The sequence below is a fragment of the Gossypium hirsutum genome, chromosome D10, assembly GCF_007990345.1.
Source record: "Gossypium hirsutum isolate 1008001.06 chromosome D10, Gossypium_hirsutum_v2.1, whole genome shotgun sequence".
Taxonomy (NCBI): Eukaryota; Viridiplantae; Streptophyta; class Magnoliopsida; order Malvales; family Malvaceae; genus Gossypium; species Gossypium hirsutum.
In genome coordinates this window covers 31,418,249-31,490,337 of record NC_053446.1, presented here as the reverse complement: position 1 = coordinate 31,490,337, position 72,089 = coordinate 31,418,249, and the positions used below count along the sequence as shown (strand labels likewise).

Genomic DNA, 72,089 nt, shown 5'->3' with positions numbered 1-72,089 from the left:
TGCGAAACGAATATGATGCACTAAGTGTGCGAATTGACCATGCGGCACTAAGTGTGCGAGTTTGACTATGTAGCACTAAGTGTGCGATTTGATTACGTAGCACTAAGTGTGCGAGTTGATTATATAGCACTGAGTGTGCAGACTCAATATAAATTCGTGAATCATTATGGACACTATGTGTGCGACACCATTGAGTCGATCGCGGACAGCGGATCGGGTAAGTGTCCTGAGTACATGGCTAATAGGTGCTATGCTTATACTTGGTGTTGAGCCCGGTAAGTTTGAACCTATGTGACAAATATACTTGAAGTCACGTACATAAAATTTATCGTAGGATGGGTGAAAGGCCGTTTAGTCGTTTGATTGTAACGAAAATAAATTGATTTATGAAAATGCTTCAACGTCCTATTGATGAGTATATGGAATGTGAATGCATGAATTGATATGAAATTGAATCGATAGGTGGGAGGAACTACGGTATGGATGGAGTAAATTGTCTCGTTCCATTTTGTTTCCTCTTGTGATAATGTTATTGATGGATGGTAGTACATTGCTTATGACTTACTGAGTTATAAACTCACTCGGTGTTTCCTTGTCACCCATTATAGGTTGCTTGGACTCATCTATTTTTGCGGGGTCAGGTCGTCATCGAGGTCATCACACCGGATAGCAAGTTTTGGTACTTTCTTCTTAGTTGGCTTAGAAGAACATTTTGGCATGTATAAGCTATTACGTTGTGTTTGAACTTTGGCATGTAAACTTTAAGCCATGCGAAAATGGCACGAATGTTCGATTGAGTTGGATCAAGGGTAGGCATGAAATGGACCTAGTTACTTTCGTAACAGATGCTGGCAGCAGCAGTGTCATGAGATTGAAAAATCACTAAAAATAGTAGGAGTGGAATTAATTGATAAATAAATTATGTAATCGAAGCTCGATGAGTCTGTTTTCATGAGGAAGTAACGAAAAGATCTTATGGGCTGTATATTAAGAGATAATCAGATTTTTGTGGGACAGGGCCAGAACGGTTTCTGGATTCCCTGCTCCGACTTTGGAAATTCATTATAAATTAACCAGAGATAATTAGGGGTCGTACCATATATGTACAGATTCCTCTCTGAGTCTAGTTTTCATAGAAACAAACGGCATCAGTATTGAAGCCCCGTGCAGGGAGATATCCAGGTCATAATGGGCAAAGGTCAGTGTAGTCGACCCCTGCAACATGGGAGACTTTTACTAATAAACTGTACAAATTGGCCCGACCAAAAATTCTAGAAAAAAATACATAGATGGGAACATGAGTCTAGTTTCTGGGAAAAATCACGAAACTGATTTTCGAGTTACGAAACTCAAGATATGATTTTTAAAACGACTAGTACACAGATTGGGCAGTGTCTGGAAAATAAATTTTATAAGGGGTTAAAGTCAGTTAACACCTCGTGTTCGACTCCGGTGTCGGTTTCGGGTTCGGGGTGTTACATTTTATTGGTATCAGAGCTATGGTTTAGTCGGTTCTAGGACTACCATAGCGCGTATGAGTCTAGCTATACATGCCGAATGTTAATGTTTAAATGTGTGATGACTTCCGACGGTTGAAATGTTTTTGTTTTGATTAGTAAATGGACCCCGGTGAAGAAAGAACCCTAGCGGATGACGTTGAGAGCGTAGCGGCTGCTCCTGCACAAGGGACGCCGCCTGTTGAACCTCAGTCAACTGCGAATAATCAAGGTGAGGGGGCTAAACAAGCCTTCTTTACCATGATGAATGAGTGGGTCGCGCAATATGCCCGAACCAACCCGGCTGTCCAACAATTCCCAAATTTGAATAATCCACCCCAAGAGCCTGTAATGCCATCAGTCGCTGATCCTGTGAGGCTGAGTAAGCCACCTGTAGACTTGATTAGGAAGCGTGGGGCCGAGGAGTTCAAGGCCATAGTAACTGATGATGCCGAAAGGGCCGAGTTCTGGCTTGATAACACCATTCGGGTGTTCGATGAATTGTCATGCACACCTGACGAATGTCTAAAATGTGCTGTATCTTTGTTGCGAGACTCAGCCTACTATTGGTGGAGGACCTTGATTTCCATAGTCCCGAACGAGCGAGTAACCTGGGACTTCTTTCAAACGGAATTCTGAGAGAAATTTATTAGCCAACGGTTCATTGATCAGAAGCGTAAGGAGTTCTTGGAACTCAAGCAAGGCCGTATGACAGTATCTGAATACGAACATGAATTCGTAAGACTCAGTAGGTATGCCCGGGAGTGTGTAGCTGATGAGGTTGCTATGTGCAAAAGATTTGAGGAAGGATTGAATGAGGATTTAAAGCTACTAATGGGTATTTTGGAAATAAAAGAATTCGTAACACTAGTCGAACGAGCCTGCAAGGCGGAAGAACTTGGAAAGGAGAAGAAGAAGGCTGAATTTGAAGCTAGAGACTACCATAAAAGATCGACGGGTAAAGCTCCGTTCTCAGCCGTAAAGAAGTTCAGGGAGGACACTAATAAGTCGAGGACGACTGCGGGAATTTCCATCAGAGCAAGACCATCGACGGACTCCCGAGCTACTTCGGTAGCTAGTGTGGGCAATAATCGTCTAGAGAAACCTGAATGTCCCCAATGTGGAAGATGACACATAGGTGAATGTTGGGGTAAGTCTATTAACAGGGCCTGTTACGGATGTGGTTTGAAGGACCACTTCATTAGAGATTGCACAGAGCTTGATGAGAAGAATAAGATTCAAGGTGCAAGACCTAGTGGAGTGACAACTAGAGATAGACCACCGAGAATTTTAGGAGGTAGGGGTGGTAGTCAGAGAGGGGCCTCTGATATGGCTGTTCGAGCCGAGAACCGCACTCCTGCTAGAGCATATGCCATCCGCGCACGAGAGGAGGCATCCTCCCCTGACGTCATCACTGGTACCTTCACTCTCTTTGATACTAATGTGATTGCATTGATTGACCCTGGTTCTACTCATTCATATGTATGCGAAACCTTAGCAACCAGTAAGACTCTACCTGTTGAGTCTACTGAGCTCGTAATTCGAGTATCAAACCCTTTGGGTCAATGCGTACTTGTTGATAAAGTGTGTAAGAGATGCCCTCTAATAATCCGAGAATCCTATTTTCTGGCCGATTTGATGCTTTTGCCGTTCGACAAGTTTGATGTTATTCTTGGTTTGGATTGGTTAACCGCGCATGATGCGGTTGTGAATTGCAAAAGCAAGACTATCGATTTGAGGTGCGCAAATAACGAAATAATCCGAGTTGAGTCTGCGGACTTAAGGGGGTTGCCAGCTGTAATATCAGCAATGTTGGCCCAGAAATATGTAAGGAAAGGGTGCGAAGCATACCTCGCGTATGTACTTGATGACAAGGAGTTAGAAAAGAAACCCGAATCGGTGCCGGTGGTTTGTGAATACCCGGATGTTTTTCCTGAAGAGTTACCGGGTTTGCCACCTGTTCGGGAGGTAGAGTTTGGTATTGAGCTTGTACCTGGAACTACACCAATTTCGATCGCTCCGTATCGTATGGCACTAACCGAGTTAAAAGAATTGAAAGCTCAATTGCAAGAGTTGACGGATAGAGGTTTCGCTCGACCAAGTTTCTCACCTTGGGGTGCACCAGTATTGTTCGTGAAAAAGAAGGACGGAACCATGAGGTTGTGCATTGACTATCGTCAACTAAATAAGGTGACGATAAAGAATAAGTATCCGTTACCGCGTATTGATGATTTGTTTGATCAATTAAAGGCAGCATCGGTGTTTTCAAAGATAGATTTGAGATCGGGTTATTATCAGTTGCGGATTCAAGATTCGGACGTACCCAAAACTGCTTTCAGAACGAGGTACGGTCACTACGAGTTCTTAGTGATGCCGTTTGGGCTCACTAATGCCCCTGCGGTGTTTATGGATTTGATGAATCGGATCTTCAGGCCGTATTTGGATCGGTTCGTAGTTGTGTTTATTGATGACATCTTGGTCTATTCAAGAGATGAGACCGAACATACTGAGCATCTGAGGCTAGTGTTGCAAATTTTGCGGGATAAGCAGTTATATGCTAAGTTCAGTAAGTGTGAGTTCTGTTAAGAGAGGTTAGCTTCTTGGGTCATGTGGTATCCGCATCGGGTATTCGAGTTGACCCGAGCAAAATTTCAGCCATACTTAACTGGAAGCCTCCGAGAAATGTTACCGAAGTCCTGAGCTTTCTAGGGCTCGCCGGTTATTACCGACGATTTGTCAAAGGTTTCTCGATGATAGCCACACCAATGACGAAGCTACTTCAAAAGGATGTTGAGTTCGAATGGACGGAGAAATGTCAGAAAAGCTTCGATCAACTGAAAACTCATTTGACTGAAGCTCCAATTTTGGTGCAACCCGAATCGGGTAAAGAGTTTGTCATTTATAGTGACGCATCCCTACTTGGGTTGGGTTGCGTATTGATGCAAGAAGGTCGAGTTGTGGCCTATGCGTCGAGACAATTGAAGCCACACGAGAGAAATTATCCGACCCATGATCTCGAACTAGCCGCCATTGTGTTTGCATTGAAAATATGGCGACATTATTTGTTTGGTGAGAAGTGCCATGTGTTTTCGGATCACAAAAGTCTCAAATATTTGATGACTCAACGAGACTTGAATCTGCGACAAAGACGTTGGCTTGAGTTGTTGAAAGATTACGAGCTTGTCATTGATTACCACCCAGGAAAGGCTAATGTGGTTGCGGACGCCTTAAGCCGGAAATCACTGTTTGCTTTGCGAGCGATGAATGTACACTTGTCTGTTCTACCTGACAATGTGTTAGTAGCTAAATTAAAAGCCAGACCATTATTGACTCATCAAATTCGTGAAGCTCAGAAAGTCGATGATGAATTGGTTGCAAAACGAGCTGAGTGTGTTCCGAACAAGGAATCGGAGTTTCAGATTGATGATGATGGTTGTTTGAGGTTTAGAAGTCATTTGTGTGTTCCAAGGAATTCGGAACTCATTCCGATGATTCTGAACGAAGCCCATTGTAGCCGAATGTCAATTCACCCCGGGAGCACGAAAATGTACAACGACTTGAAACGTCGGTTTTGGTGGCGTGGTATGAAACGAGACATCTCCGACTTTGTTTCGAGATGTTTAATATGTCAACAAGTGAAAGCGGAACATCAAGTGCCTTCAGGGTTACTTCAGCCGATCATGATACCCGAGTGGAAACGGGACCGAGTCACAATGGACTTTGTGTTTGGACTACCATTGTCCGCAAGTAAGAAGGATGCGATTTGGGTTGTTGTTGATAGGCTGACTAAGTCGGCTCACTTTATCCCCGTGCGTACGGATCTTTCATTGGATAAACTAGCCGAATTGTATGTCTCTCAGATTGTAAGATTACATGGAGTACCTATTTCTATCGTGTCGGATAGAGATCCGAGATTCACCTCACGATTTTGGAAGAAATTGCAAGAAGCTTTGGGTACCAAGCTGCATTTTAGCACCGCTTTTCACCCTCAAACCGATGGACAATCCAAGCGGATAATTCAGATACTCGAGGATATGCTGAGATGCTGCATCCTTGAGTTTAGTGGTTCATGGGAACGGTATGTACCTTTGATTGAATTCGCTTACAACAATAGTTTTCAATCAAGTATTAATATGGCACCTTATGAGGCTTTGTACGGTCGTAAATGCCGTACGCCATTGTTTTGGACCGAGTTTGGTGAAAGTAAAATTTTCGGAGTTGATTTGATTAAAGATGCCGAACAAAAAGTAAAGGTAATCCGCGAAAGTCTAAAGGCAGCCACGGATCGTCAGAAATCATATGTGGATTTGAAACGAAAAGACATTGAATATCAGGCGGGAGATAAAGTGTTTCTTAAAGTTTCGCCTTGGAAAAAGGTACTCAGATTTGGCCGAAAGGGCAAGTTGAGCCCGAGATTCGTTGGGCCATATGAAATATCCGAACGAGTCGGTCCAGTTGCGTATCGATTGATTTTACCCCATGAACTTGAAAAGATTCACGATGTCTTTCATGTTTCAATGCTTCGACGTTATAGATCCGATCCGTCACATGTGATTAATCCCTCAGAAGTTGAAATTCAATCTGACTTGAGCTATGAAGAAGAACCGATTCGTATCCTAGCTCGTGAAGTGAAAGAGTTGCGAAATAAAAGGGTTCCGTTGGTTAAGGTGTTGTGGCTCAAACACGGGATCGAGGAAGCAACCTGGGAACCCGAGAGCTCGATGAAAGAACGATATCCAAACCTATTTACCGGTAAGATTTTCGAGGACGAAAATTTCTTAAGTGGGGGAGAGTTGTGACAGCCCAAAATTGACCCTAGTCGGGAAGTGGTTTCGGGACCGTTAAACCGAGTCACCGAAATGTTTGAATGTGATATTTATTGTCTAGAATATGTAACTATGAATGTGTGAAAATTTCAAGCTTCGATTTAGTCGATTGCATGTGAATTAAGTCAATAGGACTTATGTGAGAAAATTTTAAAATGTGATAGGTCAATGCGTAAGGACCTATTAGTGCATGTGGGAAAAAGGGGGGGACTTGCATATCAAATTCCCCCTCCTAATAAGTAGTGGCCGGCCATGCTATGGGTGGAAACATGTTGGGAACATGTTGGCCTAGTGAGGTATGTAGGATAAAATATAATAAGAAGTATGGGGAAATAAAGAAATGGAAAAAGGAAAGGATGTGTGTAATTGTTTCTTCCCCTCCCCATTGCCGTGAAAGTAAGAAGGAAAAACAAAAAAAAAAGTGTCCATCTTTCTTCATTTCCCCTTGGCCGAATGTTCTAAGGAAGAAAGAAAAACAAGTTGTGTTTTTTTTGGTTCTTCTTGGCCGGATTGAAAGAAAGAATTGGGGCAAAAACATTCGGTCACTTGAAGCTTGAGAAGGGGGGGATGGGTGAAGAAAACTAAGTGTTCATCTTTGTTTCTTCTAAGCCGAATGTGAAGGAAGAATAGGGGAGAAACACCACTCGGTCATCCTAGGCTTAAACTAAGGTAAAAAGTTTATGTTAAAATTTGATTTTGGGAATGAATAAAGCTTTCGGCCATAGTAGTCAATAAAGAATATGGCTGTTGTTTCATATTAATTTGGACGAATCATGGTGGATGGGCGTTTGAGCCAAACAAATGATCATATGTATGCATTAGATGCTAAGTAGAAAGAATCGGCTATCATGTTGGATGCTATTGCCGAATATGAACTTGGTTATATTTGAGTAATGTATGTGTTTTGAGTTGACGGCATGAAAAGAAGGCTTAAAATGTGTTATAAACAAATTATATGTTAAACTAAGGTTTGCTAAATTACCATTTTTCCTTGCCGAATATGTGCTTAATTAAAGAAGAGTTTGTGTTGAATGTTTAAATAATTTAGATAATTATTAATCTAAGTCTAAGCTAGGTAAAGTAAATGATTGTGGCTTAATTGTTTTAGGGCAAGTGGCTATTATGGTGAAATGCAAATTCGGTCATGGAATTTAATGTATTTCTTATTGAATTTTGATAAATTTTGTTATAAGAAATATTAAGGATGAAATTGAGTTGGCTATTTAAATGACATTAATTTTTGGTATTAAGTTGAATTGGAAAGTTGATAAATGTGTAAATATGACTTAGGGCTTATATTAGCATTCGGCATTAGCTAAGGAGTGAGAATTTGATAGTTGATGTATATGTAAATGGGTAGTGTTAATTGAATGTGATTTATTTGGTGATAATCGTAGTGGTTAAACTAGTTAAATTATTGATTTAGCTCAAGGAGTTAAAGGAGGTGAATCGAGCAAAGGCAAAGAAAAGGTCATCGAGTAGCCGAGTTGGAACCGTCTTACCCAACACGAGGTAAGTCGTTAAGAATGTAGTTGGTATTATTTCAAATGGTCATAATGTTTATGTATTGATGTTGAATGGAATGAATAAATATACATATATATATGCATGTACGTATGTGATGATGAAATTGTTGAATGAAAAGAGAAGAGGTAAGATGTACTGAGTTGTTGATCTCGGCACTAAACGTGCGGGTATAACCATTTATGACCATGAGATTGGCGCTAAGTGCGCGGGATTAAATTGTACAGCACTAAGTGTGCGATTTGACTATGTTGCACTAAGTGTGCGAAACGAATATGATGCATTAAGTGTGCGAATTGACCATGCGGCACTAAGTGTGCGAGTTTGACTATGTAGCACTAAGTGTGCGATTTGATTACGTAGCACTAAGTGTGCGAGTTGATTATATAGCACTGAGTGTGCGGACTCAATATACATTCGTGAATCATTATGGACACTATGTGTGCGACACCATTGAGTCGATCGCGGACAGCGGATCGGGTAAGTGTCCTGAGTACATGGCTAATAGGTGCTATGCTTATACTTGGTGTTGAGCCCGGTAAGTTTGAACCTATGTGACAAATATACTTGAAGTCACGTACATAAAATTTATCGTAGGATGGGTGAAAGGCCGTTTAGTCGTTTGATTGTAACGAAAATAAATTGATTTATGAAAATGCTTCAACGTCCTATTGATGAGTATATGGAATGTGAATGCATGAATTGATATGAAATTGAATCGATAGGTGGGAGGAACTACGGTATGGATGGAGTAAATTGTCTCGTTCCATTTTGTTTCCTCTTGTGATAATGTTATTGATGGATGGTAGTACATTGCTTATGACTTACTGAGTTATAAACTCACTCGGTGTTTCCTTGTCACCCATTATAGGTTGCTTGGACTCATCTATTTTTGTGGGGTCAGGTCGTCATCGAGGTCATCACACCGGATAGCAAGTTTTGGTACTTTCTTCTTAGTTGGCTTAGAAGAACATTTTGGCATGTATAAGCTATTACGTTGTGTTTGAACTTTGGCATGTAAACTTTAAGCCATGCGAAAATGGCACGAATGTTCGATTGAGTTGGATCAAGGGTAGGCATGAAATGGACCTAGTTACTTTCGTAACAGATGCTGGCAGCAGCAGTGTCATGAGATTGAAAAATCACTAAAAATAGTAGGAGTGGAATTAATTGATGAATAAATTATGTAATCGAAGCTCGATGAGTCTGTTTTCATGAGGAAGTAACGAAAAGATCTTATGGGCAGTATATTAAGAGATAATCAGATTCTTGTGGGACAGGGCCAGAACGGTTTCTGGATTCCCTGCTCCGACTTTGGAAATTCATTATAAATTAACCAGAGATAATTAGGGGTCGTACCATATATGTACAGATTCCTCTCTGAGTCTAGTTTTCATAGAAACAAACGGCATCAGTATTGAAGCCCCGTGCAGGGAGATATCTAGGTCTTAATTGGAAAAGGTCAGTGTAGTCGACCCCTGCAACATGGGAGACTTTGACTAATAAACTGTACAAATTGGCCCGACCAAAAATTCTAGAAAAAAATACATAGATGGGCACATGAGTCTAGTTTCTGGGAAAATCACGAAACTGATTTTCGAGTTACGAAACTCAAGATATGATTTTTAAAACGACTAGTACACAGATTGGGCAGTGTCTGGAAAATAAATTTTATAAGGGGTTAAAGTCAGTTAACACCTCGTGTTCGACTCCGGTGTCGGTTTCGGGTTCGGGGTGTTACAGTGGTTGTGTTTTAATCTCACACGGCCTCAGCCTATCACACGACCATGTGACTCTTGTTTTGCCTTTTTACCTATCTTTTTATAAAAGTTTCAAATTAGTTCGATTTTGATTCGAAGTTGGTTTAAGAGTTTCGTAAGCTCGATTAAGACTAAATTCTGGTTGTAAAGCATATTATATTAGTATTATTGAATGCTTTGTGGTTGGGTTGAATATTTAAGTTGATTGCATATGTGATATTGATCATTAATTTTTGTAGCATCTTATAGCTCGATTTCGGTGACTGGACCAGGTGTGGGGTGTTACACATTGGACCCCTGGAGCAAGATTTGAGTAATACGTTTTTTATGTCTCAGGCTTGGAGGCAGGGGACCAAAAATTCTAGTCTAAAATTCTCTACATTGCCATTTAAACTTACCAAAACATTTAACAAGTTCCAAATAAATTTAGAACATTTTCAAAGCTTATGTAAACATAAATTCGAGTCTCAAACATGTTCACATCAATTTATGAATCAAAGGCTACATAAAATATCAATATAGTTTCAAATGACACTTGAGTTCACGAGTCAAAATACTTACAAATTTTTAACCCGGCCTAAGCCTTTATGTAAATGCTAAAATATAAATAAAAAATACAAACCGCTACTAATGCCATATTCCAATCTCGTTTGTGATGCAATTCTTTTGAGTTAGATTTGGATCTAGTGCCTTAAGTGTAGTTATTTTTTCATTTATACTCATAATTTTCAAATAGATTGGTTGAATAAAATTCTATTGTTTACATTATTATCTTTTGTATTTGTCCTCAACAATTTTTTATGCAAAATAAAATGTATAAGCAAATATTAGCTTCCTGATTACTTAAACTACTATGAAGTTGCATTAGGTGGTCGGATTGCGATACTAGAAGATAACTTATATTACTAGATAATGTAAATGGTCTGTAGTCTGAAGAATCAAAATTGAGCAAATTGATTCAAAGGGCTATTATGTTGTCTATCAAGTCTAATTGGAGAGATACCTCACCTTGGGTATTAGAGCGGATGACTCACTATTTTTTATTTAGGGTCACACGGGCCAGGGACACGGGCATGTGTCCAGGCTGTATGAGAGGTTGTGAGTCACACAGGTATGTGCTTCACCATGTGTGAGACTATGTAACTGCTTTGAGCCACACGACTGTGTGCCAAGCCGTATGGACCACACGGGCCAGACATTGAAGCCGTGTGAACCCACACGAACGTGTAGGCCAAAATACTAAAATTTTTCCTAGGGCCGTAAACACATTTGAATCAAATGTAGGCTTTCTGTAGGGTCCGTATTATCTGAATTAGCCTGTATAACTTGATATCTAATATTTTGATGCTGAATAATCGATTATCTGTATGTATAAGCAATGCGATAACTGTTAATGATAATGATATCTGTTACCTGATTTTGAATTGCATTGGAAAACTGTGTGTACACCTTTGATATCTAATATCTGTAATCTGCATTTGCATTGGGTGAGAACAGTAAAAAGAAGGAAGTGTTGGCAATATAATGATCTGCCAAATTGAGTGGCTAAGCTAGAATTCTGGATCTAATTTTGGCGATTTATCGCATATTGATTTCACAGTTAGTCTGTAATTAGTCTGTAACGTGTCATACCGACATTAATTGGTGTGTTGGGCTGGATAGGTATTTAATACCCTATATGGTGTGTTGGGATAGTTAAAGATGGCGTGTAGCAGATGGGGGTAAAAAACTACATCTGATTCTAATCTATTCTGTATCTGTATCTTATTTATTCTTCATCTTATTTGAACCGTTACGATATTACTGAGTATCAATTGTTATATCTATATTGCTGTTTGCCTATATACCGGTTACACACGTTAAGTTATCAGTTCATTCTATTTTTTGACTTCATTGCTGGTAACCTATAGAATTAGGAGGCTGGCGTGTCGAGAGCTCGATTATCTCTCTTTACTAGATATTTTCCTATTTGTTTAAATTTGAACTAACATATGTTTTATTTTGGGGTACGATTTTTAAGCTCAGATTTCCCCATTGGTTTGATTGGTTAGGTGTTTTCTAAATGACGAACTTTAAATCACTTTAAGGTTGGTTTTCTTTAAATGTTTTGATGTAACCTCTAGACTTGGTCTTAACGTCTAGCCCGATATGGGGTGTTACATTTAGTGGCATCAGAGTCAGGTTTACAAAACTCGGGCTGTGTTTCTAGGCTCCTAAACTTTTTATTAAAATGTGTTTGAGGGAAAATTAATTTGAGTAACTCTTAAACTAATTTTTTTCAAAGGATCGAGTCTCCAGCACCGAACCTATAAGTACATCTGCTTTAGTTATATTGTTTAGCTGTAAAAAGAATCTTGTAATGATTGAACTTGTATTTTAGTTAGACACTATGATATGAACTATGAAGTAAGATATCTGATGAAAATTCTAAACTGATATGTGAACTTTTGGCATTGTAGATAATTGGATATAATTAGTTCGCATGGTAGTCGTGGACGTGGTTCATATGGGCATCGTGGACGTTGAGGAGGAGCTTGAGCAGAGTCATCCTCTATAGGCAATATGCCTAATCTAGAGACTAGTGAGACCGTTGGTACTCCTACTACTGAGACTAGGTCTCATACTTCGACAGTCGGGGATGGCACATTCTCTCAGGCTATGCTATCAGTTTTAGAGAGGGTCGTTGTGACCTATTCTGGATCTGGAGACTGAGGGTCAGTTACTGAACGACTTCGGTTGAATGGTACTGAGTTGTTCAGGGGTGTCATTGGAGTCGCCCCTACAGTGGTCGAGTTTTGGTTAGAAGCTACTAAGCACATTATGAATGACATCGCTTATACTCCTGCTTAGAAATTGAGGGGTGTCATGTCTCTACTCTGAGACGAGGCTTACCAGTGGGTGGGTAACAGTTGAGCAGGGTGCCCAACCCGAACAGGTCAATTAGGATTTCTTCGAGAGCACCTTCCAAAGCAAGTATGTGGAAGCAAGCTATGTGGAGGCTCGTAGATGTGGGTTTTTGAGTCTAGTTCAGGGTGAGAGATTTTTGGCCATATGTGAGGCCAAGTTTCTAAGATTGAGCAAATATACTCGTGATTTGGTATTGACAGCCTATGATAAGAGTGTCCAGTTTGAAGAAGGTTTGTGTTATAATCTGTGAGTTCTGATAGCTCCTCAGAAGGAGCGAGTGTTTGCAGCCTTGGTTGAAAAGGCAAAGATAGAGAAATCAGTGAAGCGCACTAAGCGTGAGAGGAGAGACTGGAGAGAGGTCCAAGTAAGATTAAGAAAGATTCGGGTCTATCTAGTTCTGTTCAGCGCCCTAAGAAACGGGCGAGGGTTGATGGGCCCTGAGATTTAAGTCTGTAGCGATTGTGAGAGACGCCATCCGAGCAAGTACTGGAGGAAGTTGGGGGCTTGCCTTTGGTGCGGATCGATAGAGCACCATGTTCGAGACTGACCCCAACAATCTGATCAGGTGAAAGCTTTTGCACAGACTTCCAGTCTGGGTCTTGTTCAACCTCTGAGAGTAGCTCAGCAACCACCTAAGGGATATGGTATGGCCAGGGGTGGTAACAGTGCTAGCTGAATTCAAAGAACATTGGACAGAGGTGCGTGTCAGATTGAGGTATGACAACCTGCTCTTCTGTATGCGGTAAGGCACCGCAAGGATGGAGATGACACCGACATTATAGCATATACGTTCTTTATTCATATTGTTCCATACGTTACTCTGATTGATATTGGGTCTGTACATTCATATCTATCTAGTACTGTATCTATGAACATAGGTATATCTGTTGAGTGTACTGCTAGAGAGATTTCTCTAATTAGTCCCTTCGGTCAGTCGGTTCGAGTTGATAAGATATATAGAAAGGTTCTATTAGAAATTCAGGGCATTGTGTTTCCAGCTAACTTGATGGAATTGTAGTTTGGTGAGTTCAGTCTGATTCTGGGAATGGATTGGCTCATGGAACATTGGGTCAGTTTAGACTATGCCTTTAAGCGGGTTACTTTGAGAACGATGATGATACTGAGATCATTATGATTAGTGAGCATCGAGATTACCTCTCTAATGTAATCTCTTCTCTTATAGCTAAAAAACTAGTTTGAAAAGGTTGTGAAGCGTACTTGGCCTTTGTGTCTGATTCGGGTTCTACAAAACTTTCTATTAAAGATATTAGAACTGTCAGAGACTTATCGGATTTTTTTCTTAAGGAGTTGCCAGGGATACCTCTGGGCAGGGAGGTTGAGTTTGGTATTAAATTGTTACCAGGTATCGCTACTATGTCCATTGCACCTTACCGCATGGTACCGAAGTAAATTATGGAATTAAAAGTTCAACTTCAGGAACTTCTTGATCGAGGGTTCATCTGACTAAGTGTGTCCGCGTGAGGAGCACTGGTTTTATTTGTTAAGATAAACAACAGCACGATCGAGGGTTCATCCGACTAAGTGTGTTCCCGTTAGTTGAATAAGTTGAAAATAAAGAATAGGTATCCGCTTTCGAGGATTGACGATCTATTCGATCAATTCAGTGGGGCATTTGTATTATCAAAAATCAATATTCGTTCTGGGTACCATCAGCTCAAGGTTAAGGAGATTGATTTGTATAAGACTGCTTTCAGGACTCGTTATAGGCATTATGAGTTCCTAGTCATGCCCTTCGGTTTGACGAATGCTCCGGCTGCGTATATGGACTTGATGAACCGATTATTTTAGCTGTATTTGGATCAGTTCGTCATAGTCTTCATCAATGACATTTTGATTTATTCTAAAACTGAGAGTGAGCACGATGAACATCTTCAGATAGTTTTACACATACTCCGTGAGAAGCATTTGTATGCCAAGTTTAGCAAGTTTGAGTTCTGGTTTTGATGATCGAATAGAAATAGACGAAGAATGTGTCTGAGATTCAAAGTTTCCTTGGTTTGACAGGGTATTACTTGAGGTTTGTGGGGGGGGTTCTCACTTATCGCAACTCTCTTGACTAAGCTATTGGGTAAGAACGCTCTATTTGTGTGGTTTGAAGAGTAGCAAGCGAGTTATGAGAAGCTCAAATCCATTCTGACGCAGGCACATGTTATGGTACAGCCTACATTGGGTAGAGAGTTTGTTGTCTACAGCGACACTTCACACGTCGGTTTTGAGTGTGTTCTGATGCAAGACGGTAAGGTAGTGGCTTATACGTCTTGACAGCTTAAGTCGCATGAGGGCAACTAACCTACACAGACCTTGAGTTGGCTACAGTTGTCTTCGCTCTAAAAATCTGAAGGCACTATCTGTATGGTTAGAGGTGTATCATCTAAACTGACCATAAAAGCCTCAAGTATTTGCTAAATCAGAAGGAGTTGAATCTTAGGCAATGCAGATGAGTTGAATTGCTTAAGGACTACGACTGTACTATAGAGTATCATCCAGCTAAGGTCAATGTTGGGGCCGATGCCCTTAGCGATAGAGCAATGTTTGATCTGAGAGTGATGTTTGCTTGTTTAAGTATATTTGATAATGGTAGTCTTCTAGCTGAGTTACAAGTTAAGCCAACCTGGGTTGATCAGATTAGAGTTAATCAGTTGAGTGATGAATCTCTGGTTCCTCATTTTCGTCATATTGAGGATAGTAGAACTTCTAATTTTGGACTAAACAGTGACGGGGTTTTGTATTTTAGGTGTTGGATCTGTATGCCTAACGATGTTGAGTTGCGGCTGTCAATTATGCGAGAAGCACATAGTAGCCTTTATGCTATGCGTCCCGGTGGGAATAAGATGTATAGAGATCTCCGTGAGCTTTACTGGTAGCCTGGTTTGAAATCAAAGGTAACTACTTTCGTTTCTCATTGCCTGACATGTCAGAAGTTTAAGGCGAAGCATCAATTACCTTCAGGTCTGCTACAACCAGTTAAGATACCCCTTTAGAAGTGAGAGCGTGCTCTGATGGAATTTGTTAGTGAGTTGTCCCTGACACCCAGTAAGAAGGATTCAGTTTTGGTCATCGTTGATCATTGACTAAGTCTGCTAACTTTCTTTCGGTCAGGACTGATTATTCGCTTCAGAAATTGGCTAAGTTGAATGCCTCCGAAATCATAAGATTGTATGGTGTAACGACCCTTACCCTGCCTGGTGTCGGACCCAAGTAAAGAGATGTTACATTAACATTCAACAATTAACAATCACATTGTTAAACAATACATATTTAAAGATAATTGATATTCTGTATAAACAAACATATTAAATTTTAATATGAAAAAAAATTCTAAAATTACTTAGTGATAAAATTCAAGCTCAGAATAGGACTTAAAAGAAATTTAAAGTTTAAAGTTAAAAATGAAAATCCATAGTTGGTATTGATACCAAATCGATACCTTTTTGAATACTATTTTCTTTGCAAAACAATGGTATCGATACATATTTTAGGGTATCGATATCGATACTCAAATAAAAATCGATACCAAATTAGCATTCTGTTTAATTAGAAAACTGTTCAAATGGTCAAGTATCGATACCAAAAACCAAAGTATTGATACTTGTTTTTAAAATGGTAAAACCTCATCTTTAAAAGTTCAACTCATGCCAAAATTCACCTATTTTACAATAGATAAATAAAATAACATATTCAAACATCTAAAAGACTAACCAATGTGTCCTCATTGACACCACAATTCAATATCCAAACTAAAATAACATTTCAAACCAAAATAATTGCATTTAAAATACTCAAACATCTTTAATATCGATACATACCAAAATACCACCCCTTTCAATCTATAAGTCAAATTGCCATATTCACATACTTCATTAAACTTATATAAAATATACCAAACAGATTCCAAATATAAATATATACCAAACCAACAACATATTCACATGTATCAAAATATATCTAAAGACAAACATCATTCAAGTTTAACAACTTCAGAAAATAACCACATAAATTCATTTAACCTATTACATGCCATATAACCTAATACAAGCATTCAAAAACTAACGATAGATTTTCAGATAGTGTGAATCTTGAAGTCGATTTGATCGCCAGAAGCCTCAAAAACAAATCTACAAGAAAGCAATAAAAAGTACACAAGTAAGCTTACTTAAGCTTAGTAAGTTCCACAGATTAAACAATTAACTTACCGAATAAACTTAATCAATACATAATACAAAAATGTCATGAATCATAGTCCTACCATTCATAACCAAATCATAGGTGAGTCATAAACTTGTATACGAGTGAATCAATTCAATCAAATATGTTATATCATTAACTATACCCAATGAACGTTGTAATGGTTTCGGACACACGGTTAACCAACCAAACACACCAAATTGCTCAAATGAGATTACCAACCGAGAACACACCTAGGCACCAAGTGTCAAGCCCGTAGGCTAACATCCTTTCGAAACACACCTCGGCACCAAGTGCCAAGTCCGTAGGCTTTACATCCGCCCTCGAAACACACCTGAAACACTGTAATATAACGCGATAGTTTGCAACAAATGCTGCACTTCGGTATATTCAGTAAACATGAATGAATTCATAATCATCATCTCAACATCAACCAATCCATACAGTGCACGATATAACCTATTGGCATGCCAATCATATCCTATCTTACATTTATCGGCTCAAATATTTATCATTTAACAACATTTAATACAATTTCTTTCCCAAATCAATTCACTTACCACAATTTAATACTTTCAAGTCAATTAATAATTTTCAATCTGCAAGCATTTAATATTTAAATTGTACTAAAATTTAATTGTACAAGCTTACCAGGGCCAAACTGCAAAAATAAAAAATTTTAGGGACTAATTCACAACCTTCTCTTTTCCACGATTATCAACTTCATCTTGATCTATACTATAATTTATTTTATTTAGAAGCCTCAATTTCACATTCTACTCAATTTAATACATCTAACTTCTTATTTACAATATTTACACATTTACCCTAAGCATTTACATTTAATACAATTTAGTCCATAGTATTGAACAAACCAATTTCCACAATTAATACAAAAACTCATTTAACTAAATTTTTATTCATCTTATTAATACAAAAACCCAAAAATTCCAAGGATTCTCTAGAAAAATCAAGCTAACTTCCATATTTTTCATATTTAGTCTCTAAACTCAAATTTACTGAAAATTACTTTACAATTTGATCGTATCTATCAACTAAGCTTCCAACAACACCAACTAACAACAAAAACATTCAAAATCATTAATGATAAATTTTTAAACATTTGACTATTTCACAAAATAATCCTTGGGCTAACTAACTTAATCTATAACTAAATAAAAAATGTCAAATTTACAATAAACAAATAATAAAATCACTTACCTGCAACACACTAAAGGACCGAACCTTCAAAACTCTCCCATGGCTATTTCTTTCTTCTTAATTTCAGAAAAAACAAAAAGAAAGATGAAGGGATTTGTTTTTATTATTTAATTTAAGTTTTATAATATATTTACTATTTTGCACTTAAGTAAACATTCAAATTTCACTCTATTTACTTACCAACTGTCCACTACATTTACTTACATGGTATATTTATCATTTTAGTCCATGAATTTTCAATGCTATAATCATTTAGTTCTTTTTAACTAATAGGGTTAACTTTTACTTCTTTTTCAATTTAATATTTTTCAATTAATTAACTACCTAAATGATAAAATTTCTCAACCTAAATTTAATACAACACTAATGCCCTTGTAAATATTAAATAATTAATATTTACGAACTGAAACGTCAAAATTGTGGTCCAAAAACCACTATTTTCGACACCATTGGGAATCAGGTTGTTACACATGGAGTTCCAGTTCGATCATTTCTGATAGAGATCCATGATTTATGTCTTGATTCTACAAGAATCTTCACAAGGCTTTGAGTACCTGATTGGATTTCAATACTGCATAGCATCCTCAGATAGACTGTCTAAGCGTGTTATTCAGATTCTAGAGGATATGCTGCGGAGTTGTGTAATTAACTTCTGGGGTAGTTGGGAGGATTATTTGCCGCTAGCTGAGTTTACGTGTAATAACAACTTTCAGGTTAGCATTCAGATGGCACCTTACGAGGCTTTTTATAGCCGTAAGTGTCGAACCCCTCTGTATTGGACTGAGTTAAGTGAACATTGGGTTATGGGTCCCGAGCTAGTTTCTGAGATTAAGAATATTGTTAGATTCATTTGAGATCGTTTTAAGGCAGCTTCTGATCGACATAAATCTTATATAGATTTTAAAAGGCATGATATTGAGTACTCTGTAGGTGATCAAGTATTTCTGAAAGTGTCTCTATGGAAAAAGGTTTTCCAGTTTGGACGTAAGGACAAGTTAAGCCCAAGGTTCATTGGACCTTATCGTATTTTGAAATGTATCAGATCTATTGCTTATCAGATAAAGTTACCTGCTGAGTTAGATCGTATTCATGATGTGTTCCACGTCTCTATGTTGAGACGATATCGGTCTGACCCCTCGCATATTGTCCCTGTTGAGGAGAATTTGACTTTTGAGGAGGAACATGTTCAAATTCTAGACCGAGATGTAATGGTCTTACAGAGGAAAATTGTTCCTCTGGTTAAGATCCTGTGGCGGAATCATGACATCGAAGAAGCCACTTGGGAGCCTGAGGATTCAATTCGTCAGTAATACCCTTATATGTTTGAATTAGGAAAATTTTGAGGCCGAAATTTCTTTTAGGGAGAGATAGTTGTAACGCCCCAAAATTTGATCAATTGTTAGATAAAATATGTTAATAATTAAGTCTCTGTATTTATGGTTAAGTGTTTTGATTATGTGTTGAGATCAGGGGTTCGAGTCTTCCCTCTTAAAATTTTATAGTTTATTTTGGCATAACCTTTATCATAGAACTGACGACTTAATTTTATTTATGCGTTAATCAGTGTCAAGAATGAGCCTGCTGGTTCGATGGTTAAGCTTCTATATTTCGTTTGGCCTTATGTTCGAGTCTCTGCGTAAGCGAAATAAGGATATGTTTTTGCTATTTTGTAGAAGTAGTTTTGTTTTTTTCTTTTTCGTTAGTTTTCCTTATTCTTCTTCTTCTTCTTCTTCTCCACTTTTTCTTTTCTTTTCTTTCTGATTCCTCAATCGTTGAAGTTGTCAGTAATTTTTTTGTTGTGAGTTTGGGTAGGTGTGCATTTCATTGTTTGTTGACTGAAAGGTTAATGTGTAAGTTTATTATAGAATTTCTGTTACACATTCGCTTTTGTTCATTGTTGTCAAAGTTGGTTTCGGCTTGTTTTGTTTGAATTTTTTGTTATGCGATAATTTGGCTTTCTTTTTAGGCACAGACATTGAAGGTAACAATCTCCAACACATTAATTCTACAATTGTCGTTGACTCATTGTTTTTATTTTGGGGTCACATGGGTCAGGGACACGAGCTTGTGGCGAAGCCATATAACTTACTGTTTTAGATTTAGGGTCACACGAGCTAGGGACACGGATGTGTGTCCAGGCTATGTGAAGGGTTGTGAATCACACGACCATGTGCTTGGCTGTGTGGCGAATTGATTATTGGGATAGTTGGAGATGGTGTATAGCAGATGAGGGTAGGAAACTACATCTGATTCTGATCTGTTCTGCATCTGTATTTGATTTGTTCTGCATCTTATCTGAACATTTACGATATTACTGAGTATCATTTGTTTCTGATTCTGTGTCTGAGTTTGGAAAAATATTTTAATATCTATATTGTTGTTTGCCTCTATATCAGTTACACAAGTTGAGTTATAAGCTCATTCTATTTGTTGTCTACATTGCAGGTAACCTACAGACTTAGGCGGCTCGGCGTGTCGGGAGCTCGGTCATCTCTCTTTATTAGATATTTTACTGTTTGTTTAAATTTGAACTAACGTATGCTTTCTTTCAGACTACGATATGTAAGCTCGGATTTCCCCATTGGTTTGATTGGTTAGGTGTTTTCTCAATGACAAACTTTAAATCATTTTAAGGTTGGTTTTCTTTAAACTTCTTGATGTAGTCTTCAAACTTGACCTTAACGTCTACGCCGGGTATGGGGTATTACATAACTAATAACATAATAAAAATATTTTAAAAATACAGTATAAAATTAAACTATTATTTCATCACTTATAACTTATATAAAAAACTATTACTATATTATTTATTTTTAAAAAATATATCATTTCTATAAAAAATACAATAATATATTTAAATTATTCAATACATTGTAATACACAACAATATAAATTATGAGCAATAGTAGAGATATGATAAAATTTATTACTTTTTTGAACATTAATCTTATTAGGTTCTTATCATATCTCTTCTTTTAGATACAATGCCTAGAACTACCTATAGCCTCTCTCCAACCCTTAACTAAGATGATAATGCAGTTCAGCGCACTCGAATGCACGTCTTCTTGCATTGGCAATAATGCCGATACCAATCAAACCAAAACTCAATTAGCAAAAACTATTAATTTTTAAACAATTGTCGATAAAGAAATCATAATTAAGTTAAAAAGTTAAAAAAAATAAAATTTAAAATATTTAACCTTCCAAAAAAATTAAAATAAAATTATAGCAAGACAAATTAAAACATAACTTCCTCAAAACAATAAATAATAATATTATTAAAAAATAAATTTTAATGTTCTCATTAATCTTGACCTTCACTTATGCATGTTGATTTTCATTCCTTCATTTAATTTCACAAGAAATAAATATTGTTGATATCAAATAAGAATAGTATTATTATTAAATATTAAATAAGGATAACAACATAACTTATTAAATAATAATTAAAAACTAATAAAGTATACATAAAGGCAAAAAAAAAAAAGTAATGAGCCTACTATGAAATGATAACACATATAACTTAAATTTACTAATATATCTAAAAATGAAAGAGATCTTTATGTATGTAAAAGCATAATACGTCATCTCTGGCTGTCAGAGCCTGAGACCCAGTCCCAGTATTAGGAGTATCAATAGTCTTGCTGGTCTCCAGCTTAGGCATACTGTTCATAGAGGATGACTTTGCTCGAGCTCCTCCTCGGTGTCCACGATGCCCATGAGAACCACATTCACGACTACCGCTTGGACTCATTATATCAACTTATCTACAATGCCAGAAGTTCACAGATCAGTCCAGAATTCGCGTCAGATATCTTATTTCACAGTTCATATCGTAGCCTTTAACTAAAACCACAAGTTTAGTCATTACAATATTTTTCTAGCTAAGTAATAAAGCTAAAGCAAAAGTACTTACAAGTTCGGCGTTGGAGACTTGGTCTTTTATAAAATCTGTTTTTTGAGTTACTCGAATAAATTTTTCCTTGAAACACATTTTAGCAAATTAGGAGCCTAGAAACATAGCTCGAGTTTTGTAAACCTGGTTCTGATACCACTAAATGTAACACCCCATACCCAACTTAGACGTTAAGACCAAGCTTGGAGAGTTACATCAATTCATTCAGAAAAATTTAGCCTTTAACTATTCAAAGTTTAATAGTCATAAATCCTTCATATAGTTATAGCAAATTTGTAATCTGTAATCTGTAATAAACACACAATAATATAAATCCAGATAAAATAGTAAATAACTAGAAATGAGATGATCAAGCTCCTGCCAAGCTGACCTGTCTACGTCTGTGGGTTACAATCCAAAAAAAAAAATAAGTTTACAACTCAGTGTGTGTAACTTACATTTTCAATTAATCAATAACCTGACATATGTGGTTACGATTTTTTAGAAATCAGACATTTCTCAGAATCAGATACAGAAACAAACATAGAGGATCTCAAATACAATTACAAAACATATCTGATACAAATGCAGATTCCTACCCCCATCCGCTACACACCACCTTCATCCATCCCAATACACCATATAGGGTATCAAGTACTCATCCATCCCTACACACCATGCAGTGACTATATGTCATGTTTCTGAATAATTGCAGCTTAGCTGCCAAATAAGATTGCGATAAATTGCTATAGTTAGAAATATATATGACTTAGCCACCAAATTTGGCAGATTATTAAACTACCCAAACTTCCTTCTTTATATAGTCTTAATCTCGATGCGGATGCAAATTAGACAAATGTCATATGTAAGTATACAATAATACAATTTCAGATTATGCTCATGTAATGCTATCACACTACTTACCAGATCTAATTACAATGTATACATATATATATCCGAAAAATAGATTTTTTAGTAACAGGTTATCAGATAATAATCTCAACGTCTAATTCAGATCATACAGACCCTACGGTAGGCCTATGTTCGTTTCAAATGACACTTATGGCCCTAGAGAAAATTTCTAATTTTTGGCCCACACGCCTATGTAGATTCACACGGCCTAGATGGCTGGCTTGTGTGGTTCACACAGCCTAGCACATGGTTATGTAGCTCAAAATCATGAGTTATACTGTCTGGCACAAAGTCAAACACACACCCATATGGCTCACAACCCGTCACACTACCTGGGCACACACCACTATCCTTGGCCCATGGTGTAACAGCCTCATTTTCAGTAGTGTCAGAACAATGATTTGAGATCACTAAATCCGATGAAAAAGTTAGAAAATTTTATTAATTATAGAAAAATTTATTAATTAATAATTATAAATTAAGCGTGATTTTAAAAATATTTTTAAATTAGTGAATTATCAGGTCTCCATTTTGGTAAAACGGACTTGTAAAATAATTATTAAAAATATTTATAGAATTAGTTATATAATCAATTGGATTTTAGTTAAGTGAATTTAGTTAAATTAAAGTTAATTGAGTATTAGGACTAAATTGAATTAAGTGTGAAAGTTAATTATAAAATAAAAAAAGGTGAACGAACTAAACTAATAATTAAACCATAAAAAGTGACAAGTGTGTGGTAATTATAAATACATGTGTAATAAATATATGTATATATTTGTAATTAATATATGTACATACTTATCAATTAAGTAAAAGATATTTATATATTATATTATTATTAATTAAATAAAAGAAATAAAAGTTAGAAAAAGAATAGAGAAGCAGAGAACATTTCGAAACAGAGTAGGAAAAGGGGAAAAAAGAAAAGGAAAACTAGGGTTTTTTAGCTTCAAGCTTAAATTGGTAAGTCAATTTAGTCCATTTTCTCTTAATTTTGATGTTTTTGGAATCCTAGAACAAAATACTACTTGATTTAAGTTTGAAAATTTTAAAGTTAGTAAATTTTTAGATGATGTTTATGTTGAATTAATTGATGAATTAGGGGTTAAATTGATTGAATTTCAAGTTAGGAGTTAGTAAAGGGTTGATTTGTAAAATAAAACATAAGTTTTGAATAGTAGGGACTAAATTGAGAGAATTTCAAAATTAGAGATTTATGGTGAAATTAGAGAATTAAATTAGTTTAAAGTGGGAATGAAATGAAAATATGAAATTAGTTTTGAGAATAAAAGTTAGTCTCGGTTCAGGGACTAAATTGGAATTTAGGCAAATATTGAGTAAATATTGAAATATTTAATGTAAGATTCAGTGTTGTTGTATTGATGATTTTTAATTGTTTTAATTCCGTAGCTAGCGTTGTACCGAAATTCTCGACTAAAAAGGGGAAAAATATAGTTGACGAGGAATAGCTCAGAATTCCTGGTTTATATTTCTATAATCCAAATCTAATTATTAATTGTAGTATTTTTAATTAAATATTATGGTAAGTGATTGAGGTGAGAATTATTGTGTTTTACAATTGAAATGGATTGTTTTGGTATGTTATGAAATTATATTGGTTGAATTAAATTGGAATATATATTATGAATATATATGTGTAAATGTGAAATTGTGCAAATATGATAATTGGATTATTTTTTATACGTATAAAATTCAATTTTAATGCCCAAGTAGACGGAATTTAGATTAAATATATGTATGTTATATTCTGATTAAGGAATAATATGTTTAAGCTGTTATTTAAGTGGATATTAAATAAGAGATGATAAGATTAAATTATGATGTGAATGTTAAATAATTATGTAACGTTTGTATTTGTATCGAAATGTCTGGTAATGCTCCGTAACTCTGTTCTGGGGACGGATACAGGTCAGGGGTGTTACACATGGATCCCAAACAGTGAGTTACACGGCCTAGACACGCGCATGTGTCCTTAGCCTGTGTGACCCAAAATCCAAACAGTGAGTTACACGGCCTAGACACGCGCCTGTGTCCCGAGCCATTGTACCTCTAAAATCCACACAGTGAGCTACACAGCCTGGACACATGCCCGTCCCCTATCTCATATGCCTCTAATTCGAAAATAGTGAATTACATGGCCTGACACACGACTGTGTGGCTCACACGGCCTACTACACAGCCATGTAGCGACGAGAGCCATGTTTTTCGATGTTCATAATTTGTAGAAAATCAGGTTTTCATTACACAACTGAGGCAAAATCAACTTAGAAGCAACAAGAATGACTCCAAGACCTAACACGAACAACCAAAGACCAATTCAATAATTAATTCCAAAAAGGACGCTCAAGAAGTCAAACAACAAAGTTATGTCGAAAAGTTCGACGAAGAACACCAATCTAAAAAAATTTACACACTCACCTCGTACAAAACAGTGATATACCGAAAATACGCATTGAGGGAATGATACTTTCCAGATTTTCACCTAAAAATAGCAATCAATTGACACATAAACAAAGGAATCGAGTAAAAACAAATAGGAAACTGATTCTTGCCAAAAACAAACAAAAAGCAAAAATTTACTGAATTCCAACCTAGAACTTACAGGATTAACCTTAACGTTGTAAGAAGTAACGAGACACGCCAAAAAAATGACCAAATGAGGAGTAAAGGAGGGGAAACGAAGCGATAGAAAACAAAAAGAAAGAAAGGAAAAATAAAGAAGAAGAGGGAAGAACAAAAAAGTAAACGTAGAAGGAGAGAAGAATTTAGGAAATTTAATTTAATAATAAAATTAAACAATTTTTTTCCAGAATAGTAAAAATATATCCCCGCTTTCCTTACGCAGAGACTAGAACACAATACCACTGACATACAGAAGCTTATCATTAAACCAGCAGGCTCATTCTTGACACAGGTTAAAGCATAAATAAACTTAAGTCATCAATTCAACGATAGGGGTTAAGCCAAAATAAGCTGTAAAATTCAAGAGGAAAGACTCGATCCCCCGATCTCAACACATAAGTAGAGCACTTTACCACAGATACAGAGCACTTATAACTCTCTTTCCCTAAAAGAGCACTTATTGTTAGAATTTATTGAACAATTGTTCAAATTTTGGGGTGTTATAACTCTCTTTCCCTAAAAGATATTTCGACCTCGAAATTTACCTGATTCAAATAGATAAAGGTATTATTGACGAATCGAATCTCTAGGTTTCCAAGTGGCTTCCTCGATGCTATGATTCTGCCACATGACCTTAACCAGAGGAACGATTTTCCTCCTCAGAACCTTTACATATTGGTCCAGAATCTGAATAAGTTCATTCTCAAAAGTCAAATTCGGTCTCACTTCAATTTCTTCAACTAGAACAATATAAGAGGGGTTAGTCCGGTACCTCTCAACATAAAGATGTGGAACACATCGTGAAGCAAATCTAATTTAGGAGGTAGCTCTAGCTAATAGGCGACAGGTCTGATACGTTTCAGAATAAGAAAGGCGCGATAAACCTCGGGCTCAGCTTGCCCTTACGACCAAACCGAAGAACCTTTTTCCACGGTGAAACTTTCAAAAATACCTAATCACCTACAAAATACTTAATATCTCGCCTCTTTAAAACCACATACAATTCCTTTCAATCAATAGCTACCTTGAAGCGGTCTCAAATGAATCTAACCGTATTCTCAGTATACTAACTCGGGACCCAGAACCTAACGTTCACCTAACTCAGTCCAACATAGAGCGGTACACTACTTACGACCGTGTAAAGGCTCGTAAGCTTCCATATGAATGCTAGCATAAAATTTGTTATTATACATGAACTCAGCCAGTGGTAGGTACTCCTCCCAACTGCCTAGAAATTGATTACACAACTCCGCAGCATATCCTCCAGAATCTGAATAACTCGCTCAGACCATCCATCGGTCTGAGGATGATATGTAATACAAAAATCTAATCGCGTACCCAAAGCCTCGTGAAGCTTCTTCTAAAATCTAGAAGTAAAAAAAAAGATCTATGTAAAAAATGATTAACATCAGAACTCCGTGCACTCTTACAATTTTGGAGATATACAACTTAGCCAATTTCTGAAGTGAATAATCAATTTGGACCGGAAGAAAGTAAGCAGCCTTAGTCAATCGATCAACGATGAACCAAACCGAATCATTCTTAATGAGTGTCAAAGGTAATCCACTAATGAAGTTCATAGTCACACGCTTCTACTTCCAAAAAGGAATTTTAACCGATTGTAGTAGACCTGAAGCCAGTTGGTGCTCAGCCTTAACCCTCTGACATGTTAAACAATGAGAGACAAAGGTAGTTACCTCCCATTTTAAATTGGGCCACTAGTATAATTCTCGAAGATCTCTATACATCTTATTCCCGTAGGGATGCATAGCATAAGTGCTATTATGTACTTTCTGAAGAATCGATTGCCTCAGCTCAGCATCGTTAGGCACACAGATCCAACCATTAAAACACATAAACCTGCCACTGTTCAGTCCAAATCGGAAGTTCCACTATCCTCTACCAGATGAAAACGAGGAACCAAAAACTCATCACTCAACTGTTTAGCTCAAATCTAATCAACCCAGGTTAGCGTAACCTGCAGCTCAACCAGAAGACTACCGTTATAAAAAAAAAATCAAAAGAGCAAACATTGCTCTCAAATCAGCCATCGTTCTACGAATAAGAGCAACAGCATCAACATTGGTCTTACTGGGATGTTACTCTATAGTGAAATTGTAGTCCTTAAACAACTCCACCTATCTATGTTGCCTAAGGTTCAACTCTTTTTGAGTCAGCAAATACTTGAAGCTTTTGAAATGTATATGATACACTTCTCAGCATACGAGTAATGCCTCCGGATTTTAAGAGTGAAGGCAATTGCAACCAACTCAATGTCGTGCATGAGATAGTTTCCCTAGTGTGACTTAAGCTGTTGAGATGCGTAAGCCATAAACTTACCATCCTTCATCAACACACCGCCCAACCCCAAGTGCCTGAGTTAGAACGCCTTGAGCATTTCAAAGCTCGCTTGTTGCTGATCAGACCACACAAAAGGTTTGTTTTTACGCAACAGCTTGGTTAAAGGAGTTGCAATAAACAAGAACCCCTCGACAAACCTTCGATAATAACTTGCCAAACCAAGAAAACTTCAAATCTCAAACACATTCTTCAGCTGTTTCCACTCAATCACAGCCTCAACTTTCATAGGATCAACTCAGATTCCCTCAGTAAACACTATGTGACCTAGAAAGGTAACCTCTTGCAACCAGAACTCACACTTGCTAAACGTGGCTTACAATTGTTTCTCATGGAGTATCTGTAGAACTATACGAAGATGTTCATCATGCTCGCTTTCAGTTTTAGAATAAATTAGAATGTCGTCAATAAAATAATGTTGAACTGATCCAAATACGGCTGAAATGCCCAGTTCATCAAATCCATAAATGCAGCTAGAGCTTTTGTCAAACTGAAGGGCATGAGCAGGAACTCGTAATGTCCATAGCTAGTCCTTAAATAGTCTTATACACATCAGTCTCCTTAACCTTGAGATGATGATGCCAAAAATAGAGATCGATTTTAGAGAGGTAATCTCGACGCTCACTGATCATAACGATCTCAGTATTCTCAACTGATATCAGTATAACCATCTTAGAGGCACAGTTTAAACTGACTCGATATTCCACAAGTCAGTCCATTCCCAATATCAAATCGAACTCTCTAAACGGTAATTCCATCAGGTTAGCCGGGAACACCACTCCTTGAATTTCTTATGGAACCTGTCTATATACTTTATCAACTCATACCAACTGACCTAATAGACTAATCACAGAACTTTCCCTAGCAGTACTCTTAGCAGATATACCAAGATTCATAGAAATAATGCTAGCTATATATAAGTGCGTAGAACCAATATCTATCAAAGCAAAATACGGAACATAATGGATAAAGAACGTACCTTCTATAACGTCGGTGTCATCTCTATCCTCATGGCATTTCATCGTATACATTAGGGTAGATAGTCGTGCCTCAGTCTAACCCACACTTCTACTTAGTGCTCTTTGACCTTGCCAAAATTGTTACTACCCCTGGCCGCACCACGACCTCTAGGCGGTTGCTAAGCTACTCTCGGTAGTGGAATGGGACATGGAGCCGAAGCCTGTGCTGAAGCTTACACCTGATCAGATTACTGGGGACAGTCTCGAACACGCTGCTCCATCGATCCACATTTAAGACAAGCCCCTAACTTTCTCCAATACTCATCCGGATGGCATCTCTCATAGTCACTACAGTTCTGAATCTTCAATTTTCTCCAATACTCATCTGGATGGCATTCGGATGGTAGTTGGAGCTTCAATTTTTGAAGGCCCAAACAAAACTAGAGGAACCCAAATCCCTCTTAAGTTTACTCTGACCTGTCTCTTAGTCTCTCCTCTCGCGCTCAGAGTACTTCACCTCCTCGGCTATCTTCGCCATGTCAACTAAGGTTGCAAAAACCCACTCCTTCTGTGGAGCTATCAGAACTCTCAGGTCGTACCTTAATCTCTCCTCGAACCGAATGCTCCTCTTATAGTCATTTGGAACCAGACCGCGAGCATCCTATTTAATATTAAAACTTGGTCTCATACTCGGCCACAGACCTCTCACCCTGAACTATGCTAATAAACTCGCGTCTATGAGCCTCTACATAACTTGCCTCCAAATACTTGTTTTGGAATGCGCTCTTAAAGAAATCCCACGTAACCTGTTTGGGCTAGACGCCTTGCTTAACTGTCAACCACCAACTGTAAGCCTCACTTTGGAACAAAGATATGACACACTTAGTTTCTATGCAGTAGTGCAGTTAATGTCATTCATAATAAGCTCAAAGGCCTCTATCCAGTACCCGGCCACTGTAGGGGAGACTTGTAACATCCCAAAAATAAGAGGTTAGTAGAATTAGGTTTGTGAATTGAGAGAGAGTGATCATGCCTTAATTTTGAGATTATCTATGCATTTTTAAGAAATAAATGAGGTATTGGTTTGTTGGTTAAGTTTTAGTGAAACGTTCCTTGAAACTCAAGTTCAAATCTCTTCTTTCCCACCATTTTTATTATTTTACACATTTTGTCTTAAACTTTAGTATGTGACATGCCTTGTTTTTAAAATAAATATTGCAAAAGTATTTTAACAATGAGGAAAAATCCTAATGGTTAAAAGAAATATGAAAAAGCATGAAAATTAAATGAGGTCCCAAGTTCGAATCATTTCCCTTGTAAAATAATTAAATTTTGTAAAATCCATTGTTTTTTTAATGTGTGTGCCATCCATACCCTTGAACCATAATTATAAATACAAATTTTTATTGTATTTTTCAGTTAATTCAATTTTTCCCTACCCTAACCATCCACCCTCTTCCTCTCCTCTTTTCTCTTCAATTTTCTTTCTTTCTCTCATTGTTATCATCGCCTACACCTCCCAATTTACCATATCTTTCTTCTTCTTTTTTCATCAAGATTGTGCACTATATCCTTTCCTCTATTGATGAAAATTATCCTAATCTAAATTAGCCCCAAATTTGAAATCTTGAACCCCAAGATCGATCCCAAACATTGCCAAGAAAGTGTCATTGTCGTTTCTCTAACTAGCTTAGGTAATATCTCTTTTCTCTTCATTTCTTGATTAATCTTGTCAATTAAAAACCAAAATTTCCAAATCTAGAATTTGGGGGATTTTAAATTATTTCAAATTTATTTTTCCAGATTTTAATGAGATGTCAAACAATTTTAAAATTCAGCCCCAATTTTAGCCACCAAAGGTGGTGGTGCGTGCGCCTATGTACAAGAAAGGGGGTTGTTTTGTTTCTTGGGTATTCCCTATATTTTTCAAGCATTAAATTTTGATCTTGAACCCTCCTAATCATCCTTTAATCACATGTTAATTAGGGAGACGCGTTCTTGATCAATTAGCCAATTGGATCCCACAAATCGTGAAGTGTAAGTGTAATTAAGGATAACTAGTTTGTTATTTCGACATAGCTGTTGCGTAAAGTTTGTGAATTAATTAAATAAATGAATATAATCATTAATTAGATACCTATTTCCATTATATTATTGAATTAGGTGCTGACCCAAATGCCTCAAATCATTCGTAAAGGCGAAGAACGATTGTACGTACGGTTTACATCGATACAGTGTAAGGAATCTAACTAGTTTGGATTCCTAAAATAGTTATAATTTCAATGATTAGTTTAAACTCATAAGTGGGTGTTTGGGGTATGTTTTAGTGGTATATTGATTGAATTTATACTAAATTTTGGTTTAGGTTCGTTTAAGGAATTATTAAGGAAAATTGGAAGATTCGCTAGTGTGCTGCAAGGAAGTGAAAAATAAGGTGTGGGTCCTAAACTCATAAAATTGTTTGAAAATGTTAAATATCATGTTATATTTGATAAATTATCTTGCTTATTGGATTTTCTTAATAGCCAAATTATTGATTTTGTAGGTGGTCGAACCAGGTATGTTTCGAGCCTTAAAAGATTGACATGTTGGCAAAATTGCTAGTTTGATAGTATGAATGTTTTATTGAGTTTGTAATTGCTTATTTGAGTTATGAGATATAAGAATGTTTGACTAAATGATATAATGTGTTGAGATATTAAGCTTATGTATGATTTAAAAGCATGAGATATTTGTTATATTGTGTACTAGGAAGGGTGTTATTTATGCACAATGAAAATCCATAAAGGATGTGAAATGGAACGATAATGATTGATACCAACACAATGGTAATTTGAAACATTGGAACACTGTTTTCATTTACTAAAAACATGTGATTATTGAGGACATGCTGAGCATGTCAAATGAATGTGAAAAGTATTGATATATGATTATGTATGAGATTATGTGAGATATTGCCTATGCATTGGGTTGGGATTTTGTGGTTGATGGAGGAGTTCCGTGAAGCATCGGCGGCATATTAAGTCCGCATTATTCGTAGTCAGTGCACTGCACCTAGAGTACTGAGGGGAATGGCGATTTATCGCATTTTTACTAGAAACTTGTCTACATTTTTACTAGTAGAGTTCGGATGACAGGTTCTGGGGAACGCATGGTGTGTAGCGGATGGTATGGGTAGGAACCTTTTTGCATTGCATCATGCTCACGACATATTCAAATGTTATTGATTTATGATATGTGTTGTATTGCGTTGTATTGAATGGTCTCGAAATTAATGATTGTTACTCAAATAGGTGATGTCCTATGCTAATACACCGTTTGACATCAGTTTGATAATGGCTATGTAATGATATGAAATTTCTATGATGGTTTTGTTTTCTTCTGTTAAAGCTAATATGTTTCACTGTATTCGATGTTTTTGTCCATTTAAATAATTGTTTGAATCACACTGAGCTTTTCATAAGCTCACCCCAACAGTGTTTAACTTTTCAAGTAAACTTTGAAATTAGGACCAAACTTGGCATTCGGATAATCACCTTGAATCTCAGACTATTTTTTATAAGTATTAATCAGTCTCTATTGGTTTTGGTTTGTAATAATTAAAGACTTCTGATCTATGGCTTGATAACTTTTATTCTGGGACTTTTGCATGCATGGATTACTCAAGCATAATAACCAGATAATGCATGATACCAGGATTGAGTAAAATTTGATATTGTTCCCTAGTTTCCGTTGTATTGAGAAGGAACCCTTTTCGAAAAACAAATTGATATGGCAACTAAGTTTTCAAAATAACTTGAAAAATGGTTTTTCCGCTACATTAGTTTAACATCGAGTTTTTTTTAAAAAGAACGACAAGCAAATAGTTTTTCTAAAATAACACTAACAATAAGAAAATGAACTCTAAGTATATACGACCTAATGAATGAATGAATGCGTTTAAGCTAACTCAAAGTATAACTACAGTTTCTTCTATATGAGTTTATTTAAGGTCTTCAAAAGTAAGGTAAGTTAGCTTAGCCATTTCGTGGCTAATGTAGCCTTTTTAATCTAGCCATAATGTCTAGGCTGTATTTGGGAAGTTACACGACTCTAATGACACCCCTAAATAACTCAGCACTATTTTACCAGAGTTATTCAGTAATTGACCCTCGGCCCCCTGATTCAGAATGGGTCCCAACGACCCTCTCTAACACATGCAATTATTGATAATAATTTAATATAGTTCCCACGATTTTTTTATCTTGAGCTTTCATCATGACCTCCAAAAGAAAACCTTTAAAATGTCAACCATCGAACAACATCTATACTAGTTTTCAGACGTAGACGATTAGCTACAATTTGTTGTGTTGTTTGTCTATGAAGTAATACTTCAATATGTTGAGCTTGATTCATTAAATCTACATAAGCTCGTTGTGCATTGTTATGCAGTGAATTCAGATCTTTTCCCATATGTGTCAAAAAAGCACAATTGCACCCATCATGTACTTTTTTCCAATTACTAAAGTCATTATGAGTAAATGTAGTTGATCCAAAACGACTACTTGTATTGCTATTAAAAAGAAAACAAGGCAAACAAAATATTGCATCTTTAAAATGTGAATATTCTAACCAAGAAAACTGTTTAAACCATGACAGTTGAAAATAATGAGAATGATTTTTTGAATTTGAAATAGGATATTCTGAAAGAATAGGTTCATATGGTCCAACCTTAATATAAGCTCTTCGAATTTCATCACGCATATTAACCGAATACTCATATATTTGCTTACGTAACCCAGGTTAACGTTCTAAATTAGACAAATCAAGTGCCTCATCTTCAACTCTAGGAATTTTAGAAGGACATGCTTTAAAGGAGCAAACGATGAAGGTGGTACCACAATTTGTGACTCTTCTAAAGGTGATTGTGTTGTCTCTATACTTTTCTTTTTAAAAAACGAATCAATTGTTTTCGACTTCATAACTGCAATATATTAAAAGATAAAAAAATAACTATAAGATAAAAAAATAAAAACAATAGTAAAATTGTAAAAAAGATGAAAAAAAAACCTTAGAAGATGAACTCGATGTTGTGTTTGAAGGACAGATGTTGATAACAATAGTCGTTAATAGCAATAGTAAAAGAGACTTTTTTTCACTAATTATCAATTTGAATTTTAATCTAAATTCATATTTAATGTTAAATTAAAAAGTGAGAAACTATCACTCAAAAAAAGAAAGTTATAAAGTTGTAATATATTATATAAATATTTAAAGTTTAAAAGTTAAACTATGGAAAAAAAAAGAAATATTCTTTACTATTCAAAGTTGGAAGGGGACAAACAACGGGTCAAACTTTTCAAAAGTCAAGAGATTAAAAGGTAATTATACATTTTTATAATTTTAGGGGGGATCGGGGCCCCTGCCAGTCCCCAGGTTCGCCACAGTTCAGCACATTCGAACCCACGTTCTCCTACACTAGCAATAATGTCGATGCCAATCAAGTTAAGACTCAATCGACCAATTACATTCTTTTTATCTACAAACCAAGTCAAGAAAAATAATAATGTCATGCCCATATAAAATTCTAAGAATAATCGGGTGAATTTTTGGGTGAATAAAAATATTTGATTAATGCATCTATTTATAATACTAAATTTAAGTTTAAATTTTTATATAATTGTTATACTAATAAAAATAAATATAATAAAAATTATTTTATATTTTATATTAAAACAAATTAATAATATAAATACAATTATTATTTTTATTTAAAAAAAAGTAAAATATGTAATTTCTATTGTAGAGTCTGGGTGCATAAAGTTAGTGCCACATCAGTTTACTGTTACACCGTTAACAGAAACTAACGGCTCAGTGACTAAAATGTTACAACGTGATAACATAAGTGACTAAAACGTAATATTTTAAACATAAGTGACTAAAATGTAACATAAGCCAAACAAAAGTGACTATTTTAGTAGTTTACCCTAATAAATAATATATGTTGAGATATTTTTCAAAAAGTGTTTGAATTAGTGTTAAGTGGATATAGCATTGATGGGGTTTTTTACAAAAATATTATAAAAAATAAAAATTTATCAAAATATTACAACTTTTTTTATTTACCAAAATATATAAACTTTTTTATTTACCAAAATATATAAAAAAACCAAAAAAAACCTGCAAAAAAATCAGACCGATGTGACAATTCACTGGTCACGCCAATGGTATTGGCGGCACCAAAGGTGCCAAAACCATTGGCGGCACCAATGGTGCCAATGCCATTGGCAGCACCAGTTGGTATTATGGGGGGGTCGGTGGTGGGGGCAGAAGGAGGGATAGAAAGAAAGAAAGAAAGAAATGAGAGGGAAAGGAGAAGAGAAAAAAAGAAAGAAAAAGAAAAGGAGAAGAGAAGAAAAAAGAAAGAAAGAAGGAAAGAAAGGGAAAGGAGAAGAGAAAAAAATAGAAGAGGGAAGAAAGGAAAAAAAAGGGAAAAAAGGTAATTTTATTTATAAATTTGAATTTTTTTGTAATATTTGTGTGTTTAAAATTTATGTAATGTACATTATAGTTATTTTATTATTTTATTTAGCATATATATTTTATGAAATATATTTAGAATGAAAAAAATAAGTTAAAGTACATTGTATGTTGATTAGGGAATTTTTTATGAAATTTACTTATGAATTTGAAATTAAAATTTTAGGAAAATAGCATTAAAAGAAAAATGACAAAGAAGTATGTTTAAGAAAACATAAAATACGAAAAGAAAAAAATCAGAATTGTATATTTATCGAAAATAATAAAATGCGAAAAATGTACATGTAATAAATGTAAAACATAATAAATTGAAATAATGTAAAATTATAAAATAAAAAATTATGATTTTTTTAAATAATAATATGCGGATAAAAAAATACGAATAAATGGCTGAAGTAAGACTATATTAGTAAATGTTTTTAAAAAATTCAGAAATAATTTATACAAATAATTAGAAAAAAATGTAGTGAAATAATATAAAATAATAAAATACAAAAAAGAATATATTTTTATTGAAAGTAATAAAAATCGGAAAAATAATAATATGATCAAAGGGCAGGGGAAAGGGTTTATTTCGGGTTATTTACCAAAATATTACAAAAAAATACCAAAATATTATAAAGTTTTATTTTATTTACCAAAAGAATAGAGGAAAAAAATGGTTATGGAGGGGAATAAAAAGGCGGTACCAATACGTGGGTAATTACTTTTTAATCCCTCCTTATTTATTAATAAATTTCAAACATTGTGCACTGAAATATTGTAAAATTATAAAAGACTAACTTAATGATATTTTTTAAAGTAATAAAATGCGGAGAAAAAATACGAACAAATGGCAGAAGTAAGAGTGTATTACTAACTTTTTTAAAATTCAGAAACAATTAATACAAAATATTTCAAAGAAAATGTACTGAAATAATTTAAAACAATAAAATAGGAGAATAATATATTTTTATTTAAAGTAATAAAAATTGAGAAAATTATACGAGCAAAGGGTAGGGGTAAGGGTTAATTTTTTACAGCAAATTAATTTAAATAACACACTCGATTAATAAATTTCAAACATTATGCACTGAAAGAATGTAAAAATATAAAATTAGGAATTATGATATTTTTAAAGGAATAAAATGCGCAGAAAAAAATACGAATAAATGGCCGAAGTTAGATTTTTTTACTAACTTTTTTTCAACTTGCAGGCATCGCAATGACTGAATTGATTCGAAGCAGTATTAGACACATATCTGATGCGGCTAATAACGCGGTATGATTTATTATTTGTTAATCAGGAGTTCTATTTATTTAAAAAGGATCTACGCAGTATATAGAAATAAATTATGCAATCGTAATATTTTTCTGTTATTTAACACTATCAGGACTCGTTCCGAGTATTAAGGGGCCGCGTGAGTGTTTCAAAGATAGCTCTGGATGCACGATTTATGCCGTACCTGGAGCTAGCTGGATTTGGGTCAGTAGCATTGATCCGGTCCTCCGACTTGCGATTTGATTTATTATCCGCGCTAGTGGAGCGGTGGCGTCCGGAGACCCATACTTTCCATTTTCTGTGTGGGGAGTGCACGGTGACGTTGGAGGACGTTGCTGTGCAGCTTGGGCTCCCAGTTGACGGGAGTCCCGTTACGGGACTATCTTCATTAACCGATCCGGCTGCAGTTTGCTATCAACTTCTAGGAGAGTCACCAGAGGACGGTGATAAATATTTTTCTGGCATAAAATTTACATGGCTAAGAGCCAAAATTTGTCGACTATCAGCGACCGCCAGTGAAGGTGAGTTGATGTGCGCCACTCGAGCGTACATTATGCATTTGATAGGAGCACTACTCATGCCTGATGCAAATGGCGACAGTGTGCATTTGTCGTACTTGCCTCTGCTTGCTGATTTGTCCACGGCTAGGTCGTACAGTTGGGGTTCGGCCGTTCTAGCAATGCTGTACAAGGAGCTTTGTCGGCCGACAAAGCCGAAAGTTAAAGACATCGGTGGATGCCTCATACTGCTGCAGTCATGGGCACTTTATCGGATGCCATTTTTGGCACGCGTTAGACACCAACCCTATCTATATCCACTTCCACTCAGGTGATAAAATAAAAATTGTCATTATTTGCAGTCATAATATATTGAGTAATGTTACCAACCCTAAACCCTATACTATTTTTGGTAGGTGGACGACCCGTCCAGGTATCGGAAAGTCGTGTGATGTCCCGATATACCGCATGAGGATTGAACAGCATGCCCGGGAAGGGTTAAGTTTCTATTCTAATATCCGTATTTACATGATATTTCTATATGTTACTCACATGTTATCGATCTAACTCGTTACAATGTTATTACTCATGCAGTTTATATGGATGCTGTACCGGAGGCCGAAAATTACAAATGTTGTACCCCCGTCCGCACTCGTTGATTCCCACACATGGTGCACAAACACACCAATTATACATTTCAATGTCGTCGAGTGGTATCACGGTGATCGGGTGCTTCAGCAGTTTGGCTGCATCCAACCTATCCCGGATCCGCCGTGCCAGTTGGGGGAAGATCACGGCTTGACAAAGAGAGGAAGAGTTCAATAGGACTGGGGAATATATCACCGGAAATACGTCGCACTGTGGTACGATCAATTGCGCCGAATTCCTTAGATGGTTATGGCTACCGACCTGCAGCCATCTCGACAGTATACAGAATGGTACCATAGTCGCGGGAAGCCGTATTTACTTGGAGCGCAATCGACGATAATCCCCCCGTACGTTCAGCAAGTTGGGGGATCGGAAGCACACAACTTGATGGATCCGGATCCGACAGCATTTTGTCCTCCACAACAGGCAGAGCCCGGACAATCAGAATCAACTGAGGAATCACATGGCTATCATCCGGATTTGTTGGGCAGTGAATATTATCCGAGCTACGCAGAGGGCGAATATGTGTACGATTTTGAACTGTTTGGCTCCCTTCGGCCATAGTACGGCATGCCCGGCCCGTCTGACACGTATCCGCCGCATTATGGGACTCATTATGGTTCAAGTTTGTCGGCGGCGAACGAGCGACAGGACATTCCCTCTATGTTTTCCACGCCCCCACTTGCGGACGATGAGGATATTGGTCGTCGCCCAGGCCGTGAGTGTCGACCTCCGCGTAGGTATACCCCTCGGACAACACCATCGAACCATCAACTGTAGGGGTTTAATGCACTTTTTCTATAACTCGTATTATTTGTATTTTAGATATCTCGGATGTTCTGAATTTTATGTATAGATATCAATTATTCAATTTTTTCATTATATTAAAGCTCAATCGAATTATGAATGCCTCTATTTTCGATATAATCTTAATAATTCCACAACGCTCACATGGTATCTTATAACTTAATCTGGAAACAATATGGATACAATTTAAGCGTAAGCATAAGCCGAATAAGAAAAATTATTATTAATAAAATTACCTTTTATAACAACATACATAAAAATTTTATAGCTTTAGCTCAATTTCGCCCCGATCCTGACGACTGTCCAACATGAAAGTTTCGGTTAGAGCATTTATTCCGGCTATGACCACTTAACCTACATATTCCACAGCGCTTTCCGTCAAATTTCTCCCTAATGTCCATCTCATTACGGATTCTGCTTGACTACGGACGACCCTTGGATTCCTCCGTAGCCCTGTGTCTGGGAGAAGCTCGAAAGTGATTGACGGCACCTCCCATGTAGATAGGTCCGGCAGGACAGGGAACTCATTCTCCCAGACACGTAATGTGCGCTCCAGCGTGTACACATCATCGACATATTGTTCAGCATCAATGTTGACTTTAGCACACGCTGCCACGACATGCACACAGGGGTAATGAAGTGTTTCAAACTTCCTGCACTCGCACCGTCTGTTCCGAAGATCAACTCCGTAGGACCTAGGTCGACGACCGATGTTTTCAGTAACTCAAAACGTTTCCAGTCGTCGTGAATATATTTCCACGTTCATTGACCTCGCCAACTGACGGTTTACAACCATTGCATCCCTCACATGTTCAACAAACACATGTCCCGCCTGAATCTGGTCGACTTGCTGCTGACCCATTCTTGGCATCAAAGTGGCCAGCCTGTAGAAAGTAGCAGAAAATACCGATGCAATCGGAAGATGACGTGTTTTCAACAAGACTGCGTTGACCCCCTCGACTAAGTTTGTGGTCATGTGGCCATAACGAAAGCCCTCGTCAGCACTTTGAGCCCACTGCCACGGCTCTATTGTGCGCAACCATTGTCGGAAAGATGTGTTTGTCTGCCCCTCTATATCACTCTCAAGTCGGGTCATTCTTTGCCAGAAAATATGTGGCTCTAACTCGTACGCTGCATACGTATTAACGAAAAATAAGTTAAAGTAAGTCGATAACATCAAACATTACAGCTTATATTGAAAATATAAGGTTATCATTTACCCATTGCCACGACTTGTCTCTTCCAGTCTGCATTCTTATAATCTTTATGGAAGTTTGACGCAATGTGATGAATGCAGTAAACGGATCTCCACGGCACACTGGAATGCCTAATAGCTGCAATTAAACCCTTCCCTCTATCGGAGATTATGCAAATGTTATCGTTCTTAATAACATACCTCCGCAGATTTGTGAAGAAAAATTCCCAAGACTCCATGTTCTCTTTATCTATGATAGCAAATGCTATCGGGAGCACGTTTCTGTTACCGTCTTAAGCAACTGCAAGAAGCAGTATCTGTGTATATTTTCCATACAGCCAGGTCCCATCCACCTGCACAAGTGGCTTGCAATGGGGAAATGCCTGCACACATGGATCGAACGTCCAGAACATCCGATGGAAAATCTTTTTTGTCGGCTCTAACTGCTCATCCGGGCCGTAAGATGGACTGGTCTGCAACTCAATCACAGTCCCCGGTATGTACTCCCGCATAGCAGCTATCCAACCTTGAATCTCGTTATACGACGAATCGTAATCCCCATACAGTTGCTCCATCACCATCTGTTTAGCTACCCATGCCTTCCGATATGAGACTCAATACTAGAATCATACTTGCATTTTCGCAATGAGTACCGAAACTCTAATGGTCGGCTTATCCTTCACCATTGGCGTGATACACGTACAAATAGTTTTCGAATCAAGTTTTCCATGATCTTCTGTCATACGTGTTGATGTGCATGTATGAGGACCAATAAATTTTCGTATCTCTCACATCTAAGAACTTCTAATGAATACAGCTCGTACCCGCCAATTGCAGCCTTCCGCTGCCTTCCAACACTCCCCAACATATATTGTCGGGGTAGACACGGAGACTTTATAATCCACCGATATCTTCATGCTTACTGTTTAATGGCATATACGCAATCTTCTTTACAACTGAATCTCTGGCCTATGAATAACTCATCATCATCAGATGTTACGGCCAGCCCGTGAGAATGAACTATTTCAGGGTACTCCGGAAACTCAGATACATACGCTGTGTCGGGATCTATGAGCGACATGTGTGGCCCAGGATTATTGTGTATCACAATACGCCGCATCTGCTCCCCGACCGAAGAAGCGTTAATGCCTTCATCGTTGTTGAGATCTTCAGCGTCAATATCATCAGGTACATCGTCCACTTCGGGATTAGCGTCACTATCGACCTCTTCATCCCAATGCTCGCCACCACCTTCTTCTTCGCCGGCACCTTCTTCTTCACCACCAACCATGTCAACATCGGGTGTAATACTCAGGTCGATACCGATCCCACCCATAGTTGATTCACTATCAACGTATGATATTGAAGCCACCATCCGCGGTTCTTCAGCCCCGTCTTCTTCATCAGATGCATTTTGCTCCATACTGACTAACTCAGCAAATAAGTGAATCGGTGCATTCTTCTCACTCCCATTCCCACAGTAGAGATCGACCATTGTCTCCACGTCTTCGTCGTCTACAAGTTCCATTTCGACGAATTTGACCGGGTTTGTCGAAACTGGAAACTTGTAGAAAATTTTTGATATCCTTCTCCCACAACGTCTATGGATTTTTGCAGTAATCATTGCCTTCATTTCATCGAACGATACATTTCTATTAAATCTCATTGCTATTTGTTGCCGACATTCAAATACACATCCAACACTTGTTGTCAATATGACTCCATCGAAATAAACGCATACAAGAAACTTAGCATCCATCTTCAATATTTAATCTGTAAAAAAAAACAAAATCTCATAAAAAATCTCGAACGGTAACTGAATTACTTAAAAAAAATTATACTCAAAATAATACACACTAAAATTATTAATTTTATACTAAGAATAATATTAATAATTTTATACTCAAAATAATACACACTAAAATTATTAACTTTACTAAAAATAATAACTAACTATAATAATAATACTAATTTTTTACTAACTAGTTTATTTTCGTAAATAAAAATAATAAGTAACCATAATAATAATACTAGTTTTCTGTAACAATAATATTACTAAGTTACATCTTAATACATTAATAACATCTTCATACTAACAACAACAACAACAACAACAACAACAACAACAACAACAATAATAATACTAACTAATACTTTTATTTTGAGTTTTATTAATCTTAATAACTAAACTAAAACAAAAAATATTACAAAATATACAAAATAATAACAACAATATAATCAATTATTTTTAAAAAAATACCTCCTTTTTCTGCTCTTTTTCTCTCTTTTTCTCTTCTTTTTCGCGCCAACTCTTCTTCTTTTTTTTTTTGATTTTTCTCTCTTCAGCTGGGCAGAGGTCGTATTTATAATACGAGTGGTGCCGCCAATTAGTATGGCACAATTGGTGCCGCCAATGGCATTGGCACCTTTGGTGCCGCCAATTCCATTGGCGTGACCAGTAAATTGTCACATCGATCTGATTTTTTTTGCAGGTTTTTTTTGGTTTTTTTATATATTTTAGTAAATAAAAAAAAGTTTATATATTTTGGTAAATAAAAAAAAGTTGTAATATTTTGGTAAATTTTTATTTTTTATAATAATTTTGTAAAAAAACCTAGCATTGATGATTTTGATTGATAAATTTTGATGAAATAAATTATCGTAGAAGTAAATTATATAATGCATAATTTATGTACAAATGCAGATAGAAAAAGTAGAGATAAATTATATATTTATTTTCTATTGATATCAGGGCTTAAATTTTTTGTTATATATTTTCTATTTTGAATTGAAATTTAAAATACTATATTAATGTAATATAATAAAATTATTTTAGTTATTTTTTATAGAAAAATTATTAAATTAACCTATAAAATTATAATATGATATTATCATGTGCTTAGCACATATCTAGCGTGTGTATATATCAATTCCAAATTTTAGCATTAAGCCATGTGTGGACGTTTTGTTTCAACCTTTACCAATATACCAATATGTATAAAGCGTGAGCCATAGTTCCAAGAATGAAAATAATGTTACATAATGGTGCATAACAGGTTACTAATGTAGTAAGTGAAAGCTATGTAGTTGACAATGATTACAACCATTTAACAGGGGGGCCTCTCCTTTACTTGAGCTTCGGTATTTGGGCATATAACACTCCTACTTAACTAATACTTGGATGCCTCATGAATAAAGTAAGTTGAGCTTCAAGGTCAAACTAAATGAGTGCCATTGCCACATACTCTCGTTGCCAGTGCTTTCGAGTTCCCAAGGAGTCAAAGATATAAGAGCGGCGGGTTCATGAATTTGACCACAAATCTCAGACTGATGGCTTCGACTGTGGTTGAACAGTACAATTACCAGCCTGTGAGCAGATGGCAGATGTATTTTAGGCTTTTGGACTCGCCATTATGGCCCAAGGATGCACCAGATGAGTTATGTACTTCCACCCTTAGGATGCGTTTGGTTCGCTCTATTGAATTAGAGGTGTATTGGATTAGAGGTGTAATAGTAAATTAACTGTTTGGTTGAATGTAATGGAATAGAGGCGTAATAGTAATCTTGTGTTTGGTTGAATGGAATAGAGGTGTAATAGCATAATGGAAAAAACTAAAATGACTAGAATACCCTTAGCATAAATCTGTTTTGGTAAATGATTATTGTTATTGTTATTTAAATTTTAATAAGATTATTATTATCAATAATAAATATTTTAATCATATTTAAACATAATTATTATTAAATATATTTTAATTAAAATATATAATTTAATAAAATTCTTAATAATTAGCAGAAATTTGTTTTGGTAAATTATTATTGTTATTGTTATTTAAATTTTAATAAGATTATTAATATCAATAATAAATAATTTAATCATATTTAAACATAATTATTATTAAATATATTATAATTAAAATATATAATTTAATAAAATTCTTAATAATTAATATTCTTATATGAATTTACTCAAATCATAATATATGATACTATAAATGAAAATTTGAAATAATTAATATTAAATATATTTTAATTAAAATATATGATTTAATAAAATTTAAAATAATTATAACTAATAAATTATATTTTATGAATTTGTATAATTTAAAATAATAATTATTACATATAATTTAATAATTAATATTAAATTTCATAAAATTCTAGATAATAAATTTTCTTATATGAATTTATACAATTTAAAATAATTAATATTAAATATAATTTAATAGTGATATATAATTTCATAAAATTCTTAATAATAAATTGTTCTTATATGAATTTACTAAAATCAATATATAACTTGAGAATTATATTCTGCATAAACATAATTAACTTATATTAAGAAAATGTTAGATGAAAATGAAATTGTACATCATAATCCATATGTTATATAGTTTTACAACATCAAAAAGTTTGAACATTGACATTTAATGGTGAGAAAGAAATCTTCTGACCCATTCCAATCGGGCAACAGAAGGTAAACTAAAGAAAACGATCATTTGAGTTGGATGATCGGGAATTTTACTCAAAGCATCATACCGCTGATCGTCGGTTAAACCTTCAATTGACCATAAGGCTGAATATAAATTTGAAGCTTTCTCTTCCATCTTTTGATGTTCTTCTGACTTCTGCTGAACTACCATCTCGGAGGCAATACTCCTACTGATTTGATCGCCAACGGCCTGGATTTTTTTCCCCAACAAAGTGGCAGCCTCATCAAATGAAGAATACACATTATCACGAGCATCAGATTTCTTCTTTCTCTTGTTTGAAGATGAGGAACCCCCTTGGTCTCTATCTCCTCGTGGATCTGTACCAGAAACATCCATGTCCAAAGAGACGTCAGCTTCGCAGTCATAGAATGTGTTTCTCTCTTCATTCATATCTATAGTACGTTCATCCTCAGCATGTATTTCTTCAAGAACATCAGCAGCTGTTTGAGCATCTTTCCCAGTCGCCCGATCTCTTGCGTATATGGCAGTAAGCTGGTTGTAGTAAGGGAAAGAACGATGTCTGAACTAAGAGGCTTCTTTGTGACTCTAAAAAAAATGAGGAAATCATATTAGTTATAAGTTTTGTAAAAAAACAAATAAATACTTGAAATACATTTTACCTTTACATAGGATTCCCAAACTGCATCTTTAGCAACAACGAGTTGCCTATGCTCGTCCCAACCAAAACCGCTGTTGTTTTGGCCATTAAGCATGTCGTAGACGACTGACCATTCCCTTTTGAGGCACCTAATCCGAGATTCAATATTTGGCTTCGCCTTCAACATTGCTCTTGGTAAAGCCTTTTCTAGGATTTTTTTCTAGCTCGTTCAAATAATCGGCCTTGAACCCGGTATCAGCATTAAATGTTCCTACATTGTGCAAATCCACCATGCAAGAAACCAAGGCTGCATCTTCTTCTGGAATCCATTTTCTTTTGCTTCCTCGAGAAGCTTGAGAAGAAGCATGTGATTGTGGAACACCTGACATAATTATCTTAAGAAAAAAAATAAATTAACATTATTTACTGTTTTTAATATCATGAATCAAAAGGTGAACAATTTATAATATTATATCGTTAGTTCAATATCATGAATCAAAAGCTCAATACTGATTTTAATGAGATAACACATGCTGAATGAAAAGATAATTAAATTATAATTCAACAAAGTTTAGTACAATACAGAATTTTAATCAAACACCACCAAAGTTTCATAAACTAGATACATAAAATAACATCAACAAATTAATTTTAACTCAATTTGTCCCTAAACCTAACTAATTTCTAGATGCTTTGTAACAGCCCGATTTTGACCCTCATCGGAACAGTGATTTTGGAACCACAAATTTGAGTCTAAAAAAATATTTTAATATTATTTTCTGTGTTAATTATGTGGGAATTTACATATGTGAAATTTTCGTGAATTAATTTTATTGTTTGTGTGCTTAATTTGAAAAAAATGGCTTAATCGCGTAAAATGAAAATTTGATGGTTAATTAAGAAAGTGCCTAATTGTTGTTGTCTTTATAAGTTGGAGGCCTTATGTTGTAATTTAGCCAATAATAATAGTTAGTGGATGGCATAATGATGATATGGGATTTATATATATATAAATAAAAGTTAAAATAATAAAATAATAATATATGTTATAATAAAACAAAACATTAAAAGCCACCATTTTATTTTCATCTTTCTTCACCGAATGTAGAAAAGAAAAATAAGGTTTGAAAGCTTGAAACATTCGGTCATTTTGAAGCTTAATTCAAGGTTGGTTTTTGTTCGGTTTTTGATAATTTTTACGTTTTTGAGATCGTTGCTTTAAATACTTCAAAACCCATATCTTAATTTTGTGAATTGTTGATGATTTTGAGAAATTTCATTGATGAATACTTGAGCTTTGTGATAGTTGATGATGGAATATGAAAGATATGTGAAAGATTAACATGTTTTGTCTCTGAATTTTTGATGAATTTGAGTAATTAGGGTTAAATTGTAAAAATAAATTTTTGAGGGACTAAAATGTGAAATAAATGAAATATGTGGGCTAGTATGGACACTAGGAATATTTGTCCCTTAAGGAGTGTAGTCAAATTTTGTGTATTTTGTGTTTTGAGCAAAAAGGACTAAATTATAAAAAGTGTGAAATGTTAGGGGCAAAATTGTAATTTACCCATTTATGTGTTTTTAGGCTAAATTGAACAGAATGATGTTTAAATGAACTTAATTTGAATATGCTTAGATCAAGAATTAAAGAAATCAGATTTGGATCGGGGAAAGACAAAAGTGGTCGAGTAGCCGATTTAATAGTCGACGACATCCGAGGTAAGTCTATTAGCATATAAATATTTTTGAATTTGAAAATATATAAATGTTATTTGTTGAATTGAATTTTGTGGATATATATGTGTATTGGCCGAATTTGTGATAAGCCAAGAAGTTTTATTTCATGTTTGATTCGATCGAGATACGTTGTCCGAAAGCCGTACGAACCTTAGGAATAGATAGGATACATATGTCATGACATAGGATTTTCGATATATGTTATCGTGTAAGACTACGTCTGGGACGTTGGCATCGACTTGTGTTTACGTGTAAGACCATGTCTGGGACATTGGCATCGTATTTGATTCGTGTAAGACCCTGTCTGGGACAGTGGCATCAATATGTGATTACATATAAGACCACGTCTGGGACATTGGCATTGTACGAGTCTTTCGACTATTCGAGTATCCTTTTTAATTCTGAATAGTTCAACGGGCAAAGATAAGTTGTGTACGAATGTATTAATCAGGCTAAGTGACCAGGTATGTGATAGTTGATTACCTATTTGAAAATAAGGTAAGTTGTATACTTGAATTGATGATATGAAGTTATGTGAAATATGAATTATGTGATTGCATATTTGAATATATATGTATTCGGCCTTTGATGTATATGTGCATTGAGGAAAGTGATGATTGATTATATTAATGTTCAATTGATTATTCGGTAAAGAGGGAAGTTATTACAAATTATATAAGTTTTGATATATAAGTTGATAAATTGAATTATATGTGAAATTATAATGATTTATTACTAATTGTCTAGCTTAATTTATGTAAATGATTAAATGTTTATTTGCTTATGGCTTACTAAGCTTTAATAGCTTACTGTGTGTAATCGCTTTCAATTTTATAGATTTGGAAGTTGGTTAAGAGCACGGGAATCGTTAGAGAAGTCTATCACACTATCGACTGTTTTCGGTATTTTACTAAGTCTGAATTTAAACTTATGGCATGTATAGTCTAGTTAATATGTTTGATTTTTGGGTATGTAAATATGAGCCATGCAAAAAAAAAAGGCTTATTTATTTTGTTAAGGATGGTTTTTATACTTTTGATCAAGTGATAGATATGTTGATTTTGGTATTTCAGCTATGGCATATTTATTTATGTGAATTATGTTTGATATGTTTTGTTAAGAAGGTGGTAAATAATTCGGCATAGGTGAGCTTAGTTAAAGCATATAAGTGAAGTGAGTTTGGTATAATATGTTAATCTCTGAATTGGCCATGGTGTATATGTATATATTATGGTGTTTTAGTCATGTGCTTCGGTAATGAGGTAAATGATATTCAAGCTTAATTAATCTTGGTTATGTGTTATATATATATGATATGAGTGATATGTTTGGTTTTAGTCGTAGTGTTTCGGCTATGGTTTATTTATAAGTAAATATATGTGAATCTTGTTTGATATGCTTTGTTAAGGTATTGTTATGTAATTTAGTAATTAAGTGAACTCGGAAATGGCATATTTTGACTTATGATTTAATGGCTAAATCTTGTACAATTTATGAGGTTATTTATGGATGTCAATTTGTTATGAAATAAATTAGAAATGTGGAGTATTTAATAAAGGTACGATTTGCTCATGCAAGTGGACTTAATATTCGATTTTTTATTTGTAAAATGATATGAATTGTATGGATTTTTTTTTTGATATGGCTAAAATGGTGTATTCATATGCGCAAACTTGTAATAGATAAATATGCATGTTTTTGGTCTTTTAAATGATATATATATATGATTTTAAGGTAGGTTTAAAATTTATGAATAAGACATACAAATTCGGGTAATGATAGTTAAGTGAGTAATACAAGTTTGAATTTAGCTTTTATAAATTTATTGGATTAGTCGATTAAAGGATAAGTTGATTTGTATTGAGTGTATATAGTTTATGATTGAATGATTTCATTGAAATGGTCATATGTGTATAATATAATGACATCAAAGGTATATATGGCCATAATATAATGTTACTAATGTTGTAAATGTGATTGGATATTAAGTTGTATACATATTGGTTTCATTATGTACATATACAGAAGTTATGAAATGCAATGTTTGATATTTAGATAGTGAAATTATGTACGGACATATTTTATATATATGAAAAGTGAAGATATATGCTTGAATATGATTTAATTATGAAAATGTCATTAATATGATGGATTTAGGGAAATCGAATATTGAAAGTATTATATAATTTAACATGACTCTGATGTATACAAGTTTGGTTCAAATTTGTTAATTATAGAATATGTTCGATTGAGCTTTGATGTATGTTTAAATTGAATTAGTTTGAATTTTGAAATGTGTTTATTTGTGATACATGCTTAGTAAGGTATGATTGATTTGAATTGTAATTATCATTTTATATATTTGAATTTAAAATAAGTAAATTGAGGATATTCAAGTTTGATAATGTTATAAATGTATCGTTATTCTTTGGTGTATGAAAGGAGATAAATGATTGTGCTGAACTGTGTCTTGTTCGGTAATGCCTCGTAACCCTAATCTGGTGACGAATACAGGTTAGGGTGTTACATGCTTGCCATTCATCGAACATTTGGTTGGCTAGTTTCATCCTCCAAGTAGCCCAAGCATCCGATGGATGAATATTTGTGATATTCGGTTCATCGTCATCCACCACATTAGTAGGTAATCCTTCTCCCACCTCCGCTTCAATGGGATCAATAATCATATGGGTTCAAATAAAATTATGGAGCAAATAACATGCAATAATAATTCTATTGTGCACCCTTACAGGATAAAACGATGGACTCCTAAGTATTCCCCATCTAAGTTTTAATAAGCCAAAGCATCTTTCAATGACATTACGTGCTGAGGCATGTTTCATATTAAAAAAATCTTACGGAGAACTTGGCTGATAACCCTGACGCCACTCGTTCAGATGATATCGCTGTCCTCTAAATGGTGCAAGAAATCCCTCACAATTTGTGTATCCAGCATCAACTAGATAATAACAACCTATAAAATAAATTTTTTAATAAATGATTAATTCAGCACACAAAGTTTGATCTTAATGAATAATTCAAATTCCTCTAACTATACACTTTACCATGAGGAACTTTTAGTCCATGTCTTCTACTAATGGCATCTCGAAGCACCCGTCCATCGGCAACTAAACCTTCCCAACCAGGAAGAACATAAACAAATTGCATCTTAGGTGTACAAACACCTAGCATATTTGTTGCTATGTCACCTTTTCGGGTTCGATATCTAGGTTTATCAACTGTTGGCACCCTAATCTTGATGTGGGTTCCATCAAGAGCACCTAAGCAATTCTATATCACATGATATAAAACCTTGAGTTAGAATACTAATTTAAATCTAAGTCAACTAAATGTTGTACAAGCTATATATAAAACTCAGTCTAATACCTTAAACCATTTCCACCTTGTGTCAGAAGAATCGGCTGTAATTGGCTTCGGCTTTTTAAATAAGACATTTTCTAAGCGTATGACAGCATTTAAAACACTATGAAATGCTCTGCTAACAGTTTCCCCGGACCTTCTAAAGTGATGCTTGATAACTCGATTTTTTGGGTGATGGGAGATGATATGTAAAAACATTGCTACTTGCTCATCAACAAGCATGAACCTTGACGACTTCAATCCCCCTATCGATTCTAACATCTCACATAGTTTAAAAAAGGCAGTTTTATCCATCCTAACTTGTTCAATACAGGTCTCGTCACTAGCATATACAAGCCTTTTCACATAACCCCGTTTTGCATAAAAATCTAAGGTATAGGACCTAATCCTTGGTCTATGTAGGCTAAGGCTGGCACCCATTCTAAATAAGAACCAAATCGCAATTCTACAGATTTCCAACCATATTGTCACAGCAATACCAATTCTTTTACGCCTCACACTTTGTGCAATTAAAGGCAGACGAGCCATAACTGCAACATATTAAAATTGGAATACACTATCAATGAATTGAAGTTGCAATTACACATTATCAAATAAAAATAAACAATACAAATTTAGAACACACGAAGCAAAAAAGTATCTACTAAATGATATCGTTGCAACTTTAATTTCATTTCTTTATCAATCACCCAAACAATAAAGAAATTATAAAGCATGTATAATTGACCTAAAATTAATTGTTGGTGTATGTATAATTGACCTAAAATTAATTGTTGGTATATGTATAATTCAAGTTTTAAAACTTTTATAACATTTAATTTCGTATAAATATATTGATTAGTTCATTAAAGCATGTTCAAAGTTTTAACATTTATTAGTTTAATAAAGCATGTTCAAAGTTTGAACATTGATTAGTTTATTTATTTATGATTAGTTTAATTAAGGTTTTTCTAATTTTAAAACAAATAAAATAAAGAATGAGGATTTGATTTAATAGTAAAATATTAAAGTCCTTATTTTAATTATTGATTAAAATAATTAAGGTTTATAATTATTGAAGGAATTGCTATTTACTGATTTCACATTATTGACCACTTTGAAAACAAATTTATATATAATTTTCCTTAGAAATAGTAAAAAAGGGTTCAATAAATATGAATTTGGAGACCCGAGTTTAATTAGATTTTCTTCACATGGTAGGTTCAAATGTGAAAAGATTTTCTAAGTAACATTATTTTTTTGACTTTCATTCATTTAAGTCTTATTTTAATTTAGTTTTATTATATATGATTTATTTTGATCTAGATTTAGATATATATATCAGTCAATAATCATGCCAATTTGAATGCTTTTTTTGAATGCTCTTTGATGAAATTAATTACTTGTTTGATCTTAATGGCTGACTTTTTCCTTTGTATTATCATGACCTATGTTCAAAACACATGCTCTTGAAATCATACTCTTATCCCAATCTATATGCCTGTCCATGCATCACTCATTGCCAAATTCAGCACATCAAGATAAAGTTCACATAATAAACAGGGGATCACCAACCAGCATTCTTCCTCTAACAAAAAATAGTTATATTTTCGTATAGACACAGATTTGCCAACTTCACATGATACTGAAATTTAATAAGAGAAACGACCATTCTTTAAACCAATCATCCATCATTTTGATTATATTATAACAAAAGACCACTTATCACACACATAAAAAATTCCAAACACATGCTTTCAGTTGTTTCACGCTCTTAGGAGAATACCCTATTCAGTCTTGTTCGAATCTTGTCATCCGTAGAAAAATCAAAATCAACAATTAACACAAATAATCAGAAGATTGCAAGGCAGGAAAGAATTTTGAGCATTAGTGCCATTTATAAGCAATCCAGACAGCAATTAACATAATCAATCACAGGACCGGAAAGTAAGAAAAAATAGAATAAGACGAACTCAACAACCATTCAGAAAATTTGCTCAGAGCTAAGATCTTTTAAGCTCTAATGCTTAGTTACCAATAACAAATTAAATCATTCCTATAGCCCCTGCCATAAAACTAAATTCTTAAATTCCCTTGCACTTAAAATAGGAGAATAAAGATTTAACAAGTAGATAGAACCATCATGATCTAGCAGCTTAAAATAAAATAGAAATTCGAGAACAATCTAAAAAAATGACATTCGCATCAAGCAATTAGATCAAAACAAGAATTAAGCAAAAAAAATAAACAAAACCCATTAAACTAACAAAATCAAGCATACCCAGATCAATAGTGGTATAAAAAACGAATGCATCAATGTGCATGATAGGATTAGGAAAAGTTAAGAGATGGAAGAATAAACTCCTACTAGTTTGAAAAAGGAGTGGAGAAATAGTAGGGATTTTACATATAAAATATAAATAAAACTTTGAACTGAAGGCAACAAATTTTGACATCTAAGCTAAGGGATCAAAGATTAGATCCATTTTGTCCACTGCTTCACAGAAACATCCATGCAATGCATGTATATCTACCCCTCCCTACACCAAAAACCATATATGCTAAAATGCCAGTAAAGTCTAATCGCCTCTTTCTTTACCACTATTTATCATATTTAAAAGATTTAATCATGAATAAGCAAAAATCGATGAAATTAATTAATAATCCTAGCACTGTATCTTCCTGTGCTAAATGATCAAGAAAATAATAAAAAGGGATTCAATGATAACAGAGACAGAGATAACAAATCTAAATTTCAATAATATACATGCACAACAGTTGAAGATAAACATGCAATCGGGGAAACTAACCTCTAATGAGCAACTCGGGGCAGAGTGCAATGAAGAACCTGTATATTGATAATAGAGCACAAAAACATGGTTAGGCTTATTTGATAAGAGAGCATCAGTCACTTAACAGCATGTATATTGAAGAAATACACCAGAAAAAAGCATGAAGAAAATACCAATAAACAGGAAGGATTCAAACTTAAACGTATTTTCCAACTGACAAATAAACCTCATTCATTTAAAGGATCATAACCTTTGTGGAACCCAAAATTTTAGAAAAGTAGCTGTTAAAGAGGGTGATAATCCAAGCAAAAAGGAAAGTATTTATCATACACCAGTATATATGTACTCAGAAATAACATTCACAAGCTACATAACCATGTATGTTCAAATAGAGAAAAGTATTTGCCCATTGATTGCATGGATTCGGAAGAGACCAACCAATTCAGCTAATGAAATTCATATTATGTACATTCAAGCAAGAAATGTATATCAGATAAAAGAAGCTCTCACGGGCCCCTTTAATATTCTTTTTTGATCCATTTGTAGTATAAAGTTCAATTCCTAATTTTCTTTTGTTCGTACATATGAAAGCTCATTCAGCTTGGCTATACACATGCAGCTATCTAATTTTTAATTACTTGGACCTTAATAATCTCATAAATTATATTTTCAATAAACTGTGTGCCTGCACAGAATCAACTTACCAAAAAATTTAGGCAATTACTCTTCAAAACGTCTCAACCAATGTCTCTTCAAGGAGATCAGTTTCATCAATTGTGTCAAAGTTGAACTTCACCTAAAAACAGATGTAGGTTCCCAAGAATAAACACAATAGCAACCTACAACATCTAATTAACCAAATAGAATGCACAAAATGCATAGCAGTACTGTATGTTGGACATTGTATTTGTTCTTGCAACATTCACGGTTCTCAGAAGGTGTTGGCATGAACTCTGATATCCCTTGTGTGACCTAAAGGAAACAAGATTACAAAGTGAAAGTAAAAAATTAATGTCCACCTGTCCAAGGGAATCTCAGTAGCATCAAAGAAGAATCAGAGGAAAATTGGTCTAATCAAACTAGCAAATCACCCTCACTTTTGTGTTACATTTGCTCAATAAGATTCGAGTTACAAACTCCAAATTGGAGTCTCATCCACTAGAACAGTCTAAACACAAAAGTTGAAGAAGTGAATGCACTAACGAGGTAGTAACATTTACCTTTCAGTAGCAGTAACCTGGAAATCCACTACTTGAGAGCAATCGAAAGAGTGACAGAGAGAAAAATAAAAGAAAAATGTCGACTAGTTGAGAAGGCCAATCGAAAGAGTGACAGAGAAGTTGTAAAGAAAAAGAAAAGAAGGTAGAAGGAAATCGGTCGAAACTTGAGCAAATGGGCAGAAGGTAGAAGGAAGGAAGACAATGGGGAAGCCAATCGGGAGGGTAAAACAGGGAGGGTAAAGGATGCAGCACCTGATCTGAGCAAATGGGATGTATTACAAATCGGTGGATTTCACCAATTAGGTTAGTATTGTATTACAGGCGTAATAGCATAACCATGAACCAAACAACGGCATAGAGGTGTCTTAAGTGGGGCCCACCGATTAGGGGTGTATTGGCAACCAAACATGGCGTTAGATGTAGGATATTAGCTCCACTATTTTTATTCTTTTCATTTTTTTTCTTGGTTTTCCATGATACAATGTGTAACATTAACATGGTAAAAGTATTATGGAGGTTTTGTACTAAGACTTAATTTATTTTTTATTTTTTATTATTTAAAAAATAAATAAATTTGTTCATGTATGTTATACGAGTCACAAAGGCCCAACCCAAGCCTAAGAACGTGATGGGCTCAAATTACCACAAGGCCCAATAACGAGAACATGTAATTGAACCCAAAGAATACTCCAATCTGCCGAATCTGAAAAGAAAGACACAAACAGCAAGTTAAATTTCCCCAAAATTCTAGCAATCAAAACAACCCAAATCTAAAAAGAAGAAATCGGCAAGAACAAGGAATTTAGGGATTTTGAACGAATGTTGCTGCCAAGAACAAAAGGGGCGATCCGATCTTTAGTAAAGAAGAGGACGAATCAGATTTGGAATGCTTTGGAACGTCTGAAACGCAACAAGAACAGCAAACAAAGTGATTAAATAAAATCGACACAAGCAGAATTTAAAAGAAAAAATTGACAGCAAGAAATTAAAAGATAAGTCCTAAGAAGCCTTGAAATCCCGAAAGATTTCACAACTCCCTTCAAACGGCTCTAATCTCCCCTCCAAAGAATATCAATGGCAAGAAGAAGGCTGAAGATGGCTCCCACAATCAAAAGATTGGAGTATTCTTTAGGTTCAATTACATGTTCTTGATTCCCCAAGAACCTTTATTAACACTTATTCCTATTCTCAATTTGATTCTTTGCTGATTTGGGGATTTTTATTCCAGAGCTGGAAATTCAAAGTTCTAATCTTTTAATTTCTATTTCGTTTCAGATCTGTTCGTTTAGAGCCTCGTAGGAGTTTTCTCGTGACTTGGAAACTCGATCTTGGTCCGCGTGCAACCCTCTATCAGTATGTTAGATTTAAAGAGTACACTGACTCTTTCTATGAAATTTTTTATCTATTTCTATTGTTAAAATCTGACAAAATTGACAGATATGATATATCATTTGTACCTCATTTTAACATACAGTAATTAATTTTTAATAATAAAAATATATTAAATTTTTAATAAAATGACCAATTTACTCTTTATTTTAACATATAAAATTTATTTAATTTTTTTAATAAAAATAAAATATAATCTAAATTTTAATATAAAAATTTTATAATACTTTTATTCACAGAGATAAAGTGAAGTTTAGGCAATTGTGCTTGCATTTAGGGGTGTTCATTCGGTTAACCGATCCGAAATAATATTAACCGAATTAACCGACCTTTCAAAATCTTTAACCGTTAACCGAACCGAAATTTTTTTCAAAAAATTAACCGAACCGAAATTTTTTCGGTTAATTCGGTCGGTTAACCGAATTAACCGAAAATTATATGTTTTTTATTTTTGGTTAAAAATAACCAAATTAACCGAATTAACCGAATTAACTGAATTAACCGAATTACCCGAATTAACCGAATTACCCGAATTACCCGAATTAACCGAATTAACCGAATTACCGAATTAACCGAATTAACCAAATTGAATCACTACATAATTAAATTATTTTTAGACTTTTAGACTTTAGTTTTAATCTTAGTTTTAAAATTTTATTTTTATTTATTAAACTATTTGTAATTTAATTTTATGATTGGGTTGGATTGGGTAATTGAGTTGGGTTGAATATTTAGGTTTAGATTGGGTTTAGGTGAATAGCGGACCTATTTATATATTATAATTTTAATTATTAATTTTTTCGATTAACCGATTAGTTTCGAACTAAATTAACCGTTAACCAAAAAATTAAAAAATAATTAATCGACCCCCGACCAAAAAATTTCGGTTAGCTGACCGATTAACCGAATTTAATCGGTTAACTAAATTTTTTCGATTTTACCCAAATTTTACACCCCTACTTGCATTATCAGTATCACACTCAAATAGGAACAACCGAATCAGGAAAAATATCCTTTTGTATTCATTCATTCAAAAGCGGCAAATTGATGTGAAATGATTCACTTCTTTAGGGCAAATGACTCTTGTCAAGCAGAGGAAAGGGGTCCATGTACCTATGCGAAAATTACAAGATTCTTTGGACTAACATGGGATGATCACATCATAGCCTGACCAACCCCATGGAAAAGTAGTATATAAAATTGAGATTTAGAATTTTCTGGATAGACAGTTTAGTTTAGGTGTAATATATTTAGTTTTGGTTTTATCTTACTATATAATATTTAATTTTATTATTAATGTTGTTTTTATTTTTATAGGAGATAAAATGTATCATCCATTTAAATTAAGTCTTAGTTTAACATTATTTCTTAAGAGTGTTTTTAGACTAAAAAATATTTGAGTAAAAATTAAAATTTTCTTCTTTTATATTTAGTTTTAAAAAATACATTTATAAAATATTTTTTACCCAAAATTATTTTTAAAATGTTTAAAAATATCTTATTTAACAGTTATTTTATCTCAAAAACATTTTTTGCTTTAAAATTATTTTTTCAAAGTAATACTAAACTCACCTTGAAAATCAAACTATAAATTATTTGGATTTAAGTGACGTTCTTTTTCCTCAAGTCATGCTAAGCTTTATTATGGCCCTAGCACATTTCTTAGTAGTAAAGCATGGTATTTTGTTTCTCTTTTACTTATAAAGTAAAATAAATTTGACTGCTTCATAATGAGGGAACAACATTTTTCGTTGGCACCTGTAGGGACAGCCATTGATGTGAAGTTTAGAGGTGAAAGTGCAGCCCTTTTGAGCAGAAAGCTTTTGCCCTGGGTTAAAGCAGCACAGCAGTCTAAGATCCTTGGAAAGGTACACACCGAGTCTGAGGGCAATATTAGGAATCAATTCTTTCATACTGATGACTAACTAGGGAATGGGAAAAGCCAAACACTTAGACACCAGCCTCCATTATACACTCACACATGCAAGCAATCAAACATCACCAACTTATCATGGGTCCCATCCAGCACACCTTAATGGTCATATCAATGACTTAATCTTCTGAAATCACCTGGTGAATAACTTTTTATCATCTTTTCACTGGATTCTTAGATTCTTTTCATGTATCCTAAATATGCTTCACTCTCTCACTAGCTGTATTATATCAAAAACAGGGTTATGGTGCTAATATCATAAGGCCACCTGTAGGTTAATATAGAACAAATAGAAACTATATTAGAGTAAAAAATGTATTAAGAGTTAGATTATTTTAAAATTATTTTTAAAAAATAAGTATATTAATTTTTATATATTAAAAAAAATAAATCTTTTTTATTAAAAATTTTATCTATTTATATTATTAAAAAAATAATGTAACTAATATAGCAATTAGATATTGACATGTATAAATATACCAGAATTAATTTTTAACAACAAAAACGATAATAAAATTCTACTCTTAATACAATAGTCTCAATGATAATTTTAAACACATTCGTGGGTTATATTACAACTTGGTATAATTATATATATGTTATCATATATGCAAAGTTGTGAGATGGGGAACTGTGAGAAAATAGTTATTTCACTTGTAATTTAGCTGTAAACAACAGTGCTCCAAGCCTTCTGAGATGGGGAACTGTGAGAAAATAGTTATTTCACTTGTAATTTAGCTGTAAACAACAGTGTTCCAAGCCTTCTTTGCCTTCATGCATCTAATTATAACAAATATCAAGCTTTTCTTTATACATAAACCGAAAAAAAAAAAGGTTTTGAAACTGAAGAAAGAAAATAAGCATAACGAACTTCCTTGTGGGGTAGCTATAACCATTTTGGTGCTTTTTTATTACTTTAACCCTGGTGTAGGATTGGAGGAAGGTGAGTAAAGTAGAGAAGAAGCAGAGAAGCTGGAGTTATTGCTTTTGGGATACAAGCTTTGTATTTGCATGGCTGGTTTTGATGATGATGTTGCTTGAACTCCACTTGAGTTGTTTTCCTTGGCATCAATGGTTGGTGATCCTTTGAGTAGCACATCAACCTTAGCATACTCCTCTCTTTCATGTTTAATCTCCTTGAGCATCGCTGCCACATCTTTCATGTTTGGTCTTTCATCTGGGCATGAATTTACACACAACAAGGCTACTCCTAAAGCTTGCATCATTTCCTTGATTTCAGATTCCGGTCGAGACAGTAGGCTCGGATCAAGTACTTCGATTCCTCCCCTCTTTTGTCTAACCCAATCTACTATGTGTAGTCCATCTGGTATTGTCGGATCAATCGGTTGCTTTCCCGTCAGTACTTCCAACACCACTACACCATAGCTATAAACATCACTCTTCTCTGTAATCTTCATCATGTAACCGTATTCTGCCAAGATGCAGTAAATAATTAGTTCAAGATTGCTACAAAATGACCTTCAACGAGTATATAACTATTTAAAAGTAAATAATGCAGTAAAAATATGTTACCAGGAGCAATATATCCATAAGAACCAGCAACAGTGTTAGAGGAGCGAGCAAAATCACCATCATCTACAAGCTTGGCAAGGCCAAAATCAGCAATGTAAGGTTCAAACTCAAGGCCAATTAGGATATTATTAGCCTTGATGTCCCTATGGACAATAGGAGGGACACAATCATGGTGCAAGTAAGCAAGGCCTTGTGCTGCCCCCAACAATATTTGGTACCTAAGTTCCCATTCCAAAGCATTCCCAGTTCTCTCATGGAGGAGACTCCCCAAGCTTCCATTAGGCATATAATCATACATGAGCAATCTTGTATTTCTGTTCCAACAACAACCCAAAAATCTAACTATGTTCTTATGACGGATAGTACCAAGCGTTTTCACCTCGGCCGAGAAGGAATCACGAACCCCACTTTTGTCATCGTTGCATCCATTGGATGGTGCTATTGTTGCTGGCCACAGCTTCTTCACTGCAATGACTTCACCATTGTCCATATCAGCACGATAAACAACCCCGGAACACCCTTTTCCAATCACATTGGAATCCACCAGGCATTTCAGAATTTGCTCTACTGAGAAATTTAACTTCTGGAAGGGAGTGAATTGCCATGGCCATGAGTCTCCTAACTCTGAATCATCGTCTCTAATGGTTCTTCGAGCCCTTATAATCGCGATTGTCCCCATAATAACCATTGCTACTGTTAGGGTGATCAACAAAGCTACTGCTAGCTTGAATCTCCTCGACCGCCTTATCTCATTTTCAGTCCTTGATGGCCCCGCCCTGCCATCGCTTCCCAAGAAGCAAGAGTCCCGGCTTGTAGGACATAGGCCTTCATTTCCAGCCAGGTTTGCTTGTGGTAACTGCCTAAAAAGCTTGTTGTCAGGCAGATAACCTTCAAAGTTATTGTAGGAGAGGTTGAGAGAAACGAGATTATCAAGCGCTGCAAGTGGAGCCAAGTCTCCTTCAAGCTTGTTGTGGGAAATGTCCAATATGGACAGCTTGCTAAGTGCAGATATTTGAGGAGGGATTGGCCCTGTGAGTCCATTGCAACTCAAGTTAAGAGCAATCTCAAGGGCTTCTATTCGGCCAAGTTCCAATGGGATGCCACCAGTGAGCTTATTGCTGCTAAGGTCAAGCAACTGGAGACTGGAACAGAGGGCTAGGGCAGAAGGTATTGATCCAGACAAGGAATTCTTGCTTAAAATCAACTTATTCAATGACACAAGACGGCCCAAGCTTGCTGGTATTTGGCCATCAAATTGATTGAATGAGGCATCCAAAACCTGGAGGCCAGATAGAGATGACAATGAATTGGGAAGGGGACCCTGTAGAATATTGTTGCTGAGGTCTATCATTTGTAACTCCGTGCAACCCCCAATCTCATATGGAACAACTCCAGAAAGCCTGTTGCTAGACAAATCAAGAAAATTTAATCTCTTGAGGCTCCCAATTTCTCTAGGAATACCACCAATGATCCTGTTGTTACCAAGCCTTAAGCGCACAAGGGAGGTGCAATTCCCGATCTCTGGGGGTATAGAACCAGAAATGTCATTGGAAATAAGTAGAAGCTTTGCCAGGCTCTGGAGTCGAAACAGGCCAGGAGGAATGCTACCAGTGAGAGAATTGTGTGACAAATCCAATGCTTGAAGACCTGTACAGCGAGACAAAGATGAAGGGATGCTTCCTTCAAGCTGGTTTTGCCAGGCAAAGAAAACAGTAAGCTTTGACAACATTCCCAGATCTGGTGGAATCAAACCAGAAATCTGGTTTGTATCAAGCTGCAACTGCAGAAGATTACTAGCATTGGAGAGAGTTGAAGGTATTGAACCAGAGACATTGTTGTTGCTAATCATAAACTCTTGAAGCTCCGAAAGACCCCCCAAAGACAAAGGTATGGTTCCAGATAATGAATTCAAAGAAAGATCAATGTTTATCAATTTACTACAGTTGCCAATCTCTTCTGGAATACTCCCAACAAGACTATTTTGCCACAAGAAAAGTGATTCAAGCTTTTCAAGTTTGCCAATCTGCGGTGGGATCGATCCTGATAGACTGTTTTCGTAAAGATACAAGTTTACAAGCTCAGAGCAGTTACCTATTTCAGGAGGAATCTCACCAGAGAGCATTGTGGTGTATATAGACAAGGTTTGGAGCTTGCTTAGCTTCCCAAGTGAAGCTGGTAAAGAACCTGAAACTCTTGTATCAGCTAGCCCCAACACAGTCAAGTTGCTGCAGTCCCCAATCTCATCAGGGATTCTTCCCACAATGTCTTTGTTCCCTCCAGCTCGAAGAACTTGAAGAAGAGACAAGTTCCCGAGGTCAGCAGGGATAGTCCCGCTTAGAAGGTTATCATAAATTTCTATTTTCCGGAGACTAGTGCAGTTACCTAGCTCAACTGGGATTTTCCCAGTTAGCTGATTAGAGCTCAAAACCAAGTCCTGGAGATACTGAAGCCTACCGATACTTGCAGGGATGGAGCCAACCAGACTGTTGGAGCCAAGGGTAATGGTAGTAAGTTGTGAACAATAACCAATGTCAAGTGGGATAGTGCCTGTGAGATTTGCATCATAGATGACTAGTCTTTTGAGAGATTGAAAAGCAGAAAGATTGGCTGGTAAAGGAAGCTGAAGAGGGACTGACTGTATATTAATTTCGGTGACATAACCTTGTGGGGAACATGTTATGTAGGTCCAGTTGCATGGAGTGGAGTCAAGACTGTTCCAGTTGGAAAAAGAGGAATGTAGAGTTGGAGAAGAGTGTATCCATGAGAAGAGAATGGAAGATTCATGGTTTGGAGCTGCAAAAGTTGCAGCACTGAAGAAGAAGAAGAAGAAAAAGGAGATAAAGAATGAAGAAGATTGCCTCGAGCTGGGCATAGACATTTGCCTCAATTTCCAAACCTTTCTTCTCGGTTTTGCATCATTGGGTTTTGCTTCTTCTCTATGTTTGTGCTTGCTTCTTTCCCATTTTTCTCTCACACACTATATTTCTTGCTTGCCTTGAACTCAAGCTCTAAACAGCAACAAGCTCTACCTATTTGGTCTTTTCTTTCATTTTCTATAATAAATTAAACTATCCAAACAAAAACACTTTAAATTAAACAATAGTTTTAAAAAATGAAGAAAAGCAAAGCCTTGAGATCAACAAAACTGCACCACCACCCACCCCCTCCCTTAGGATGCTTCTCTCTCTTTCCCTACAAAAGACATATAAACACAGTAAAGCACCACCTCTGCCCATACCCTCATATCTTTCTGCATCTCTCAATATTTTAATCAGGTTGCTAACAACGGAGGAAATATTTTAAAAAGTAAATTTAGTAATTGTAATTATAATAGTGCTACCGGTTTTTGGCTCTAATGCAATATTTACAGTATAAAAGAGGGGGGAAAAAAGGTGGGGCAGTTAGCTCCAACTTCAACTATGCCACAAGTGTTTCCTTTGTTCACCATATAGTGAGTTTTAAAAAAATACAGAAAAGGACATTGGGTTCACTCTTTCCCATTCTGGCTCCTGGAAACTTTTGTGGGTTCAGTTACAAAACCGAGTTGGCTGTTGGCTCTTCTCTAATCAAATTCAAACACCCATTTATCTTGTGCCACTTCTTCATCAATCGCTGACCCTATTCAATCTTCGCTCTCAATATATCATGCCATCTCAAATGTAGCCAAATTGGTTGCTTGTCTAAGGGTTAAATCTATCTTATAAATGCTTAATTTTTACAAAAGTACTTAAACTTTCTAAAATGGTCAAATATGGTTCAAATCTTTTTTTTAGTGTTCGAATAAGGACTAAACTTTTTTAAAGTGCTCAAATAATGACTTTTTAAATGTCAGGATGTCGAGTCTCAAATTATTTTTTTTCTTTTAAAGTAATATTTGATTCATTTATAATGTATTTTATTCTAAAAACGTTAGCATTCACTTAATTTTTACTTAAATTGGGTTAAACTGCGTAAAAAAGTCTTTATTTGAACACTTTTGTAAAAGTTAAACCATTATATGATCAATTTTAAAATTTTAACTTTTATGTGAACAACCTTTAAAATATTTAGTCTTAATTTGAGCATTTAACCTTTAAATTTGAATATCATCTTCTATAAATATTATAATAAGGCACATTATACTTTTAAATAAAAAAACTTAAATTCCAATTTTAAAGATGATAATATTAAAAGGAAGAATTATAAATTTCAAAAAAGTTAATTTCCATAAACCATAAAGCATAACATTTGAGTATATCATTAATTATTTTTGTTTTGGTATAAATGTTATCAGTTTCCCCACAAATTCATAACATTTTGAGTATAGTTTAATTCATTCACTCATTCATTTACTACATCCAATAAATTTAGGGTTTGAATTTCCATATCTAATTTTCCTTATTTTATCTTTGATCGAAGAAGCTTTGTAAATAATTTCATAATTTTACCAAAAAATAAAGTGTCAGAGTTAAGCATAAAAAGTTCGAAATATATAATTATATGGCTTTTTTACATTAATATTATAAAATAAATTTAATTCTGAAATGAGGTATCAAAATAATTATATACAAAAAATGGTACGTTTAGAGATAGTGCCTTTCTTATAGATGGCACCACCATTTTTTTTTAAATTAATTTTTTTTAAAATAATATTTTAATAGTGGTGCGATGTACATAGGCGGCACCACTTTATACTCCTGCTATACGGTCAAAATACGGCCAATTTTGACTTGTGACTGACCTGCCCCCAGGTGGCTCCCATTGGACTGGCGTCACCAGTCATGCCACCCTGACAGGCGGCACTGGTGCCGGTCACCAGTCCCCTCCACTGCGTGCCAAGACACTGCAGAATGCAGTGAGTAGTCTCTTCAAAGGGAAAAAGAGAAGAAGATGGAAGGCTTTAAATTACTAACAAAATAACTTTAAAAAAGTTGAAAAAAAATAAAAAAATTTTTACATTCATAACAAATCACAAAACAGTAAACTAAATAAAAAAATAACTAATCCCTTTAAATTAAAAAAAATTAATTACTAAAATAATACATACATTTTTTCTTTCTTTCTTTCTTTCTTCTCCTTCCTCTCCTTTCTTTCCCTCTTTTTTTTTCTCACTACCGATTTCTTCAAAGGGGACCATGCTTATAAGGCTTTCCATCTTCTTCTCTTTTTCCCTTTGAAGGTACTACTCATTGCATTTTGTTGTGTATTGGTGCACAGCAGAGGGGATTGGTGACTGGCACCAGTGCCACCTGTCAGGGTGGCGTGACTGGTGCCGCTAGTCCAATGGGAGCCACAACGGGGCAGGTCGGTCATAGGTCAAAATTGGCCCGTATTTTGACCATATAGAAGGAGTATAAAGTGGTGCCGCCTATGTACATGGCACCACTATTAAAATATTAGAAAGGCACCACCCTCTAAACATACTATTTTTGTGTATAATTATATTGACAGCCGATATTAGAATTAATTTTTTATAATATTAAAGTAAAAAAGCCTAATTATATATACGAGAGAAAGTAGTATAAATATTTATTTCATGAATTAAAACTGCACACGTATTATATTTGGATATTAAAATGATAACATGTTCACTTTATTCTTCACCCCAAGTTGAAGATTTAAAAGAAAACATTTTCCCATATATTATTTTGCCCTTATTAGTTGTGATCACCACTATATGATGGCAAATAATAATAATAATAATGGTCCAAAAAATGTTGTTTTCTTTTTTAAAAACATCAATTAAGTCTCCGAATAGAAAATGTATCTAATCCAACCCCATCAACTAAGCCATTTGACCATTCAAGTTAATCATTAGACAATAGCTATTGTTATTTTCTTTAATTTATTGGTTATTTTTGTCACGTGTCATATTAAGATTGTTGTAACCTCCTTAACTCGGTTTAGAAGTTATGGCCAGATTCTAAAGACCACATTAGTCACCGAAATGACTCAATAAAAGAAAAAAGATCAAATTTTCAAAAACTTCCCCTTTAAAACATTTGTTTATTTTTTGAAAAAATTGTAGTGAGCTTCTCTTAGTTCTAAAAAAATTAACTTATGCGAAGCCTGATTAAGATCCAATTATAGAAGTTCTTATTACTCTTGAAAACATTTTTTATTTTTAATTTACTTTCCAGAAATTCAAGTACAGATTTGCAGCAAAAAATACGAAGACCTTAATTTAATATTATTTAAAAAATAATTTATATGCTTATAAACACCAATGTGTAGGTTCGTCCAGTTATTTAACTTAACTAGTTTTAATGATAATGTATACAAAATACCAAAATAACCCAGAATATTGAACCCATGCCACAATCTGTATAAAAATTATTACAGTCCTGAATAGTGATAAAAATTATAATATTAAACCGAAAATCTGAGACGAGACCTCTGAATTGTCGAGTCCGATCCTAACCTTGAGGTTATCTATAAGGATAAAATTATGGGGGTGATCTTTAAAAAGCTTAGTGTGAGTTTTAACAAAATAAGCAGTATAAACCATCTCAAACAATCAAAATTTTCAATGAAGCATGGCATCATATGAAAAACATATTTTTATATGCATAGGCATGCTCATATGAATCAGTGCCAAGATCCCACCCATCCACCCGCTACACACCACGAGTTCCCTAGAACCTATCATCCGAACACCAAAAACAATAAGAAACGAAACTCGATGCGGATAAACCATAAGTATCAATATGCAGTTAAACTGCCAATAGTTTGCAGACAAGCTGTCGGTAAGTTGCGATAAGTCGTCATTAGTCTAATAATACTCCGGGGCACAGATATACTGCTAAACAATAATGCGAATAAACCGTCGGTACTCCACGAACTCCTCTGTAAATAATTAAGCATGCCATGCTTAAACAGTATCACTTTCAATACAGTGGCATGCTTAACATGCATTCAGTATAACAATATCAGTGGTATGCTTAGCATGCATTCAGTAAACTAGTAACATTCAATGGCATGCATACATGCAGTCAACATACATTATAGTAGACATACTTACATGTAATTGGTAACAATGACGAACAACATACTTAACGATACTAGTCACAAAATGGCATGTATATAACCATCCAATTGATTAAATACACAATCATCCCATAAGTAAAATACTTACACAATCGGTTACCTCATTTTAAAGCCTAATATTCGACCATTACTAAAGGGTCACTTAATGTTTTCCCAACATTAAACATCTTACCATAATCAGCCACTTCACAGTTGGCATTAAGCCATTCGACCATGCATAGAAAATTACACACAATATTCGGCCAACTTGTGAACAATCAAACAATTCACAATAAACACTAAGACACACAAAAGTTAGGACCCACACCTGATTTCTGCAAATTCGATGCACTAACACAAATCCACAACTATTACGACCTTAATTTAGATAACAGTTAACCAAATCTAAACACAAAACACACAAACATGATTTAGAATCAGTCTTCGACACCCCTACAGGGTTCGGCGGAAATAGGTATTTGCAAAAGCTAATCGAATTTAATTTTTCGTATGTTACTTACTCTTCTAACGATTAGACAAGAGATGTGGGTTGTCCTTCAATGCTACTATTGATCCGATACGTTCATATTTGGTCCTTCAAACAAAATTACACATAAAAAATCAACATGTGCAATTCGGCCATTACACTAGCATTAGTCAGCCACTACAAAATATAAAAGAATAGAAATCGACATTGGATATGTCATAAGAATAGTACTTACACTACCCACTTCAGATCTGTGATGATTGGAATGCAGAACTGACAACAAATAATAATAATAATAATAATAATAATAATAATAACAACAACAACAACAACAACAACAACAACAACAACAACAACAATAAAAGGGTGATTGAGGAGCTTCAAGGGGCGACAATGGTGTGAAAATGGGCAGCAATTATTCGACTAACAATAGAAGAAAAAAGAAGAATATGGAAGGAAATTAGGAGTTAGAGGTGACACAGTAGAAGAAGAGAGGAAAAGAAAATTGGGGAAAATGAGAGAAAAAGAAGATAGGGGTGATAGAGAAAATGAACAAATGAGCAAATGAGGCTAAACTGAAAAAAAAATACATTAAATACCTAAGGTTTCAGCATGGGGTGGCAATTGCTAGGCTTTTGGGCAAAAATAAAATAAATAAAAATTATACAAAAAAATCAAACTCAGGAAACAAGGGTAACTACACTACTTCTTAACCACTAAGCCAGACCACATTTTTTTAAAACTCCCACAACACTTATTTTTAAAATAGGGCGTGACACTTACTAGGATTTGAAGCAAAATTGTACAAAATAAAAATGATGCAAGGGAAGGGATTCAAACTTAGATTTCAAGGATGAACTCATAAACTCTTAACCATCAGGCTAGCAACTCACTTATTTAACAAACGCACAAAGATAACCTTACAAATTGTGGCGTGACCACTCTCGGTCTACTAACCTGATTTTTGAGATTTGACAATTGTGCCACACAATAAAACTAGTATTTTTTATTAAAAAACTATAGCAAATTATTATTATATAAAAAAGATTTAAAAATTATAAAAGATAGAAATGTGCAAAAAAATATAAAAAAACATAGAAAATTATAAAAGATAAAAATATATAAAAAATAAAAAATGAAAAGAATATCAAAATAAAAATATCTAAATTATAAAAAATTATACAAATTATGAAAATACAAAAATTGAAAAACTATGAACAAATATTTAAAGCTATATAAATTTATTAAAATTTACAAAATATTATAAAAAAACATAAAAATTATTTAAAAAATTAAAAATATATGAAAAAAATTATGAAACCATTTTTTTTTCATTTGCTCATTAATCATTGTTAATAAAACAACACCTATTAAAAATTATAAAAAAAAAATTGATCCTTGAAGCTATCTGTTGTTTTCATCCACTCGGATCTGCCCAAAGCTTGCACCCCTTTGTCCACTGCCAATAATAGGGAAGTGTTTTGAGATATAAACTAAGGTAGGAAATCAGTTGAGAATGTAAGTGACAACCGAGATTGTACATAAAATTGTAGATTCTTTTTATTGTATTTTTATGTTGTTTACAATTCTTAATTTTTTTTGTGATTTTAAATTTTTTTGTACCTTCCTATATTTTTTTAATTTTCATATTTTTGTAATTTTTTTATAAATTTTCTATTATTTTAATGATTTTAAGTGGAAAATACTATTTTTCGGTCACGTGGCACAATCTTAGTGTGACACAGGGTATAAATAACCCAAAAATAGAAGAAACCGTTAGTTGTTACTCTTAAACAATTGATCGTTAATAATAATCAAAGAACGTAGTTGATTGAAGTTTTAATATTTAAAACTCCAATTAAGTGTGTCTTTTTGTTGATTGATTTTATTAGGTGATGAAAGAAGATTTTTTCTCTTAGTTACATCTTAATAGCATCTAGATCATTCCAAAATCAATGCTTTTAAAATATTATTAGTGTTGTAAGGAACAAATTGGTAGATGAATTGATTAGATCATTGATTTAACCAATTAACAATGTTTTATTCTATTTTTAATTATATACTATCAGTTGAATTGATCAATTCATCGATGTCCAGTTTAATTGGTTCAACCAAATAGTTCGATTTAATTTTCATAACACTAAAAATTACCAAAATATATAGTCTTAAATTCTTTCAAATTTTGGATTTATTTAAGCGAATATATTTGGTATATTGTCAGTGAAATTTTTAGACCACACATGCAGGGTTGTGATGACAAGTGTCCTACAAGGTATTGTAAAATATCTAAAACATAAATATCTATAATAAATATAACAACACGAATTTGAAAAAAAAAATTGAACTAACGAGAATACCCTTTATTGTTAATTATATTACTAAATTAAGATTAGAATGATAATTGATTACTATTATTATGTGATGGTAATAAAAGTAATATTAATTAAACATTAATTAATATAATAGTTTATTGATGTGAAATTAATTCATTTGGTCATATCTTTTAAGTCACCCGTAGTTCAATTGATAACGAAAATAATGACGCCTTGTTCTAACCGGTATAATAACACATTTAGCCCTCAATACTTACATGATCTATCAATTTGATTCTAGTTCTAAATAATTCAATAAACGTAACCTTTCATATTTACAAATTCTACCAATTTGATCCTAATTCTAAATAATTCAATAAATTTAACCCTTCATATTTACAAATTCTATCAATTTGATCTTCAAACTTCCTAATCAAAGCTTTCAGCTTTTAAAACAGAGACATTATATATCTATAAAATTTTAAAACCCAACAAAGAAAAAAATTTCTCTCAACTAACGAACCATTTTCTGAGAGTGTTATTAGTCTTGGCTCCATTAATGCTGGAGAATTTTGGTGTCGAAGCAAGAGCAATCGAGTTGTAGGATTGACATGATTGCATTGGGTGGTGATCTAGGGAATCTGATGATGAATAACCCATTCCTGTTGGTCGGACAAAGTTGTGAGGGCGTTGTTTGTTCAGGGGTGGAGTCATAGGACTGTCATTAGTAGATTCAGTTATTCATCCTTGAAAGGGAGAGACAAACACTAATTTTTAAAAACTAAAACACTTGTGGACCTATCATTTTTCAAAATTTGGGATGCTAGCAAAATTCCTCCTTTAAAAGGAGTAACCCCCAAGTATAACATAAAAAAGCAATATTGATTGAAACCCTAAAAATATTGTACCTATATTCAACTGAAAAATAAAATCTAAAGCAAAAAGGTTACTAATTAGATCATTTTAAACATTAGATTTCTTAATTCCAAGCTAATAGTGCAAGTATCCAATAAAACATACTGACACATAATTGAGAGAAGTTTTTAGGGGTTTACAAATTTATAAATGTGGAATGTCTTTATTATAAAAGCTTAAAGCTTTGGTTAGGAACTTTGAAGATCAAATTGATAGAATTTGTAAATTTGAAGGGTTAAATTTATTGAATTATTTAAAATTTGAATCAAATTGATAGAATATGTAAGTATTGAGCACTAAATGTGTTATTATACCATTTAGAAAAAGATTACGCCATTATTTCCTTAATCAATTTAACAGTAGGTGACCAAAATAAGAACAAATACAAATGTTAGTGCCTAAATTTAAAAATTTCAAAGTTGGATGACCAAAACGGGAAAGTGGATATAGTTGGGTGACTATTTATATATATAGTTTACCCAGTTATAAATCTACAAAATCATTGAATATAATTAGATAACTTAAAAATAATAGACATTCTGTTATAAAATAAAGAGAGATGGAGAGAATAAAGAACAAAGAAAATATGAAAGCAATAGAGGATGTACTTTATTTATCAAAAGGAATGATTACAATGCTTCATCAGAGTCTCTATTTATATAGGCATAAGAAGTATAAAAGAAGTAGAGATCTAATTCTAATAACTATTAGAATTTAAAGTACATTAAAACTGAATTTAAAGTACATTAAAACTTTATCTTAATCATGATGGACATCCACTTAATAAGATATTCATAACACTCCCCCTTGGATGTCCATTGATAGATAATGTGCTTCGTTAAAACCTTATTAGGAAAAACCCTGTGGGATAAAAACCTAATGAAGGAAAAAGAATACACAATCTATAATACGCATAATATGCTGCCTCATTAAAAATCTTACCAGGAAAACCCAATGGGACAAAACCTCGATTAAAGGAAAAAGAGTGCAACGTGTATTTACGGCCCCTCATGAAAACATCACATATTTTCTCATATTCTACGTATTCAATCTTGAATACTAGTTTTTCAAATGACTATTTGAATGTATTTGCTAAGCATTTATATTACCATTCTTTTAAAAGTCATGAGTGAGGGGAATTTGGGGAAATATATTTTGATCTCTTCAGGAGATTCAACAATAATCATAACAAACTTTAATCATGATTCTTTTATAAAAACACAAATAGGTATTTTGGATCATTTTATAATCCTCCTTCAACTACTATTCACTAAGTCAAATTTACCACATATGTTCAAAATATTTCAATTCATATAAATGAACAATTTCTCGAGAATTTCAATATGCTTCTGGCATCTTAAATTCTTCAAGGATTTTAATATAAACTTTACCATATAGTGATTCATAAAAGGTTGTAACAATAACCATTAGACGTAAGTTAAACCTTTTATGAATTGTCAATTTAATAATATATCTAAAGGTTATTGCATCCACCACAAAAGAATATTATATCTTTTCATAATCAATACCAAGACTTAGTGAAAAACTTCATATTTTTATTCTGCTTTTGAAAAACTATTTCAATTGCACCCTCACTGGCTTTATACCTTTAGATATTTGGACTACTGGTCCAAAAACTTAACGAATTTAATTGTACTTGAGTTGCGTCTTTCTATTTTGATCAATTTATTTCATATCTATATTTCTCAATAGATTAATTCAAGATATTCCTTTTATTTCATTATTTAAAAAATAATATTGCATGCAAAATCATTGTCGACCACATTTATTATTCGGTTCCACATTTTCTCAAATTGACGTAACTTATTGAGATATCTTATTTTCATTATTTTAAAATTCAGTTTCAGGTACCTAAATCTCTTTTGAAGTTTTACTTATTTGTAACACCCCAAACCCGACCTGAACATTATGGACGAATCTGAAAGTGTTACGAAAAAGGGTTTTGAAATCGATGATACTTCGATAAAACAATGTTTAGTTATTTGATAAAACATCACAGTTTTATAAAATATATTCGTTTATATATATTACTGAAATCGTTACATGTTGTTCTTTAAAGTTAACCAATTATTTTGCAATGGAAGCTTGAAAATCATTTAAAACAAAATCACGCTTGTGTTTTCAAACATAACATTTGTTCGCGTAAAATCGGTATTTTATTGAATCATCACAGTTTAGAAATGATAATGCAATCAAACCCAAAAATTCAAACCAAATAGTCAAAAAGTCCGAAGATTCCAAAAATAAAAAAAACTCTCATGAAAACCAAAATTTTCAGTAAAACCGTTAAATAATAAAGAAAACAGTTTCCGTCAAGTGGTCACCGCTAAGCCTCTGTCGCATCGACCCGTCTATGTCTATGGATTACCTGAATAGAACAGACAAACAGATGTGAGTTTTCACAAATTCAGTGTGTAACCCAATAGAGATAATCATGCAACATATACAAAATTTCATATATGGTCAGATACAGATTCAGACATAAGTCTATAACAGAAACAGATATCAGAATCAAATGTACAAAACATATATACAGAATCTTACCGCCATCCTCTACACACCATCTCTGACCATCCCATCACACCTTGTGGGGTTAAAAACTCTCACCCATCCCTACACACCATTAGTGTCGATACAACACATAACAGATAATATGC

General features: G+C 34.5%; 2 protein-coding genes across 2 annotated transcripts; one reads left to right on the top strand and one right to left on the bottom strand.

Moving 5' to 3' along the window:
• The first annotated feature begins 36,433 nt into the window (after positions 1 to 36,433).
• Positions 36,434 to 37,322, top strand: LOC107915510 (protein MAIN-LIKE 2-like). The gene is made up of 2 exons (XM_016844661.1): positions 36,434 to 36,490; positions 36,603 to 37,322. The coding sequence occupies exons 1-2, from the start codon at positions 36,434 to 36,436 to the stop codon at positions 37,320 to 37,322; spliced, it is 777 nt and encodes a 258-aa protein (XP_016700150.1).
• Positions 37,323 to 57,798: 20,476 nt separating this feature from the next.
• Positions 57,799 to 62,113, bottom strand: LOC107915065 (LRR receptor-like serine/threonine-protein kinase RGI1). The gene is made up of 2 exons (XM_016844177.2): positions 58,693 to 62,113; positions 57,799 to 58,591 (listed from the first exon to the last, which is right to left on the bottom strand). Exons 1-2 carry the CDS (start codon positions 61,568 to 61,570, stop codon positions 58,071 to 58,073), a joined length of 3,399 nt encoding a protein of 1,132 aa, XP_016699666.1. The 5' UTR covers positions 61,571 to 62,113; the 3' UTR covers positions 57,799 to 58,070.
• Positions 62,114 to 72,089: the final 9,976 nt, after the last annotated feature.

Bases quoted from the DNA above. Each gene is read 5' to 3' on its own strand.
- LOC107915510 (XM_016844661.1), top strand. From the start codon at position 36,434: ATGACTGAATTGATTCGAAGCAGTATTAGACACATATCTGATGCGGCT. The intron at 36,491-36,602 runs GTATGATTTATT...TAACACTATCAG, and splicing joins CTGATGCGGCTAATAACGCG to GACTCGTTCCGAGTATTAAG.
- LOC107915065 (XM_016844177.2), bottom strand. From the start codon at position 61,570: ATGTCTATGCCCAGCTCGAGGCAATCTTCTTCATTCTTTATCTCCTTT. The intron at 58,592-58,692 runs GTAACATATTTT...GCATCTTGGCAG, and splicing joins TTATGGATATATTGCTCCTG to AATACGGTTACATGATGAAG.